The following is a 72,089-nucleotide window of genomic DNA, read 5'->3' as shown; positions in this document are numbered from 1 at the left end:
CCAGTTCTTGTATAATTATTATCTTTGCTGGATTTTTTTCCAAACTCCTGTTTTTCGTATTACTTCCTTGTACACAAATACTATATATTTTGGACCTATTAAAACTGTTAACTACATGCACTTTTCATAAAAAGGAACAAATTATATGTTTTTTGCAAAAGAAAACCCTTTCCAACAATATCTTCAGATCTTGTTTGACTGTTTGCCTAATTTCGTATGTAGAGTAAAGACTTTACATAAGCAGTAGTTTACACTATAGTTCAAATGACAGCATATTGGATGAATTATTTATAGTTATTTATAACTCACCCATTTGGATTTTGCTAAGGTTTAAAATTAGGAGTATGACCACTTTGCCTGTTACAGCGCCTGCAGTCAGTCTCCATCTGTTAGGCCTCACCTCAATTTATTTAAGTCACTAAAACGATCGTCTTGAAATCAATTTTTTTTTTTACACTGGATTATCTGACCAATAACTCAGTCTGCTGAGTTGTACAGATGTACAGTAGTAAAGTCTAAAAAATCTGTGATATTTTCAGTGAATTTCTAGTATATTATTAGTCCATTGCTTATTACTAATTGGTGTGTCTGGACTTTGAAATTTGAAGCTACGACTTTGGCGTTTCAGCTGCAAATTACAATGTCAAATGTCATCTTTTGAAATACTTTTTATGTCTGTAACCGAATTAAAGTTGAATGCGTTTATGCACCCTCTCCATTAGTGGTCTCCATCTGCTCATTACATGCAATATTTTTGGGTACAACAAGAAAGCACAATATACCTAAAAGTTATAAGTACTGTAGCTTTATCAGTATCTATTGGCCCTGCTGTATATCTTTGCAGTTTTTGTCCACTGAGATTTTTGCTGAAAGATGAAAGCGTTATGGCTGTACTACACTACTATGGGTATACTGTTTTTAGAGACATGCTATGACAAATGATCATATTTCATGACGGAGAAAAAAAGAATACACAATTCAGTATTGATCCATTCGCTCACGGCTGTGTAAAATGGAAGTTCCCATACAGCAGGTAACTTTATGAAGTTTAATCTGAGATATTGTTTGTTTTCCCTTGTGATCCCTCAGGGAGGTAACTATAGGACGAACAGCTCCCCTTCCTTGATGTCTTTTGCAGTCTCCCTTGTCTTCTTGCTGTATCTTTCCCTTTTGTCTCACTAACCTTCTCTACACTCTTCAACCTTCTGTTCAGTCTTAAAATACTGGGGACTGTGTGTATATACAGCTGTTCTTTTTGCTGAAGAAGTTCATTAGATATTTTGTAGTTGTTGTTAATTATGTAAACAACTACATTTCATTAAGCAAAGTTTTGCTAATTGTTTAAACTCCAGTTTCTTGTGGTCTTAATAAATTGTTGTAGTGTGCTGATATTTGAGGGACTGGAGTATCAACAACAGGGTTAGTATTGAAATATGAAATTGCAAGTGCTTGGTGCAGAATCTGTATTTGACAAGGGTGGACTGTTTATAAACACCAAAATTACACATCAGAATATGAACTGATAACAATTTTTTTATAATGACATCTTCTGTGTGGAGTCCAAATATTCTCCTCGTTCTTGTGTGTGTTCTCCCTGCTTTCCTCCCACCATCTAAAGACATGCATGTTAGGTTAATTAAAGATTCTTAAATGGGCTTTAGGAATTAGTATAAGTGTAACTGGTCTGTCTCTCTATGTTAGCACTGCAATAGGCTGGCAACTGTCTGTGTCCCTGTGATAGCTGGGATGGATGTTCAGAAACACAACCAGGCACTGTTAGGTTTCACCTTGAATTTTACAGCCCTTTTTAAAGCTTCCTTTATGTGAATAACTACTTTTGTAACAAAACAAACAAACCCAAACATGTTTACTCTAAAGTCTATATATTCACAACAGTGCCCTTGTATTCAATTAATAAAGTGCTTTCTATCTAAATCTGGTGATGGAACCTAGGAGTGCTCACTGCATACAAACCTGTTGCATTAGTACATGACCATTCAAACATATTTAATTTTAACTTCATGGGTGCTGTGGACAAAAACAAGCCTTGCCTACAACTGAATCTCATCCATACTGAGTAGAACAGCAACCAGCTCCCCTGTGCTGTTAATCATTAATGTCATTAAAAACTATAGTTTGAGGCTTACTTCTTGACAAATTAACCTCCTAAGACCTGAACTCTTCCACGACATGCATTTTTAATTTCTCTTTGAGATTTGGTCACATCGAGGCCCGATGAATGTAAAAACAAAGAATTACCAGATTTTTTTTTTTTTTACCTTATTTTTGTTTGTTTTCTTAAAATAAGAGCCACATATGAGGATATTCATTTAAAATTTTGATAGAACAGTAGCAGTGTAATGTCCTCGTAAGTGGATATCAGGCCCTTGTAGAGCAAAATTCAGTATTTTGGTCTAAATAACCCAAAATGTAATGTCCACATATGTGGACACCAGGTCCTAGGAGGTTAAACTAGGAAGGAAAGAAGTGGACTTGCTAAACCTCTGTGGCACCTCTTCCTGCTTGCAGCTTGAGGCTATATTAACCACAGCTCGCACAACATACCTGACTCTATACATTTCTGTCAATCATTTCTGAATGCGTCATAGGTAACTTTGATGCCAAAGGAGGAGGAATTGGCCTAACAAAACATGTATTTCTGTTTTTTCTGCATCAGTATTGATCATCACTTTTAAAACTGCCCATCATGTGTCAGGCAGTATTACAGTCTGTGTTTTAGATTATATACTTTACCCCTTTCTGTATTTTCAGAAGGATTAAGAGGTTTGACTTTGTCTGAGTACTCTCAGAAGTGTGATTCAGAAATGTCTCACAATGCCATTACCAGAATCTCTGTGGTTTTCTAAGCATTTAGCAAGATGTGGTAGGCTAAAATTTACAAAAGTAACCAACCATCAAAACTTTCTCAAGTGGATCCTGAAGCTCTGGTTCAAATATGACACAATGTACAATTTGACTCATATCTACTGTTCCTAATTGTCAAACAAGCAGAATACAAGTGAACTGTTTCCCCATTGTTTTCCAGATATGTGTTATCCAGGCCACAGCAGCAGGGTGTTTTTCACGTTTTCCTTCTCCCAGTGCTGTTATCGCTTTTTTCACACAAAGACACAGAGGCTGTTTCACCTTTCAGCCTACATCCCTTTCTTAATCCAAATGTCTCTTCACTTCTCTTTCTCTCCTTTTTTTTTTTTTTTTTTTTACTATCACATTACTTTTCTTGGTCTCTTTTATTGCCCCTCATTCTTTTCCTGTTGCTTTCTTCATTGCTTCCATCATCCATGTACTCGTGCGCTATGTTCTTTAATTTCCTGTGCATGAAAGATTCATATGACTGCTTTAATAATAAATAAGGAAGCACAGTTGAAAAGTAGAGAAGGCACCATTGATTACAGCAGCAAGGATCCAAAAGACAAGAGAGAGTAATACCCCTGCCCCATCTGTCTTCTCTTCCCTCCATTTTCCCCTTCTTTTAAGCTCTTATTTTGCCACTGTTACTGTTTCTTCTTAGCTGTCCCAAAGCATCCTGACTGAGACTTTCTGACGAAAGGCAAGCCGCACAATCACTGCAAAGAGCAGCTACACTCACTGAATAAGTACACTTTGGATAACTAAATGATAATATAGTAATATACCAAATCGGTGTGTTTGTCTAGAGTCCTCAGGGATAGTCACATAACCTCTTTTTTTTTTTCTAAGCGGACAAAAAAACAATTTTTAATGTGCTTTTAAAGTTCTGCCGAATAAAAACATTTTAGTCTTTCATTGAGAAAATTATCCTGTTCATGACTGCACCCACTTCATCCGCACATAAACATCCCATCAAATTCCACCACCCTCCTCCTGGTTATGCTCTTTCATCTGGGAAAAAAAACATGTCCATCACATCACAACAGCTCCTCTGCGTTCTTCATGGCAGTATGCTCTTTCTAATTTAGGTTGTGTTACAACACCCCATGAGACTGACAGCGTGTCTCTGTCCCTGACCTCATCCTTCTTGCTGTCCTTTAGTCTTCGCCATCCTGCTGACATCGTCTTTCTGGGGAGGGATAGCCCTGCCCTGCGACAGACTGGCGACCTGTCCAGGGTGTGCACTACTTCTCGCAATATGACAGCAATATGACAGAAATAAAAAATATCCCATGTGCACTTTCTCCACTTTGCCTCAGATATTTTCTAAAGGTGTTTTTATTCAGGTAATTTAACCTGAGAGGCATGAAAAATCTGGGTGTTGGGATGCTTACGTGTCATTTTATTTTTTGTTAATTACTGCCACGAATCGGTTCAAATTATTTCTTCCTTCTTAAATATTGACTCCAGATTTCACTCAATGTTTAGTGTCCCAGCTGTGATGTGCTTATTGTACCACATTTTTTTTCCAGCTCTTCCTCCTTCCTCTTCACTGCACAATTTGTACTTAAAATGGAATGCTTGAAGACACTATAGCATTTGACAACATGTACACTTAGTTTTGTATAAGTGCAATAAACCTATATTAAAAGGACTGCCATCGTAAATGTGCCCTAGAAATGCAAAGGGTAAAAGCAGCTCAGAAATGCGTTTGATGCGCTACATGCCCCATGATCATCCCATCAACTTTGCATGATGGTGCGCAGGAGGGAGAAAGAAATGTTATTAAGTGATTTCATTTACATGCAATATGGGATTTGTGGGGAAAGCGACAGTTCACCCATCTTCATTAGATCTGGGAGGAGATGGTGAAGTAAAACAGACCTCTATTTATAACCATCACAGAGAAGGGACAGGAAGAAAATCCTTCTGTGACACTGAGGCCTTACGATTTGTCACGCCTCTTAGGCGGTTGTTGCCCACAAAAAGTGACACATAGAGTAAAAACATATTTTCAAGGTTTTTGCCGGAGCCTATGTTATGGAAGTGTGGGGGAAAGTGACACACTATCCGAGCCACTGCAGCCATTTTCTGTTGATGAGATGTTTCATGCTTCTTTAAGCACAGATTGCAAAATAAGAGTCACGTTGTGTCCTCTAGCGCTGTGGGAAACGATTGTGGCCTTGTGGGCAAAGCTGTCTCAGAATATGGAATGAATGTGCCAGTGAAGCATACCACATTAAGATGCTGTGGACCAGGGCGTGCACTTATTCTGCTGTTGATAATGCCCTTTGGTATAAAAGACTTACAAAAAACTTAACATAGTGACAGCAGAGTTAAAACGCCCAAGGTCTGGTTAATTTTCCACCAACAATACAAAAGCGCTCACCTCAAAACTTCTTGTTTGTTTGTTTTTTGCATAATTAGTCGTATATATAAATAGTGACTGTGGCAGGTTGTCCTACTGAACTCATAAGTGCTACCTATAGAGAAATAAAGGATGTGTCATGTAAAATTAAATAGTGAATAAACAGAAGTTGAACCTTCGTTTTTCTTCTCATACTCATTTTTGAAATAAACAGGAAGTTGAAATAGTGAACAGACAATCTGACAATAAACAGAAGAACCAACATATACATACACAAAAGGCTGACTGAACATCGAGACACAGGTGGGAACAATTAAGATGGGACACATAGTCACACCAAAGTGACAGGAGAAGAAAAGACCCACAGTGTGCTCTGATGTTCTTCTCTCATATTTTTCTAGTGTTTTTCCCCCCTTTTGTTTTTTCTTATGTGCACCTCTATGTTTTTTGTTTGTTTTTGACATGTTTTTATTTCAAGAATAAGTTTCTAACCTGTACATCTTTTTTGGTTTTATTTTTTCAACTTGTTTGTGTGGTTCTGTGGCTGAACCGGGAATTAAAACACAATCTAATTCACCCATTTTGACATTTGAGTGCAGTAAATAATAATTAAATAACCTAAACATCATTCTTTAATCTAAAATTTGATGGCTTTTCTTAAAATGACTCAAAATACACAAAAATAAAAATATAATAACATTTTATAATGTCGTGGCGGTGCTCCAATTTTTTTGCGTTGAGTCTATTTACTTGGCCCATATCTACTCAGATTTACCAGTGTGTGTAATATGAAGTAAAAATCGTTGTTTCAGGGAATTCTAAAACTGTGAAACTCTATATGACATGTTATTGTGCATTTTTTATAGCACAGAGGTGATAGAGTTCAAGGTTTCCCTTTATAATAATATCAGAAGAATTCTCTGTGTACAGCATTTGCCCAGGTTCCCACAGAGATAGGCTGGTCTTGGAAAGGTCATGGGTGAATTTTGAAACAGTAATATAGCAAAACAGCATGAAGGGCCCCGTCATATATAATGGGACAACAGACCTCTGTAACTCCTTATTTTCTATGGCTTGTGCCCCACATGAACTGTTTGCTGCTGCACTGAGCAAAGTGCAGCTCAAGTCTACTGCCGAGGAGCACTTGTGAGCTGTGATTGTTGCGTACCGTAGTGATGTACAATCATGTGACTAATAGAAACAAATGGAATTTAAAATAGAAAGTAGCTCGTCCACAGAAGGACTGGTAGCTCCCCTTACGATAAGGGTTCAGATCGCGCGAACAGGTGTGAAATGTGTGTGTTTAGTTAGTTAGTTTGTTTGTTTGCTTGTTTTAATCAATTTTAAATCATGCTTTTTATTTGTTTTTGTTTCTAATGTCTCTGTAAAGCACTTTGAATCACCTTGTTGTTGAATTGTGCTATACAAATAAATTTGCCTTGCCTTGCCTTGCCTTGATGGGGAGCAGATGCATATGGTACACATGATGACATTGTTCAGATACAGCACAGCAACACAAATTTTGGCCCATTCAATTAACTTAGCGGTCAGCACAAAGCATACCATTTTCTTTATGAAGGGACCATAAGAGCGATCATATATGGTGCACAAAAGAAACAGAGGTCATACGGAGTTCAGAGGGTGCTTTGCCAATGATACAAGATCTGCATCTGCAAGCACAAACTGTTGCAGTGTAACTAAAACGCCTAAAAATAAAAACAATTAGAATTGATTTCTGATCTGACCTCACTGAAATGAAAATGGAGATCAATAGAGCGGTTGGGGGAGGTCATAAGATTATAAGGGCACCTAAGCAGCTATTTCAGTGAGCGTGAGAAATACATGTGCTAATCCCACACACAAGGTTTCATAATACCACTCTGAATGTACCAAGTAGTTATTAAGGGTTATTAATGTTAATTAATGTTAAATTAATATTGATAATTATAGACGGTAGGTGGGATTTGTTATGTTAGCAGCGAGGGCATTGCATAACAGTTGCAAAAGTTACACATGGTTACATGGTTATATGATAAATTGCAACAGTCCCAGAATGTTGTACCATTTTCAATTCAAAAAACATGGATGCGCTCTTTCACAGACCATGATATTGCATAAAAGTAGATAGTACTAGTTTATGCAAAATTAAGTGTTGTGAAACCTAAAAAACAAACAAACAAAATAAAATACACTCTCCCATCACCGTGAGACAATAATTAAGCATTAATCATCTATTTATAACTGTCAGATAGGCTACTTATACGTTCTATATCATATTATAAATAGAGGTTGGGCTTTAACTTCCTCATAGTAAACTAGGACTCAGCACATATTAGGTAAACATGCCAAATCACTATCAAAATACATGAAATTTCAAGGATATTTATGCTGGTATAATAGTGAATAAATAAAATGAAGAGGATACAGACAAATCATTATATGTTTGCATAGGGGTTAGGATATTTTTTAACAAGTGAGAGGTAGTCACAGGGTAGTGTACTATCCCTGCCAGTCCTAAGCTCAGATAAATGGCACGGTTACAGCCCATTTCCATACAGTATGTACCTGTGCCAAACCAAAATATTCAGATCAATCTGCAGAAAAAAAAAAAAGAGAAAAGAGAGGCAGCATTTTTAAAGACAAAAATGTCTTGTTTTAGAATGTTATTGTTAACTCCGAGGTATATTTTAATGAGGTGAATAAGAAAATTCAAGCTGCCAGAAATGAATGTGTAAATCTCAGTAAAATTGAGAACAATATATATAAAAATATTAATTCTGTTGCCTTGATTATTTTGAATTTTCCACACTTTTTTTTTTTTTAAATCGTACGTGCCATTAAAAAGGTATTGTATACTACAAGTAAGTGTAAAAACAGATGTATCCAAATTGACATACTGTGTGTAAATTGTGATGTTTCTTGCCAATTTCGTCTGAAGTTCTTCCTCTATAAAGCATCTTGCTAACTTCCCTTTCCTGACAAAAGTAATCTATGCTTTTCAATTACCAGAAAGGAAAAAAAAAATCCCTGTGCCCCTGGAGAGAAACACTGGTGTGACAATCAAAGGTAACTTGTCAGACTTCTAAGCTGTTACCAAAATGCTGTGAATAATCTACAAGGGGGACACAAATCCATTATGCTAGAATCTGTTGTACCATCTCGCATTTTCCACACTGTATGTCCTTGTTTGTGAAAGACAAAATAACGTAAGCCGTAGCTTTGTGACTTTACTGGGGGGCAGGAATTTCACGTTGATTACACTGTAGCTGACAATGGTACAACACTGTTGTTGTTGTTTTTTCCAAAAATAGTTTAGCATTTCAGTTCCATTCGTAGGTGTTTGCTTATAAATCACCACAATTAGTGACAGCAAGAAACACACAGCAATAGTACATATAAATAATTTAGGTATAGTTAATTTAGGTAAAAATAATTAATAAATGAATAAATAACGCCTGCACTTGTAAGTCCTCGACTGTTTTGTTTCACTTACATCTTAGTCCCCAACTGAGACTGAGGAGTCGCGGCAACATGCATTTAACACATTTAGATATCCCTGCTTTTGGAGCTCGCATTTAAACAAACTTTAGTTCATAATGCAGAACTGGATAATATGTCAAATGTATGGATATAGTGTAGTATATGAAGGTATTTTGTCATATAAATGTTTCATTGTACAGCTGATTATCTTAAATAACCAATTAAATTTAATCCCTGGCCTCCTATGGTTGGAATATTTCCACTGTCAGTCACACATCTTATGCAAAGAATTGATCATATCTCTCTCTTTACTTCCTTTCTATGCATTTTAGGAATTGAGACATCGTTTGAGACAGATTGATTTCCAGTTTGCAATCAGGAGGACGAAGGTGAAAAGGACACACAGAACAGATGAGTTGATTTCGACGCTCAACATGAGACAGAATGGCAGATTATTACTCACGGATGTTGGTATAGTACAGCATCTACACTGTTATTTTGGTCTGTTTGTTCACTGACCTCTAGATGTATAGTATGCGAGACACATAGAGAGTGTGTCAACAGGAGCAGAAAGTTGATTCAGTGCTGGTCATGTCGATACCCTCCCCTGGGTAATAGCTATACGAATCAGAGAATATGAGGGTGGGGTGGAGGAGTGGGAAGGAGACAGGATGGAGAAAGCCAAGCTAGGACATCAAGAAATAGATGGAGAGAAAGATGGAAAGAGAGAGGGGGATGGACAAAGCTGTCCATGTTGGAGCACTCAGGCCTCAGTGCTATTTGATGAAGATGAAGTGAAGTGTTAAAAATCAATAATGTGCTCGATATGTCCGCAGAAAGGTTTGACCACTGGGTCCCCAACCAGGGGATTCATTTGAGGTGCAGGTTGAATATATTGGGAGACTTTCCAAAGCTTCAGTCAATTTTTGCGCTACTCTGGCAGCAATCTAGTGAAATGACTGATAAACCTGAACAAGATACAATCAGATCTGGTCTGAGAGCCTAAAAGTGCAGAATAAAATGACTTTTCATGGCATGAATGAAACAAAAAATTGCAGAGCACTAAAAAACAGCTACAGCTATATGCCTGAAGACATATGAAGGTGCACCAGAAGAACTATGTGTAATGATCTGAACAAAATTAAAATGAGACTGACCCTTGAAATGAACGCTTTATTTCTTCGACCAGTGAGTGAAGTTTGGCAGTGCCACCAGTGGACTGCTGGGACAGACTTAAAATAAAGACATTGGACTATGGCCATGCAAAAAGGGTAATCAAGGAGCCTGAAAATAAGGCTATAATTTGCAAGTATAAAGGTTGTTAAACACTGGACTCATCAAAAGCAGAGATTTTTGCAGTTTACTGCTCTGAAAAAAATTGGCCTGTAGAGTCTGAGCTACATCTCATACTCTACAGGCCTAAGTTAGTATGTTAAATGTTTAAGTTCATGATGGTACAATTAGAGAAAGGCTGATTAAGTATGATTTGTTTAAAAGGGTTGCATCTTCTTTCTGCAAAGGACGTGGCAGCATAGCTTAGTTTTGCAAAGTTACATCTGAACAAGCCCCAAGACCTCTGGAACAACGTCCTTTGGCCAGATGAGTAGAGATATTTGACCACAATAGACTGCACCACATTTGCTGATAACTAAATACAACATATCAAAACAGCACCTAACAACAACTGTCAAGTTTGGTGGTGGAAGGGTGGTGATTTGGGCTTGTTTTGCAGTCTCAGGACCAGGTCCAAGTCCAAATCTTTCAGTTATTGAGATGACCGTGAACTTCCCTGTATACTAAAGTATTCTAGAGTCAAATGTGAGGCCATCTGTCTGATAGCTGATGCTTGGCTGAAACTGGGTCATGCAACAGAACAATGATCCCATGCATCCCACACAACTGTCATTTTCTTCCAACTTTTATTCCTACCTTCAAATAGGCTTCACTTCATTAGTATGGTAGCTCTTTTCCATTCTTACTGATCAAAACATTTAAAGTACGCATATTCAAACACACACGTTCAGACAACGCTTTCGGCACGAAACTACTGCACAGTGCTTTTCCTCTCACACCATTATTTTATCTGCAGTAGTTGTTCTTGCTTTTATTTCGTATCATGTGTGTAAACTCTTCGTATGTTTCTGATATTATAGTTTATATTATATATTATACATTATTCTGATGACTGTATATAATCAGTCGACTTGTTTCGACTAACAGGGTAATGGACTGAAGCTTTATTACACCCACCTTATTCACCAGAAACACAAACCAAAAATAAATGTAAAAGTAGATAAAACACAAACAATGATAATCACACATCAGTTTTATAATCAGTTTGGCATCTTTTTTTAAACATTTGGATTTTTTTTTATATTTGCCCTGGCCTGTGCTTATCTGAATCCTCACTGAATCTGTCATATTTAAATGTGTAAGCTCATTCAAACAGCCTCTTACAGTTTGTAAGTAGAATATGTTCTACTTTTCACATTATCAGTTTAGTGTTGAAAAACGATATCATAACATTTTAGGCATGTAGTTTAATTATTACTCCAGTCGAATGTTCTGAATAATCAGAACTATTTATAATTCTTGCAGTTTTCTTTGATAGCAAATAAATCAGATTAGTGGGAACTAGTGTGGAAGAAGACTATGTATTAAATGCATTTTAATTCACGTATCTTTTCTTTCAATTTTATGATATATTATTTATACATAACGTATAAATAATCCAGACTTTTCAGAGACAAAGCACATTTCAAAGGTTTTAACATGTTTAATTTAGGGCCCTTGTGAAACCCCACAACTAGTATATTTTTTCAAGGCTGTCAGTTGAATACCACATCTCTCCAGCTCTTAATAATCTGTGTTCTATATTGTCAAATACATTTTAAATTAAATAAACATTTTATTCTTCCACAAACTGCCTCTTTCCAGAAAAGCTGATGAACTTACTATAAATGTGTGAACAGTGATTTCATCAGCTTATTTTAACATTTTACTGGATCTTATTTCACCCATTTTTCACCAAATAGAAAGACCAAAGGGGAAAAACAGTTGCTAAAATCTACAAACAACAGATGTGTTAATGAACAATTTCCCAGCCCATACTATCCTTTTTCTTGGCTTCACAATTTTATCAGCTAAGCCACATCCAGCATGTACGGAGTACCTTTCATTTTCTAGTATTCCTTTATTAGGTGTTTCCTGTGTTATAGTGTTACTTCTATACTGCTCCAGTAGTGTGTGCTGATAGAGTGATAAACTGTCTCTTCACATACAAAGAACTTAATGAATAAAATCTGTCATGTCATAAAGACCTTGAGGGCCATACTGTCGAAACTGAGCACTGAAGACCCTGAACCGTATTTAACTTTTATTGCTGTAGGCACAGGTTGCCAACAGAGCTGCTATAAGGTACTGAGTACCTTATGTTTGTTGTTTGGCTCTCAGTAGAACTATTTCATGTCATTGACTCTCTCCATAACTAGTCGTCCCCCCCCCCTCCTGTCCTATTTTTTATTTTTCTATCTTTATGCAAGTGTCTTTGGCTATAAGGCCTCATGATTCTGATCTGCAATTTTAGACTCTATTATGCTTACACAAAGGTTAGCTTAACCCTGTAAAAATGCTTTACTGTAAGGTGAGGGTCAGGCTCTAAAGTGTTCACTTCTTCCTATGAAGTTAAAGAATGTGATTTCCACTCCAGAGTAATTTTTTCAAGCCATGACACATGAGTCTGGAAGAGCTTTCAATTAATTTTCCATGCCAAGAAACATGAATGTGCCATATTCTCGGTACATCAAGCGGAACTAAATGAAATAATGCAGACATTATGGTTCATTGCAACAACTAGGTCCCATATCACCTACAATCTTTTCTGGCTAATCAATCTGCCAGCAGTCCCACAAGATTAATTATACTGGTCTGGTCTCCCACTATCTACCCCAAATTCCTTCCCAAGTATAACCTACTTCACTATACATTTATACTTTACCTGCTTTCTTTAATTAGTGCCAAGAATACAACTGTTAATTGGAAACATACTCACTTTTTATTTAATTTTTTTTTTTTTTACAACATTTAGCAATTACAAATTAGACAGACTGAGCAAATGTTAAGCTGATCCATTCATGGGGACTGGGCCCAGTGGGCTAATACTTCATTTCAGAGTGCCATGTGAAACCAAACAATAGCAGGTTATAATCACTGCATTAGGTCTATGTCTAATATGACCTAATACAAAATTCTTATATCTTGCTACTCTGGAGACCTCACAGTATGGGTCTTTTGTTCTTTCAAAAGAGATTTCCTTTGCTAGTTGGAATTTTAGCCCACTCATCTTTACAATGTTTAGTTAATTGAGGTTTTTATACAGAGTTCTCTTAAGATCTCACTTCAGCATCAGTTGGGTCGAGGTCTGGTCTTTGACTGGGCCATTCAAACAACTTGATTCTTTTTTTCATCCATTTGTTGCTATTGTGCTTGGGTTGCATGACCCAATTTGGGCCATATCAAGGCCATAATAGATACTATATGCTGTAACTGCAGTAGAAATGTTGGTATTTATTTGGGTGTTTTTTCCTACCAGATTTACTTTCTCTTTTTTTCCATGTAATGTCACCCACAGGTGGAGAACAAAATAACACTTAGAGTAAATCTTTCCTTACAAACATGGGATCAAACTATCCAGATGTCAACTGAATGGGTGATATACATATAACACATGTTGTTCACAGACATACTTTAAATTCAGTGCATGTATGTCCGCGTTCTGCCTATAAATATTTCTTCATTAACCACAAAGTCAACACTGATTGAAGACATAATGAGAAAATGTCTAAGTCAGAAAACAACCCACTTTATTTATGTCTAATATAGTCTGAATAAATTTCTCGTTGCTCTGTTCATGTTAGCAGTAAATCACCTCAGTGAGGTGGTGGAGCTTTATAGTTATGACCCATTACATCTGATTGAAAGTTGGCAGGATTGTTTGGGTGTTTTTTTTGTTTTTCCCTGAGACTCGTGCTCTTATTTGACTATGTAGACGTCTTTGCAATAACATTAATGAGGCTGTAGGGAGGCATGCAATTAACAGCCACTCTGTTGAGTCACCTCTCCCCTTTTACTTACTAGATTCACTCTTGTGCCTCAGTGAATCAGCAGTAATGTTTAGCTAGAATACATGCCTAACTCAGAAAAGGAGAGTAAAGGTTTGGCAGCCACGAGCATAATGGACTGTTTCTGTTTCAATCCAGATGATTTCGCATGTTGGTTTGGGCCTGTAATGAAAATGGACATTGTGTATTACAGTTTTATTTCTTATATTGTTCCATAATGGACAAACGCAGATACTACGCCACAATCTTTCAGTCTGAATGCTCCAAGTTTTTGTGATCTCCCCAAAAAACCAAAAACGAGCCATCAGCCACTGAGATTCAGCTAGAAGGAAAGTGTTTGAATCCTGTCCCAGATCGTTATTTTTGTATTTATTTTTATACTTTTGTAATGTAATTTTCATTCTCCGTCACTATTTTGTAATGTATGTTTTGCACTAACAATACTGCTAAGGCACAGAAAAAGTTAGATTTAGAAATAAGATTGTTTGGTTTAGAAATTTAGCACATGAATTCAATTGTACTCTCTACTATTCTGTATCCTGCAGGTGTGGTAAAGTATGTCATATAAAACCTCTATAGCTGAAAGCACCATCATTTACAGACTAGAGAAACACCAGCACAATGCAATATGCTAGAAGTCATTTGATTTTTGTGAGGAAGTGTCAACAGTATCTTTGCTACAGTAGTGCCGGTGTGTATGTATTTGACAGTGTTAGTCCAACAGCACTGTATATAAACTTGAATCTTTAACCCTCAGTCATTTTTTAAAATGATCATTATCAGGAGGACTAAACAGGATTTTCCTTCCTTCCATGTTTGTCCTCATTTAGTTTTTTTTTTTTTTTTCCATTTTCTGTGCAGCGCTCTGAGTGCCAGCAGCAGAAATCTCCAACCTGATGAGTGACTTAATGATGGGGAAAGAGCCAGTGTAAGTAATTAGTAATAGTTTGCTCACCTCAGGTTCCATCTGCTTAAACATACATTTTCCAAGTTTCCTTTTTTTGATAAGGAACATGAAGTAGCAGATATGTTTCTACTTTTAAAACCTACAAAAACAGTGTTAGTATGATCAAAATCTGTGTTGAAGGTTTGCTTTATCAAGCTCTCATTGACTGACATTTTAAAAGCCACTAACTGTTTGTCTAGCCTCTCCTTTCTTCTCTTGAGCTGGAGAGCACTTACACAGATATTCACTGTCATCCAACTTTACTTTCACTGTCAAACCTCATCCCATGCTTCTGCAGCTGCAGCTGTTTTCCTACCTTTTGCACATTTCATCTCTGGCGTGGCTTAAGTATTAGGACAGACCTGAAATTTTGATTCATTTGTGCTCCAAAGAGAATTACTTGCGAGTCAAAAAAAACTAAAAAATACTCTTCATACTTAACAGTAACATAATCCCGTTGATGTTACTGTATGGTTTAGTGAGTTGGAAAAAAGTTTCCCAGGTTTAATTCTCTATACATTTTAGCCAAGCCAGGGACAGCATTTGCTTTCTGTTAGTGTATATTGTTGGTGGAAATCTATAGGGGAGATGTGCATTTCTTGTTTTGTTGTGGATCAATTCAATGGCTGAACCAGGGCCTAAGATTTTTACAGAGCTTAAGAAGCAATTAAAGGCAAGCCAAGGAAGAGAGGAAACACAGCACGACCATCCCGACAGACACTGTCAGGATTCAGAGAAGCCAACTACTTAGTTCAACATGAAATTGACTTTCAGGGAGTCAAGGGGTTTGGTGCTGTTATTTAGCTTTTCATCAATACTGATTTCAAAGATCTAAGCCTTTACTTTGACTTTTAAACAACTAATGAAAGAGATGCTCTCAGTTTAAAAAAGAAAAATGTGCATGCTCAGTCACATTCAAGCATTTGCACCTGTCATGTTATTGAAAAGCACTTACTCCTGTCCTTTCTCTTTTACAGTTATTTTATGTACAGCTGAAAAGGGCTATGAAGGAATGTAATCCTCTGCTGCCATTATTTAGTGCAATGTACTGTGATGTCAGCTTGATTAATAGCTGAATCAAATGTGGAATGTGGTTGAATCTGCCTTGATTCCCAGACTGCAGGATATGTTGGCGTATTAATGGGTCTAAAGGCAGTTTATTCTGTACCAAAAATTCTAAGTTTTAGAGTATTTCCATGATCAAGTGTCATCAACTAAGTGAAAGAACCACCGGGACGCTTCCTGGACACTTCTCAGGGAGTTTAATTCAATTACGTTCAAATACTTATTATATAAAGTGCCTCAGGGCAGGGTGGTGACAGCATCATGCTGTGGTAGTATTTCTCAGAACCAGTAAAAGAGAAAATGAAAGTAAAATTGTTCTCTATTCAGCAAGACAGTGGCATGAATTAGATGATAAAGGCATCACTGGATAGGCTTTTGTGAAGGCTGTACTTCGAGATGCAGTTATATTCATAATTTAGACAGGTCATTTGTACAGGCAGCTAAGTGCTTGGCATTACTATTTTGGACAAGGACTTTGTGATGTTTGAAATATCAGTTGATGATGAATCAATTGAGCACTCAGAATTAGATAATTAATAATATAATTTGGTTGTTTAATATGTTTATATCCTAAGGTACTGTGTTATGTTCATGCCATATAGAATGGAAGACCATTTAGGAAATATAGGATTTATGTAGATTTCTCCATCTCTCTATATATCTATCCATCTAGATATAGATATATATTTATATTAGGAAATCTGTAAAGGCAGACCAGGCCAGGGAGGGTCTGACTTACTTAATGAGTTATGCTAAATGATACACAGACTTCAGGAGTTTTTAAAATGGGATCCATTCACTCTGCAACCAGTATTTCCATTATTCTAAAGGTAATGGAAATAACTGCTAAAGATTGGACATCACACATTTTTCTATAGTGTAATGGTGCCAGAGGCTCTGTGGTGTCATTTTTCATTCAAATAAAAAATTGAGTTTCAATCAATATATTCAAAATGCACAACACACAGTGAAAGTGTAACCTGAGTATGTAGTGTATATGTGTGTCTGCGAGCGTGTGCACCAAGCATATGTGAGGGAAGTACATATTTATGTGTCTGTGTTCATTTGTGTGAAATGAGGCTGGATTCACGTGAGGAAAAATGCACATATCCAGCTGTTGCGTTAATATTTATGGTCAAAGCCTTTGACTCTAAATATCATAAGGACACCATATATTTTACACCACATTTACAATGACACACAGCATCATTATGAAGGCTATGAAAAAAAAGGCATGCACTAACAGCTGCACTGATATCAGCTGTCAATGTGCAGTGACCTACTTGCTGTGGAGTATGATATTCAGTACGAACTGAAGTGTGTTCAAGCAAGAAGCACAAGTGGAGACAAAGGGTTACTTTTCATCATGAAAAATTTGGCTTTATAAATGAAATATTAAACTAATTTAATCATGTTACTTGGGGTTATGAAAAGTGTGCAGACATTTTGTTACACATAAAAATGAAATGGCGGATTATACGAAACAGTAAATCTACTGTTCGTCCCAGAAGAATTTTACCCCTTTTTTACTTAAAAAACGTGCGTAGGCAATTTATAGTTTTCAGTAACGTGACTGACTCACTACCCTGGCAGGCAAAACATTACTTTATCATAACAGCCAACAGTGGACAGTCAGTAGTACTGCAGGACAAAAGGTGTTCTTTTTTCCACCTGTCTTGAGCTGAGAATACTTGAATCAATTGTCCATGGAAGAAAAAAAAAAGATATGAGGAGAAGCTATGATTTGGGGGGACTTGTGATCTATATTCTGCCCTGGTAGCTTTATTTAAATCCCTGAAAGTGGCAACATCTCTCCTGTAGCTTCAGTTTGGTGACATCTATGAGCACCTTGTTGATGGTTCCTCATCTTACACTGCTGCCAGGATAAATGCTTTCAAAAGAATAGACATCATGTAATTTTGATCTGCATTTGTGAATAATGGCACCATGCAGGAGGTGAAGAGCAAGAAATTGTTTAACTACCAGACGTGAGTCTTAAATTTTGTTGATTTGGACATTTACAGTGCAGGTCTTAAAAAAAAAAAAAAAAAAGTGCTGTTAGTATTAATTTGTCACATTAATGTCATCCCGTAACACTAAAATTAGGGCGATCGTGGCTCAAGAGTCTTGTAATCGGAAGGTTGCTGGTTCGAGCCCCGGCTCCGACACTCTCGGCCGTGATGTCCTTGGGCAAGACACTTCACCCGTTGCCTACTGGTGGTGGTCAGAGGGCCCGGTGGCGCAGCCTCGCCTCTGTCAGTGCACCCCAGGGTGGCTGTGGCTACAATGTAGCTTGCCATCACCAGTGTGTGAATGTGTGGATGACTGAATGTAGTGTAAAGTGCTTTGGGGTCCATAGGGACAAAGTAAAGCGCTATACAAATACAGGCCATTTACCATTTAAAATTGACCAATTTTTTCCCCCCCCCACTGTCAGGTAAATTATTACCTCAGTTTAAATAAGCAGCCCTCCAGGTGGGCATGTCCCAGTGTCATGTCAAAATCATGGATTGGCTGTTGTTTTATCTTTCACATGAAGAAAACACAGGAATATTTTTTATCACTTCTGGTGTTTTGCATTTGCATCATGCTCAAGTGTTAACCTGGACACAAGTGTGAGACACAATAGTAAAGTTCAGGATGTTAAATTGAAGCTGAAGGATGAAAACACAGTTTCCCTTGCCAGAACATCAAGCTGTGTGCAAACAGGACAGGCTGGTGATCGTCCTCTTGCTGCATAGCTCTATCAAATCCTTCAGTCCATGCACGATTTCACTTGACCTCTTTCCTTCCTCCTCTAATTCTCCAATATTAGCTACTGTTGTCTCTGGCACAGTTTATCCACCAGCGTTTGGTATCACAGAATATCCAGGTAAGTCAAAAGAGTATTCTTATCAATACAGCTGACACAACAAGCCAGACTTTACTATATAGTGTGATGCAATGATCTGGCATCAACAGTAGGAAAGCTTCTGCCTTGAGCAGCCCAGCTCAACTCCGACCAGGTGTGTAATGGGCCTCAGGTGTGTGATCATGAGGGGGGAGACCTAGGTAAAGCTCAATTTGTTGTTTTTCCATATTTAAGCAGAGGTCTAAAAAAAAAAAAAAACAACCCACAAAGCAAAAAGAAACAAAAAAAACAATGATCAAATAATAAAAAAAAAAACCTCAAACAATGTTAATAACGAGGTTCATCACTAATGTAAATTATTTCTTTAAGAAGTCCAGGTGTTAGTTTAGATACATTCTGATTAGAATTAAAGCCTGGTGCACAGTATTATGTCATCTGCTGATATTCTCTTATTCGGGTTATGTAAGTACATTCTATGTCAGTTGCCCAAGCGATTTACATGGATATATTAAATTTATCTTTTCCCGAATCCTAAACTTAAGATATTCAGAGTTGAATACCTTTTTGAAACTCACCTTACAGCAAATCATTTTTACTGAATCTAATAACTGTTAAATAATAAAGTGAAAACCTTTAAGCCCACTGATGAATCAAATATATGACATAATATCTATTCATCCACTGCAATCACTCCTCTGCCTGTCAGATTCTGGCTCGCACATTTCTTCTCTATTCTACCCTATTGTGTATCATCAGCCTCAAACCAACCGTCCTTGCTGAAAAGAGTGACGTTCTGGAGCTAATTAGCGGCCCATTACTTATTTAAAGGTATCTTGTTTATGTGAGAGCAGAGGTATAAATTATCCAATAGACAATGTCTTTGGGGTATTTTGTTGAACAGAGCTTTATTAACAGCAACTGTTGAGGGCAGTTTAATGGCATCCCAATTATTTCAGTCCCGAGAAATAATTGGGATGAGTCCCTTGCCAGTTCCAGCCAGAAGCAGCCAGCTAGCACCCATTTAGAGAGGCTAAAGAACTGTAGGACTTAATGACAGTGTTAAAACGATTCTCTTTGGACAGATGTGTCTTTTATTTGGACCAGTGGATAGTTTTATAGCCAAATGAGAACAACTGAGCCAGTGGAGAAATACATTTTATTTGCAGTGCAAGTGAGCACTAACAGATAGGCCACTTAATTTAAAATAAATGCTGTATTTTTTTTGACCCTTCAAGGAATTTCATAGCTTTTAGCTTGATAAAGAACCAATATTCAGGGATATGTAATGTCCCTTATAACAAATGATAATGGTGTCTTTTAATTTTAGGTTTTGTGTCACAGCAGATTCACAGCATGATTCACTATGTCCAGAAATCTTCATTCTCAGTTTGTCTGTGTGAATTCACCAGTTAACCTTGTGGAAAACATAGCTGAGTGCTCTCTGAGAGGAGGTGAAACACTCCAAGTCTGCTTTTGAAAAATGCTTACAATGCTTCTCATTCTAGGCTTCATTAAAACAGACTCAGTGACAGAAGTGAAAGGATTTGAGAATTAAAACCAAACAAGTAATTTAAAGGTTGTATATTTAAAAAGTAACAAGGAAGAACAAAGTGGTATCTTGTATCCATCATCCATATTTTCTTCATTTTAATGCAGCTACAGCAACAGGTACACAAAAACATACTCTTGTCTTGTTTTTATAGATCGTAGATGAATATTTGCAGATGGCTTGCAACAAATTGTTTTACATCTTTTCGCAGATATGGAACATCTCTGTGCTTCTACAAAAATGAGTACGTCTCCTGTCTTTGCAACTTTATCTCACCCCGGAGTCAACTGGCTTTCTTTCCACCACCTGTTCTGTCAAAACTCTCGTCTTCTATCCAATATTTTCAATTTCATCTAAAGACTTCAGAGGTCCTCCAAACAGCTGGTGCTGCATCTGCCTCGAAGCAGGAGAAACTGCACACATGCACAATAATGTAAATGATTCACTCCTCCAGCAATATTATTCAGTGTGTTGAATAAAGATCTAAGCAACTGCAATATCATGGTTTTTTTTTTGTGTTTTTTTTGCTTTGAAGTTGGCATGCTTGATAAATGCGAGGCAGTGCATCCTTGTATTTTTATCATGCTGTACCTTTTTTTTCCCCCCACCTTGATTCACTACACCGTATTGTATGTTGAGTTTCCAATCTTTCTTTCTCAGTCTCAATTTTAGGGACAGCCTCATCAATATTAAATTCACTGACTCACTGTAGGTATGATAACCAAAACACATTAACCACCATGACAGCTGGAACACAAGGCTCAAACGTAGATTAATCAATCATACGTGGAGCATTGCCAAAATGGCAGCATCCCAAGGCTGTATCCGAATCGCAAAATGTAGACCAATATACTAAAGCACAAATCAATCACAGAGCAAACTAGTGCCTATCTTCAGAAACTCCACTGACAATTAAGCCCTTCCATATGACATTATTCAAAACTGGAAAAAAAGTTCCCATCCGACCCCCTCAGAATCAGCTTACTTTGTTAGAAAATACCTCTTGAATATGGGGTTCATCAAAAGGAATCATAATTTCATTTCAGGCTATCTTTGGTATAGCTATAAGTAATGGACATAGAAGCTTGCGTTAAATTATCAAATGCATGGCTGAATTTAAACAAGTCCTCAATGTGTCCCCCTCTGGACACACAGCATATGTCCAAACCTGTCCCATACTTTTGCAAGCATGTCTGGAGTCACTACAGCCACTGCCGTTGTTATGCTACCTACCAGCAACATGAAATTCACGAATCCCAGCATTTTAACAGTACATCTTTCAATCATTTAAAGGCTGAAAAAAAATTATTTTTGATACACCTTGTATTTATTGAAGCCATGTAAAATTTTACCTTCACACTAAGAATGTCATGGTCCGTGGGAGTGTCGGGGGCTTTTTCCACCTGTGGCAGTTGGTCCTCTGTCCATTCCTTAGGGGTGGGGCTTCCAGCACCTCACCTGGGATCCATCTGCAAGCAATCAATTTCAGCTTTATTTACTGTATGCAAGTTAGCACAGGGTCAACATTGCAATGAAATGTGTTTGACAAGCAGAACACAAGTCTCCCAGCAGTATAAACTGGAAACTCTCACGGACTTCCTCAGAGCTTTCAAAGCACAGACCTGCAAGTAAGGAAAACAAACTCATCAGCGAATTCTTCTCAGTTACCCGCTTCTAACTCAAACAATAACGCCTTCTCCGTCCGTAGCAGAATTCCTCTCGTTCCTCCATCCCTCGCCATGACCTCCTGTTTCGCGATCCAGTTTCCGAGGGCCACCCTTTCCTGCTCCAGTCGCCACTTCCCCATTGCCATATCTAACCAGAATCACATTCCCTAATGTTTCCTGCTGCTTAATAAAGACTCTTGTAAATAGTTACACTATGAGTTTTGGTGTCGGTGTTTGGGTCCACCCCTTGTGTGAACCTTCGGTTCATGAAGGGGTAAGACAAAGTGTTATAAAGGTGTAGGCGTGTTATAAGTCCAGATTTGCTAACAGTCTGGACCAGTGGAAAATACTATTGATATTAAAAAGCTACTAACAATGCAGGAACTCCAGCATCACTAAAGGTAAAGACGAACAACTTTATTAACTGAGCAACGCATTTCAGCTTGTGGCCTTCATCAGGGTCATAGTAACATATAAACCAATTTGTGTTTAAATAAAGGACAGAACACAGAAAAAAGGGGGGAAAAATTTAAATGAACCAATCACACCTTCATAACTAAACCACCTGACGTATAACAGGATGGTATTGGTTGATAGGTTAATTGGTTAAGTCACAGTCCAAGTGAATACTGGACTAGACCATTAACGATAAAAACGGCGGGGGGGGGATATTCCCCACCTATCTTAACATAATACATATGAGAAATACACAAAAAGAAAGAATGTTAAAATTATACAAAAAAAAATAGTAAACTGATTACAAGAGAATTAAAAAAGAATTAAAAAAAAGAAGTCAGTACAACAGATTGGAAAACAAGACACCGCACACGGAATCACATTTATGAAAAGGTCATTTATGCCTCTAGGATGCAGACTTATAAGAGTTGTCTAGAATGCTTCTCTTTTTTGCTGATAAAATAAATAAATAAATATTACCCATGTGAAAATAAGAGACAAGGCAAAATAACTGGCTAAAAATAATAAAATCATAAAAGGTACAGTTCACAAAAACTCACTGACAGAAAAATTGTCATTCATACCTCTAGGATGTAAACTCTTAAAACGGGATATCCAGAATGCTTCTCTATTTTTCTGCATAAAATTAATATTACCACCTCTTTGGGTGAGTTTAAGGACATTAATGCCTAGAAAGAATAAAGGTGAATTATGGTGTTTATCATTCAAATGTCTTTGAACAGGTCTGATTAGATCATTTCTCTTGATCGAACTTCTATGTTCATTAATTTGATCTTTCAAACGGCGGGATATTTTTCTCACTGTATCATGTAGATTACATTTTTAGTTCTGCATGTAATCAAGCCCTTAATGGCAAGTATTTCAAAAAGGTCAAAACTTTGGAGAACATTTAAATTAATTTAAATGAATGTCATTTACATTTTGAGTACAGCGACTAAGACCTCAGTCACACAAGCGTAGAGACTGCACAACCACCATTTGCTAGGGAAAAATATGTTTTCCATGACTGGTTGGCAAGTGTTTGCTGGTCTAGAGACTAATCAGTGACCCCCTGGTAAGCACAGGTTGCTGGAAAGAATTTTGGTAGTCACAAGGGAAAACTGGCCACAAAGAAGTATAGCTATTGCCGACAAGATACCATAACCTGTCTGCAAACACTCAGCGCCTACTTGCTGGCTCGCTACTGTGAGTAGTCTGATGTTCACTGTGCCTTACTGCTGCAACCAAAATGCCTATAATTAATATTTATATGAATTTTTACTAAATTAATCTTATAGAACAGAACAAAATATATAAGTAGCAGAACCCTACTGCTTCAGTAGCTGCTACATCCTTTGTAACCTTTTAATACTGAGCTGTCAGACTAAACATAATGGCTGTCATATTAAGGACAGATCAATCAATCACAATCTACCACCCTCTGCTCTGCACATCCAAATCACAAGTTCAGTTCACTTGATAAATTGTACGGCGGTGAAAAACAAATGAGGAGCCATGGTAGGAAGGAAAACAGCCACAGGTACAGGATGACATCCAAGTCTAAGACATAGTTCTCTTAATGACATCACAAATCTCCTACACTGAAATACATGCACACACAGACTTTTTGGAAGTGATGACAGAAAAAGCAACTGACACAAGTCTTAGGATTTTCAATAGGGGTGGGGGAGTGAGCTTACATTCCTGTTCCCTGTCAGGCTACAGGAGAAAGCTGGGGAACTGGGCTAAGACAGTGTGATTGAGCTGATGTGACATCCACAAGGTCAATTCTCACTCCTTTCATGCTGTGGCAGCATTCTTAGTGTGAAAGGAAGTATTCACATCCAAAATAATGTCTAACTACCTGGTCTTCAGGGGCAGGCACGGTCTGATGGATGGAAAAGCCCAAGAGCGCCAAGTAAGGTAAAAAGCATCAACATAAGCACAATTAACTGAACTTTACTCACTTAAGAATATCATTAGTGCACCCAGTCCATGGGAGTACTTCAGGGAATCCTTGAAAGTTTATATTCCCACGTCTTTAATGATATCTTAAAAGGGAGAAGTTCAAAGATTCTGAAGCCAAAAAACACAAGGGATGAATCTAATTATGCTGCGTGTCTGTTTTCAAAGAAACTGGCTTAAAACACCACCAAAAACCGCTACCAAACCCAAATACAAACATGCAAAAGTGCAAAACAGGAGTCCTTGCTTGAAGAGCGGTTATGGCTTCAATGCAATGCAAGAAAGATGAGCCTCTTTATAACTTGTTCTTCTAGTTAGGTTGCACACAAGCAACCAAATATCCTTCCAAATTCAACCTCAGAAATTGGTGCTGGAATATCTAAAGGTCACTGATAGACAAGCTTACAACCCCTTTTAGTCCATTTAGTTTCAAATCATTTAGCATAAAGAGACAAAAAAGCATGCTTAATCCAGCCATGCCTGGGTTTTTAAAGACCTCTAACATACTGAATGTCAAACGATTACCTGCATTTTCAATAATTACCTCTTAGCTTTTCTTTGCCAGACCACAAATCCACTGTGTAGAAGCATATAGAGACAACTTTGTAAAACGAGTAGCTTCCAGACTAACAAATACAGTTGCAGTGATGCAAAAGTTTTTGAGTTATGTGCAGAATGGGTGTGTAGAAACAAAACATCAAAATGTGCCCCCCACCCCCCAGACATCACTTTGAGCAGTAGAGACATGGACAATACTTTTGATTCTTGTTGCACTAAAGGACAATTATTCTAAGGTACAGTGCTAATTGCAACCAAGCCAGAAATGCCTGTTGATTGCACAGCATCAATTCTTTGCATGCATCTACAAAGACAGCATGCTAACACAAATCAAGTAGAGAAGAGTGCTGTGCAAGCTGAGTTTATGCTAACCCCAGCCAAGAAGCCTGAGCCTGATCTTCAGCAGGTAACAGTTACAGTGATACACGCAGTCATTCTTGTATCACTACAATTTTAATCGCTACTATTTCTACTCATCAAAAGAACTCAGTTTGCTTGTTTGCCTGTTTGGGCTGGCTTTCCCATTTCCTGTTGTCTTTATGTTCACACTTAAACACTAAAAAAATTATAGCTATTGTTTTTGTCCTCATTAGATAAGACAGTGGTAAATGTTCTGCCAGTACACTGCTATATTTAAAAGAAGCATTTGATGTTGTGGACTACAAAATTCTGATTGACAGCAACCTGCTAATTCACCCTCATGGCAGAGTGAAATGGGCATTCTCCCATTTGTCCATTCTACTAGGACAAATACTATAGCATCACAGTCCGCTTATCCAATTCAGGGTCGCGGTTGGGCTAGAGCCTATCCCAGCTGTCTTAGGGCGAGAGGCAGGGTACACACTGGACAGGTCATCAGTCTGTTGCAGAGCTAACACACAGAGAGAGAGACAACCATTCATACTCATATTCACACCTGTAGGCAATTTAGAATTTCCAGTTGACCTAACCCTACTAACTGCATGTCTTTGGACTATGGAAGGAAGCCAGAGTACCCTGAGAGAACCCCCACAAACACAGGAGGAACATGCAAACTCCGCACTGAAAGTCCCTGGCCTGATGGTGATATTGAACTCAGGAAGTTCTTGCTGTGAGGCAACAGTGCTAACCACTGCACCACCGTGCTGCCCTTCATGATCACGTTAGCAAATATATGTTTGCGTTGGGTAATTGGCCTGACAATTGACAAAGAGATCTGAACCTGATGTTGAATAAATGGCACTGCATTTGAGGCAAAGAAACAAGGAGATGGTGTAACGGTAAATCTTTCTACAACTCAGAGCTTATGCCCGCCCAAAAGCAAGCGCAGCCATCACCTTACACCTAATCATCTCAGCATGAAGAAGTGTGCAAAGATTCACAACTTATTTATGTTCAATTCAGCTATGATAGCCATCGAATAAAGTGGCCATATGTGTGGGTCAGGTCTTTATGAATTCTTCATGGTGACTGAACCTGGCAGGGGAGGATTTATCCGTGAAAACAGATGGGCAGGAAAAGAAGGAGGGAGCCATCAAGCTGAGTGAGCCCTGCTGGGCGCCTCCTTATGGCAGAATGAATTACCAAAGTCTGGCAATGCTTAACGTCAGAGTGCAGCACATTATCCCTGACTGATTATTTTTATATTGAATAGACTGAACCAAATTAAAAAGTGCACAGACAAAGTTAGAATAACACTGAGCAAAAATACATAGTAGAGATATGCAAGTTTTTGCAAGAATCTGTGAACTGACTGAGAGCTTGAAATATGGATTTTATGCTTCAGTCAAGTTAACAGATATTTTCTATGAAGTTCGGATATCCCATTGACCAGATTAAGGTAACACTATATTAAAGAAACTGCATTTTTTTCATATTTCTAATTGCTTGGCATGCATTGATAGTATTCACCAAAGACCCATGATCTCATAAGACCAAAATCCAAAATACACACTGCTACACATAACCAGAGACATTACCTAATTAGTGTGTAGCCTTTGTTTTTTGAAGCACTGTGGCTTTCTATTCATTGCAATTAATGGTCACCCACAAAGGTAGACAGAAATAGCATCCAATGTCATGTTAATTAGCACAGTGGACAGAAATGTTTTCACCAGCAAATGTACCCCTTGCCCTATTCACTGTTTCTTTTTCACTTAAAGTTTTTTCACACTAAGTTTTGCTACAGTTTTTACATCTTTAATAGAAATAAATCACTAAAATCCCTGAAGTACAGAGGATAAACATTAAACATCTCTCTAAAAAATGCAAACCACTCAACTGTTCTCAATTCTGGAGCATTCTTTGTTACTTGATTATCATAAACTTACTTTATGGTGCTCATATTTGGCAGACTGGATTGAGCGTAGTTTCAGTTTAATGGACAGAGACCAATTGTCAAACAAAATATCAGAAAAAACAAATTACATAAAATTTGTTTTTTCTGTGTGTTTTTAAAGTACATTGAGTCATTATTTTGGGTAATATCATTAACTTTGACTTGTGTGTCAATAAATGATCTTACTGTCCAAATTATAATTTGCATCAACAGGTGTAACCAGGGAGGTAATATCAAATTATGGTCACTACCAGTACCACACCATTCCTTCAGTGACTTTTGATAACGCCGAGTTTCTATAAATTTGTGTCAGACAATGAATCTGTCAAAAGAGCAGAAGAAATCAAGTTTGTATACAAAATAAGGGTGAGATAAATTCACAAAAATCTTGTAAATAACCGGCCTCCACAAACTGATAACGATATTGTTCTGAAATAAATACATGATGCTAGTAAATATTAAAAACTCCAGAAAATAATTTATATTTTATACAGAAATTCTGACTTATGTCTTTGCCCTTGAGCAGGTGTGCACTACTGTAAGACCATAAATAATCATTTTTTACCATGATTAATGAGTTATTTGGCCTACAAAACATGACAAAAGAATGAATAATGTCCGCCATAGTTCTCCCAGATGGCATTTTCAAGCCCAGGGCAACATCTTCAAATTGCTTGTTTTGTCCAGTTGATGTAAGACAGGGAAAATAAGAAAAAAAAAACTGTTGATCCAGGATAGAAAGTGTGAATAGCAATGCATAAAAAACATTTTTTAGGAGTTTTGAAAACTACTGCCACAATTGCGTTATCAAGAAGTCCCAACAACTATTAGGGATGCCTGGGAACGTTTAGCGCTGTTGCATCCTAAATAAGCATGAAAGGCTTTACCTTTGTAGCTTCCCAGGTTACCAGAGAACTGTTGTTAGTGTTAAACTGTTCTCAGTAAAAGTTGTATTGAGGAGCAGGGAAAAACACCATCATACAGAAGAAGACACCAAAATGGACCAAACTTCAGCCAAAATGATGCCTGAGATGAGCCCATCCACAACACATATTAGCAATAAATATGTTGTTTTGTGGTTTGGATTAACTGCTATGACAATGTTAACTACTGCATACTATTTGACAGTGGTCAGATTTACTAGAACATGAAATTTGTTTCACCTATTAAGACATGTCAGTATGTAACCTGTGAAAAAGGGCTATTTCCTTACATGAAAGGCTTTACCCAGATGTTTCTCCTGCAGCAACAAAGCTGTAAGTATAGTAGCCTGGCCAGGCAGGACTGCGTTACCATTCAGTCAGTGCTAGCTATGTGGTTCGATGATGAATAGTAGCCAGTGGACCAGCATACAAACACACAAGACTTATCTGTTTAAAAAGAAAAAGCTGTTCCCTCCTTTGGGAATAAGCAAGAATGCTGTTCTGGCATTTTTCACTACAGTCCTGGATAATTTAGTACCCTGTTAGTGAATTATGTGCATATCTCTGTGTGTTACACGACACTTATTCTAGTTTTCTGTTACACAATACAGAAACTATAAATAGTAATAAAGCCAATGTGAGAAAACAAATCTATAACTGGCATTGAATTAGTACATGGACTGTGTTTTACCTGTAAAACTGCATAACGTGTTGAGCAAGCCAAAGATCACACAAAATGTGCAATTATAAAATATGTTATATTCTCACTAAATTGTGTTATGCATCATATGTGCTACTTTAAACTGTATGGGAAAACATCTGAGCATGTATATGTAAATTCTAATTTGCTTTTTTTGCCTTTCCTTCATGTGACTAAACAAAATTTGTTTATTCCATCGTAACCAATTTTAGCAAGCTGTTCCCTCAGCTGTAATAGCCACACAATTATTAAGGGTAGATGGATGCCCAATAACAGAGACTACTCCTCACTGAGCCCAGGAGATTAAAAAAAGCAAAGAAAAAAGGTAAGGATGAGAAACAGGAGCAGAAGATCACATTTCCTGTCTACTGTATGCCATTCCACTAACATAGATAACATTGAAAAATGCTTCCACCTCCAAGATCAGAGATGCAATTATTTTCAGAATCCAATGTCAAGTTCTTGTCCATCTCTCATTGATGACCTAAGGCAAAATACTAGGCCTGCAAATGTGCACTGCATGAAACTAAGATAGTATAGAATACATAAAAGTATGTTTCTGTTGCTTATTTGTTGAGTTTCTAATGTATTGTTACAATTACAGCTATAACAGTTTTCCATGTTAAGACTTTTTTAAGTTAGTGTTACTTTTTCAAACTTTAGTTAGCATGTAATTCTGTATAAATTCTACCCAGCATTAAACAAAATTAGCAACAGTCCTCAAATGAAGGTGCGCAGGTGGTTGGTTTGAGTCTATGATACATGGCAGATTGCTGTGGCACTGCTCCAAACATTTTCAGGCTTTTAAGAAGACTAAGTGTGAAGTGTGAATATCTTGCTTTAAAAAAATAAATTAAAAAAATTAGTGAGAGAAACTAGCTGAGATGTTTACCCTGTCCACAGAACAGTCAGAAATAACTTACATTTCTTAGTAACCATAACTCATTATTTCTTAGTGATTTGTTTGCCAAATTCAAACAAACTGAGAGTTAAAAATGTCCAAATTCATTAAACTCCAATAATATGAGAGGTGTGGCTTGTGTTAACATGAAGTTTCCCTAGCATCCATAAAATAGAGGATTTACAAAGTTTAGCAAAGTTGGAGTTTAGCAGGAAGTTAGCTGGCTAATTTCCATCTAAATATCATGGTCTTGATGTATTTCTAAAAAAAAAAAAAAAAAAACATAAAACACACAACATGGCTATAATTTTAGACATAAATAGAGATGTAAAACTAAAGATCATCGATGTTTGGGGGGTTAATGAAGTTGGGCAAGCTGACATTTAATGACGTGCTAGTTACGGCGCTATGGTTTGGCTCTAAACACAATACCACAAGAAAGATTGAGGATGAGACTAATACTGTTCATGTTGCAGAGCAAAGACACCTTCGGCCAAGAAAAATTTCTGAGAAGAGCTCGGCTACAACACGAGATGAGTCATTAATATATTTCTTTATGGTTTGGATTCATTCAGGGAGAGCAGAAGCAAATGGATGGTTTGGATGGTTTGGATTCATCGCTGTGAAAACGTCCTGTTCTTACAGTTAATATTCACACTCACTTATTGGCCTCACACTGATTAATTTCTAAAGTTTGCAAATATTTGGTGTTCAGGACACTGAAGAGACTGCTTAAAGATGATCCTCAAGTGCATATTGTGCATATTGTATAATGTATCTTATTCATTTATTTATAGAGATTTTGACTAAAATATTTAATTTTTCTATTCATGAAAGCAGAACATCGTGGATAAAAATGCAAAAATCAAATGTTTTATTTCCTTCTGGTTTCTTTTAATTGAAAAACAAACCAGATTCAGTTTTTCAATTCAACAACTGACTGTACAAAATATCAACAGTCCTGTTTTTGATATTAAGTGATGTCCAGTATGAAGCTTTTCATGCATTCTATGTATTTGTGTCTTAATAAAAAATGTGTAAGAAAGGAATGACCTTACTTTGGTCTAGTATTTTGTGCAAAAACCACAAAGGAATAAAACTGCAAAAACCTTCTCTGCACTATGTGTACCCTTCCCTCCTTGTGTTTACCTGCAAACCAATATTCTCACAGTACGGCCAAATATACGCGAGACCCTGAGACCCTTGGGGGCTCCCTAACAGAAGTGTGATTCAGCATGAGATTGCGAGATTAATCTTGATTTAGAATAAAAGCAAAAGGAGTCAATACCTTTTCTTTCACTGGGGGCTAATCAGAAGTGCAGGAGGCAGAAAGTGACACACACAAACGCTCAGACACTGCAAAACTCTGTCGTCTGTAATCTAATTTCAGCCACGGCATGCTAATTCATCACAATTACCTACTCAGCCTGGATGGTACCATTAGAAATACATTGTCTGCATTACCACAGAGAGAGAGAGAGAAAAAGTGTGTGTGTGTGTGGGGGGGGCGTCATGTGGGAGTGCATGCAAACTTGCGCTTTGATGTCTGTTTGAGAACTGAAGCACTCTCAGTCTCTTTGCAGACTGTTTCATATTCAGTTACATTTTCCTTACATCCTGAAGACTCCTGCATTTATGTCAATAATCGCTAAGATCACATGCAGACAGATATTTGTGGTATTTAGATTATGAGCGCCTTTATTAGAGCAGGGCTAAAAAAAAAAAAAAAACAGCAGCAGAAGTTTAAAAAAAACACATAGAATTATAATGCTTAAATTGATTTCTTTGAACTTTGTACAAGGTTATTGTTGGCATTACACTGAGTGGATATTACCAAGCCTGAGGTAGTTCACTTAGACCCTCATTGTAGCTGTACAACATCATACCACTATGGGATTGTGCACAAGCTAAAAGGGTCTGATTGAACCTTAAAAAGGATATGAGGAAAATATACAAAGATTTCCTTTTATAACTTCATATCAGTAAAAGCTAAGTAGATTTTTCAGGTAAACTAAAATCATCCTAACTGGCATCATAAACTACAGAGATTGGTTCTGGTAAACATTTATTTTCAGAGATGTATAAATGAATTGTATGATGTTTTGAAATAAGATAACCACTTCTTACAAGATTTGCATTCTTTTTAATGGCCTTTTGGATGTTTGTTTTACATTTGCACCTTTCTGATTGGTTTCTGAACAATAGAAGACGGTTACCATGCAGCATTTTGCAAACTAAGCAAATGTTTCGTAGCTTGCAGAAAATGGAGTAAGCTAAATGTACCTGCACATAAAAAGCCAATCTAAAACACCTAAGTTAGTCCTCATTCACATAGGTGTGTAGACATGTCTACAACCATCTGGCAACTACAAAATATTTTGTGATCAGTTGGTAAGAGGTTTTTTTGTTCGTCATTAGCAAGGAATTGGTTGCAAAGAGATATATTGAGCTGCACCAAAAACTTCCTTGCCTTTTTCACTATCAGGTTGCCTTGGTCACCAATAATCTGCCTACTTATCTACAAAGCTTTCACAAAATACTTGCCAAAGTGGTAATGAAACAGAAATAAGTGATGAAAACCAGAAATAAAACTAGAAAAGCTACAGAGAAGATGACTTTTGTGTGGCTCTTACATTGCTCTGAGGAAAAAGCTCCACAGAAATGTAATTGTTGTACAGAAATTGACCTGAAGATGTAACGTTGTAGAAGTTGCTCTAATAAGACTTAATTATCATACATAAAGACATAACATTTTGAAACCTAGCAATGAATTATAACACTGTCTTATCCTGTGCTGAAATTCTTTTTTTTTTTTTTTTTTTTTTTTGTGTCCCGTTTGGATCTTTAGCCATCAGAATTGTTGTCTTAAGGCCAAGAAAGATGCCAAGCGGATTTATTTTACCAAGTGGATCATCATGGCCTTGCCATATTGGTCCATTTGATTGACCTTTATTATAATTATGAATTTATTTTATTTTCAGTTGCTACAAACGGGACAGACATGACTGGGGGATAGGACAGGGAGAGAGAATGAAAGAAAGAGAGGGAGAGAAAGAAAACCAAAGGGGAGAAGAGACGGTGAGAAGGGGGGAAGAAAGAAAACAAAACAAAACAAACAAAACAAACAAAACTCCTGGGTCACCTGTATGGAGAAAAAAAACAGAAGAGAAAGCAAACAACAAAGAGCAACATAATAAAAAAAACAGCACCATCACAATAAACTAGCTAGCAGTAGATATCAGTAGATACTAAATAATAAACGATATTGTGCAGCACGCAAGATAGACAGCGCACAATGTGCTTTGAGGCAGCAGCCAAGAAAGCTGTAGTCCGCGTCTGTGAATACCCGTGTGTACACCTGTGTGCATACCTGTGTGGATCAGCATGCTTGCATTCCAAAGGTTTCTCCATGTAACGATCTGCTAGGGAGTGTGGGGAGCCACAGCCCCGTCCTCCAGGGCATGAAGCAGGTATGGAGGAGATCAAAACTCCAGACATCCAGAGGCCCCCAGAACACAAGAGACCAAAGAAGACCAACAGAGGGGCAGCCGCGCTACTGTCCCAGTAAGAGCTGAGGAGAGTCCCAGATGAGGGCTCACTCAGCAGCCACCGAGCAGAAGCCAGGGGGAGTTGCAGTGACGCGCCCGTGAGCTCCGCCGGCAGCCAGCTGTGCCTGAGTGACCGAGCCCCAGGCCGAGAGGCCGGGGGCACCCCACCTCCGAAGTGGCCCGAGCGAGCCCCAGGCTCCAGGCCCCGATAAGCGGCCGCCAAGGAGTGAGCCGGTGTGTACCCGGACGCCCACCCCCAGACACAAAGAACCACCAACGCACCACAGAAATGTAATTGTTGTACAGAAATTGACCTGAAGATGTAACGTTGTAGAAGTTGCTCTAATAAGACTTAATTATCATACATAAAGACATAACATTTTGAAACCTAGCAATGAATTATAACACTGTCTTATCCTGTGCTGAAATTCAGATTTTGATCCACCTATATTTTTAAATAAACCTCCATCCACAGGGAATACTTACCAGGGCAGGACAACTCTGATGCATGGGCCATCGGACAAGCAAATACTTCAAAACTTTTGTGCTTGTTTGACAAAAAAGAAGCACCGCAGTCACATGGGCTTGCTTCTGCATGCTCACACGCACACACACTAATGCACTGCTTAAGTAAATTTACAGCACTTGCGAAACCTGGAGTGACCTCTCAGAGAGGAGCAGTGAGGAGTGACACTAAGTCTGGGGTATTAGGTAACGTCATTAGTGCTCACACTTCATTAGGCAGAGACAAAAAGAGCGAGATGGAAGAGTGTGGAGGACAATGTGTCAGTCAGTGTACATCAGCTCAGCTGGACAAGGAAGTGATCCACATGCTATAACCTCAAACCCACGATATACAAGGACATTTATATCAAATCATGCCATGTTTCACATTTTTAGCTAAAAGATATTGCAATATGGTGTCTCCTGCTGACTTGCTGGTTCCCTACTAAGTCCATCACAAGGTGATAAAATGACTCAGGCATGAGTCGAAAGGAAAGGACGGTGTGTTTTGACAAACACACAAACTTAAACTGTGGAGTGTAGCATTAGTTGTATGGAGAAATGGCTAAATAAAAGAGCTAATGCACAGCTACATTAGTTTGGTCAGTATGGATTGGGTAAAAATCCTGTAACCCTTTGAAGCCACATTTGAAAGGAGTTTTAATGATGTACATTGTTCAGTTAAAAGGGGGTCACACTTCATGAAACAATGCTATCTCTGTCTCTCTCTCCTTTATTTTAAATATGGACCAACTAGTCCATTTGACTCTGATCAACTAACTGTTGGGGATTAATAGTTTTGCTGTAATGTCTCAGCACTCAAAAGCTTCAAAGTCCTGAGTCCTAAGCATTAAAACCTTTCAAATTTCTGCTGCAGTATTACACAACAGGATCAGTTTTCTTCAGTTTGGTACATTTCGAAGTGGTCGACTGGCCATTATTCAAGTAAATTCTCTCAAATGTATGCAATATACGAGAAAAAGAAAAAGAAGAAGAAAAATCTGAAAGCCGTTTTGAATGATCGTGTTTAACGATTATGGAGCATTGCTAGAATATGTTCCTTAGTGATACAGTCTTTCTTTGATAAGTAACTCAATGCACCGAATAGCATGTAATCCAAATTCATTTAGTCTTTATTCCTGAGAAATGTACAGGCCTCTGGAGTGTATGAGCATTCCTAGGAGCACATTACATTAAAGTACCTGCAGCTGGAGGGACATTCTGCTGTGATTGGTGGTTACGGTTAGGTTCGGTTGAGTGAGTCGGCAGTTTTTGTAACCCAGAACCAACCTTGTAAAATTCTGTATTTCCTACTTGGATTACAACCAAAAGTCCAAACTTCTACCACAAGACTTGATTTTATAAGAAAATTGGCATTTAGCAAATAATAACATTGTTGTCATTCGCCCTATACCTTTCCATCTGGAGTTTACGAGAGATCGAAATGGAGTACGTCAAACACATTAAAAAAAGAATGTTAATTTTTGACACAGCCAGCATCAGTGCCTGTGTTATCGGCATCAAATGTCTGCCTCAACATGTTGTCCTGGGATACGTGTTAATGTGTAGCTGGAAGGCAGATGTGTGCGAGTCTCAGTGAGCAAGAAAACAGAGACAGCGAGGCTTTTGTCACATGAAACAGAATACACAAGCAAAGGGAGAAAAGATAAGAGAAAAGCTATTAGATGGGGGAAAGTATTAAGTAATGACCTAATAACTCTAGAGTGCTGCAATAATACAGTTTGATTACAGAACTCTCACTTGTCTACTAGACCATGTGCAGAGGCATATTTTACACATCCAAACTAATACATCCTGAAGACAATATAACCATGATTAGCCAAAAACAGGTGATAGTAGATAAGTGTAATTACCAAGACAGCAAAGATTGAAAACACATTTTTGCAACAAAAACAATGCTCTACACATATCCTTCAAGCCATTACAGATGCAGGTAATCTGTTAGTTTATATGGTAATCTTTGTATTGATTGTTTTAAGCCATGTAACCTGGCTGGTATTTGACAGATAACATTAATATTGAAATTACTTTTATGTTACCTCAGCATTACCTTCCGGGGTACCGTCCTAATGTACATCTAGTTTCATCATGTCTCACATGTTCTGTCCTTTCCCATCCTCTGTTTTTGCATCACCCTGTCTTGTCTCGAGCTATCTTGTCTCACCTAGTTACATCTTTTCCTTCCTTTGGTTTTATTTGATTGTACAGCTCTTTCCCTGCAGCATCCAAACATCAGTTTAAATTTAACTGCATCTGAAAAATAGCACAACTAAAAGCAACTGATTAACATAGTCTGAGAGGAAAGTCTGATTTCTTGACAAGCAAGTTAAAGACGACCCTTTTATTGTTCCATGTAGGAAATTTTGGGCTGACAAAATAACAAGGAAGTTTTGTCATAAGTCTGCAGGCTAAAGGAGTTGAAGTGTGAATAAAGGCAAAGTTGACTAGGTCTGTATAACATTCTCCTTGGCTACAGGTACTTTCATAAATATTTATGCCTTAGCTTGGCAAAAGCTGCGCTCACTTATTCTGCCAAGCATTTGTCAAACTAAACATGCTGATGCATTAAGTAGATCGGGAAACATTTGCATACTGATTTACAAATAATTGAATCTGACATGTAGTTTTGCAACTTTAAGCTATGAACGGGATCTACTTAAGCCTTGTAAGCAATGGCAGAGGCGGCTGATTTTTACAGGGCTGCGTAGACTGAAGCTGAAACCAATAGGGGCCGACTCACAAAAGTGAATATTTTTCACATGTGGCACATGTTGACTGTTATTGAAATGGCTGCAAGTGTACTTGAACTTTCAGTCCAGTCTGTCTAATAGACCAAATTTTGAATGACAGTTGTTAAGACCAAGGGTCTGTGCTTGAGTTTCAGAATGTGGCACAAGAGACTTTTTACAATTCTAGCCATGTCACAGGATCACACAAATAACCTTCCATGGTACCATACACCTCCATCTCTCCAGTCCACCCTGCAAAACCAAATTTAATGCTTTTGAGGTCAAACTCTTTCATTCTTGCTTTCTAGTTCTCTTTCATTCCTTCCTTCTCTGGGTTTTCCACCTTTGAGGTTTCTGTGTTAAAAATGGTGTTGAACGTTCAAGGGCTGAAAGGTGAATGAATGTCACTCTTGGTAAATTGCCCATGAAGGACAGTATGGACCAAGAGAGAGAATACGAGAAATGGGAGTAAGGTGGGTGTAAGCACTAAAGAGGCTACTGACGAGAGGTGAGGAATAAAGAGGAGAGAAGAACGAGAGAGAAGAGCTTGGAGAAGGAGCAACTATAAGATGTAGAAAAAAGTAGGAGAGCTGGGGGAGGTAAGAAGAACATAGCTGCCAGTCATTTCTTTCCCCTGTCAAACTTTGTTCCCTGTTGCCTTCAAGACCCGTATATAATAAGGTGGTGCAAATCAGGAGGAAAACGGGGAATTGAGAGCTCCAGGGACCTTGAGGAGCAACTGGAAATTGCACCATGACTCTGAAAGTTTCAAACTGTCTGTCTGAGAACCTGACAAATACAACACTGAAGCGTAACAGGACACTGAAATATTCACAAAGCTTGGTTTGCCCACAGCATAAAATACGTATGAGACTGATACATTTGGGTATTCTGTGTTGAAACACTTCACTAAACACAGAAAATCTTAGAGGATTTGATATTGTCTCCTCTGCTAAAGGATACAATATGCGCTGCACCTGTAGTTATGCAATGAAGAGCATCTTTTATTTGCTTTTGTCTATTCTGAAAGTTTACCTTTCTTTAGAAAAAAATAATGTTGAATTTACTGTAAAGTCACAGCAGTGAAAATTCTCTCAAAGTTATGTTTTCCTACATATTGGGAAAAAATGCAATTCTGTCACATACAGCTTTTCGTTTGTAGTTTGAGCTCATTCTAAAAGAGACATCAACACTATTGCAATTATGCTTTTTTAAAAAGATTATGCTAAACAGAATGTATCAGAAATGTGATGTAACTATAATGTGCAGAACAACTTGAAGTACCCATAATCACTGCATTTTGAAACTGGTGCATGTCTGTCCTTACTGTGTGATAAGATAGGCTTGTCATGCAAAAGTTTCCGTTATGATATTAATTTAACTTGACAGTTACTAGCCTCTGTCAGACAGACAGGCAGCCCTAGGCTTTCCCCAACTAAAGCATTTTCCGCTAGATTACCTCATAAAAAGCTAATATAACACTGCTGGAAAACAAGTAGATTTTCCACTTGAGAAAGATTCATATCAAAAAGTCTTGCTGTGAGAACTGCTAAATTTGCACACGCAGGTCTTACACAACTGTCACTAAACAGGTCTTCAAAGTAATCCTGGCTGTTTTCCGTATTATGAAGTCGGGTCCGTAATACTTCACACCACCACAGTAGATTTTAAATCCAATAATCAAGATATGATTGAAGTGCAGACTTTCAGCTTTAAATCAAAGAGATTTACAAAAGCATTGTTTAAACTGTTTTGTAGCTACAGACATTTTTGATTACAAGCACAGCATGATTAGGCTGAAAATCAAACTAAACCTACAGAAAGATAGGGAAAAAACTATAGAAAAGGCCAAAAAGGTCTTCACTGGTCAGCTTAGATACACCAAAAGAAGACAAGTAAACAAGGTCAATTTCATTTGTTAAGAAAAACAGCTTCGTAGCATCTAGTCAAGAACATCCACAAGCCACCAGTAGTTGCTTCCTTGTCAGAGTGTACAGTCAAACAGTGCAATTGAAACAAGGTGAAAATCACTATTCTTTGGACAGATGAAACCAAGTCAAACTTGTACGAGAATGATGGGAAGAGAAAAATACGGAAAAGGAAAGAAACAGCTTGTGATCTGAAGCATACCACATGATCTGTCGCACATAGTGGAGGCAGTGTTACGGCTATATAATATTATGTATGGCTGCCAGAGGAATCGGACCACTAGTGTTTATTGATGAAGTGGCTGATGATAGAAAATTGATGATGTGTACGCTGCAAAAGTAACCCAAAGTTTTCTCAGTTCTTCAGCTGCCAAGTCAGTTACCTGATGTCAGCCCAACAGAGCATTTTTTGTCAGTTGGTTAAGACAAAACTGAAGGCAGAGAAACCCACAAACAAGCAGCAGGTGGCTGCAAAAAAGGTCTGGAGCAGCATCAATAAAGGAAGCCTGGTATTTGCTGAGTTCTCAAGTAACTGACTGCAAAGAACTTTCATCCAAGTATTAAAACCAATCCTTGGGTTTAAAATTACATTAGTTTGTCAAATTACTTTTGAGCCTTACAAAATTGGGGATTATGTACAAAAACAGCAGTAATTCCTCAACAGTTACTGCAGCACTTCTGATAAATGCCTTGAAGTAAAGCTAAAAATAATCACATTTTTGATGTGAAATCAAGTATGTAGAGGCAAAATTATATTATAAAAATAAATCTGTGATTGTCCAGACACTTAGGGAATAACTGAATAAGGCCAAAGTGTTTTTGTTTGTTTTGTTTGCTGTAGAAATATGTACAGAGGTGTACCCCTCTTTGTGAATATGTCTGGATACTAGACATGCCGATGTCTTTGAGGAAAGAAATAGTGACAGTAAGCTATTGTGCAAACTAAAAGCACAATATTTTTATTTATTTATTATTATTATTGACTAAGTCTTGCTCTGGTGCTTGAATCCACACACAGTTCATCTGTGCAAAATCATGTTGCATCAAGGCCAACAACCTCATTAGGCACTCAGTCAGTGTAATGTAATTAATAAGTAGGTGTAATGTAAGAACACAGGGAGGCATACACTCTGATCGTGGACAGCTCTAAGCTGCTGAGTGCAAAGACTCGAGGGAATGTAAATGTTTAAACTCAAATCAATACTTTAAAGGTTTTGTGATTGTAATTCCACTTTTGTTAACACTGACTGTTTTGGGTTTGTGATGTTTAAAACATTAAGGTCGTGCTAGCACTTAGATGCCATGACCAAGAGTACCCCTTCTTCAGGCTCTTTGAGGAAATGATGAATGCAGCATCAATACCTTAAATTTGCATTTAAGGTGAAAGTAAATATTGACAAAAAATGCTTTAACTAACTAATAACTTTCACAAAGACATGCAAATTAAACTTAGAGCACATGCAGACATTTATCATTAGAAAGTGTGTTTTTCTAGCTATTAAAAAAGGTATTATGGCAACAACACAGTGTACAGTATTATGTTGTAAAGCTTACATTTTTTAAAGCACAGAATAGCAATATCTTCTTATAGTATGAAATATTTATTGTAGATTTTTGCAGGCACTCAGCGAGAAAACTGTTTCAAGCTGAAAAATCTTGCTGTAAGGACTTTAGTGTTATGTAATTGTGAAAATTGTTAGATTGTACATTTTTCTCCCAAACTTTGTACAATAATATCTTTGTCTTTCCAGCTTTGCCTAGCATGTAAGATGAAAGAGAAGCTAAAGGATGACCAACGTTAATATGAAGGATTGTGAGAGATAACAGAGGTGTGGAACAAGCTGTTCTCTGATGTGGAGAGACAGGGGACACCGATATAATCTCCTCCTCTCTTGCCGTCCCCATATATCTACTGGTTTTGTTTCCATGTGCTATATTTTCAACTCCAGCAAATTCTATCTTTAAAAATGATTCATTGGTGGACTGAAGCAAGAAGTCATGGGACAATATGTTCCGCATTTTCAGGGTTGCTTTTTAATTAAGCATCAGAAATCATTCATGTTCAAACAGAATGGTAACCAGTAACCCAGTCTCACATTTTCTCACTCCTACTTAGATACTCATAGCTGCACGGAAGACTTTGCAGCACAATATCAGAGTGAGGTCTCACATATGATTAATACTTTCCTTGGCTGCACAGTAAGCAGATGCACGAGCTGTTCTTCTGGTGTTACTCTGACACCTGCACTGTATTAATAAAACCAACATCCTACTACCATTCTTATCTAAATCTAGCAGAACTGGAAGCTTAAAGAAGGCACTAATATTTCTATAACAACAATGTGTCATATAAGGATGTGTCTTTGTGAAAGGTGTTGTTTATAATGACAAACCTATGGAGAATTCTTATGCAAACGTTGCAGCTTCCCAGGCTTATAGTGAGTGTCATTCCATTGTTTAGCTGTCCAGGCCCAACCTTACTGTTGTTATTCAGTCTCACTGCTTCTATAGCATCATTTTCAGTTTGGGCAGGGAGCTGCCCTCAAACAACTTTGACATATAAACATAAAATGATATGTCACCATTGTACATACAACAAAATACATTTTAATTTAAATCTAAATTCAATGTATCCATCTAGAATATGGGGGTAGAGCTTTAAATGTTAACAGTGGTTATACAGATTTCCAACATATGACTGCAAAGGCCTTTATTGACAGCGGTGCACATAAGTGGTCCGCAGGTGCGCATTCACTGTCAAAATAAAAGACGCGCACCAGATAAGAAGTTGCAACGAGCGTTTGCGTACATAAGATTTTCTGGAGGAGGACAGACATTTGTTTGGAACTCTTAAAGATGTCGAAGAAGCTAGCTCCTTTAAGAAATTACTTTGGTGTTCCTTCACCAAAGAAATGTCAGGAAGAGTCCGAACCGCAAAAGAAGCGCGTATTCTCGGAAAAGTGGTTGCAGGAGGTGAGCTGGCTTCAAACAAATGATGAAAGCACAGAGATGTGGTGCAGAATATGCCGTGAAAATCCCACTCTAGCGGACAAAAACAGTGCCTTTTATGTGTACGCGAACGCGCTTTGCAACTTCTTAACTGGTGCGCGTCTTTTATTTTGACAGCGAATTGAGGTGTTGCTACACATTTAACTTTTGTGGAATATAAATGTTTTATTCAAAATGATATTTAATGCTTATTTTTGGGAAGTTGTTGAAGTTTCTCATATTACATTATGACATCAAAGAGCTTGCCGCAATATTGAATATGTTAGGAAAAATGTGGATTCCCTGTCTTCTTGGGAGATGTACCTGGAGGTTTCTTTCTTTTAATGGATAAAATCGGATGTAAAGAAGGTGCTCCACCAAAAAACACCTAGTTATTGCTTTAAATGTTATGGCTGCCTGTAGTTTTGTCCAAGTTTGTCTGCAAATACCTCCCCAGTGGTAGTAAAACTTGAAAAAGTGTAAACTAGAAACAGAAGGCTCACCTTCAAAATAAAAGCGCAAGCTTTTAGCACTGAGACACAACTTTTACTTTAAGGGTAAAACTTCTCCATTTCCACTTTGTATTAAAAAACTTTTCACAGTTCATTTACAGCTTGGAGACTAGCTCGACAGTGTTTGTCTATGACCGCCATTCAAACTACGACCTCAGCAATATCCACACACAAAGTTTTTTGCCAACCATTTGGGAATACATGTTTTTTTAGAAAAGGTGTTTTCTAGGAGGTTACTGACCAGTGTGTAGACCATTGTGACTAGGACTTTGACAGTCATTTTCCTTGCAGCTCCAGTCAACCTCCAGGAATGACTAGCAAGAGGTTGGGGAATACGCATTTTTCCCTCATGACTGGTGGTTGACAGATGGTCAGTAGACCAGTACCTATGCCTTTGCATTGCAACTGTGGTCAGATTCACTTGATCCTACATGTCACACTGTTTGTCACACATCTCAAACAGCAAACAAAGTAATGATGTTGTGATCATTAGTCATATGTCTTCAAAAACCTTTATAACCTTGTAATCCAGTAAGCAGACAGGAAGGAATTTACATGTTCACAAAAACTGATCTTTGTTTTATTAAAGAAGATGATGTACATGGATACAGCACGGGTATTTCTCTCTCAAAAGCTGAACTCCGCATGCGAATGTCCACCTCATGGGTCAGTGCCTTTTTGATGGAGAATCGGGTCATAGTGAACCGGAGGAGGGGGCACAGATTAAGGAATGAGGTGGTGTCTCGCTGTGGGTGGCTCGGAAGCATCCACCAGTTATTTTATTAGCCAGACAGAAACACTGCAGGTTGCCTTCTAATACCATGGGTGATATACACATATTCACAAACACACACACACACACACACTCCTTTTCTTAAGCCTACAAAAAACAGACCAGAGAGTCAGAGATACACACAAATAGCACACAAAAAAGCACACAAATACACAGAACAAGGCTTCCTCGCAACTATTCTCCGGTGTTTCTTATAGTGCTTTGCAGAAATTAGCCATTATTTCACATCATTAAGGTTGGTAAACTTTTATTTTTTATTATGTATTATTTTGAGACACAGCAAACTCCCTCCCAAAAACTGTGAGCCTGTGTGCATTCATGTGGGTGTATCCTCGGATATGAGAGTGAGGCAACAAACATCTGTGAGCAAGTTTAACAGAAAGAATAAATACTGACAGATGGTGGTAGGGTACACCTGCAGTGGTTGACTGTTACTTGGAGTGATTAAAGATCATTGCTCTCGGACTTCACGCTTTCCTGTGGTTCAATCTCAAAGTAGATGGAGGCAGCGTGTTGAATTTTCAGGCCCCTTTTCTGTGGAAGCAGCTCTCAGTTTGGATTTAGGAGATAGAGACCCTCTCTACTTACAAGATTGGACATAAAGTCTTATTTATTTATTTATTTATTTATTTTAAATAAAGCTTATAGTTAGGGCTGGATCAAGTGACCCTGACCCCTGCATTAGTTATGTTGCAATAGCTCTAGGCTGCTGGGGAGTTGCCATGATGCACTGAACCATTGAGATGGTCACTGTCACAGTCACCAGAATGGCAGGTGTTGTGGGCATTTCCCTGTGCAATCTACCAAAAGTGATCCAAAGGACAACTAATACACATATCACAGGGTCATGGGCTCTCATGGATCACCGATGTGCATTTGGAGAGAAGGGGGCCCATGACAGAAAGGTGCCAGAACACAGAGTGCATCACAGCTTGCTGTGCTTATAGCTGTCAGATTACCCGTGCTGTTCACTGCCCTCAAGCAAAGGAACTTATGATATGTGATTGTCAGCAATAGAGGCAGATATCTTGTTGTGGTTAAAGTGTTAGTACCACTAATCTGAAACATTCATCCCTATCCAAAATTGATTAGATGACAAATTACCAACACACACTCTTCAAAAGCATGCACAACAATATGAGCTGTACAAACAACTGACGTTTCAGTTATTTAGCTTCAAACTTTGACTTTTCCAAAAGAAACTGAACCTGGGATACAACTGAGAAACTGCAGCTCTGCCATCTCACCACAAACAAACGTTGCATTTGCTGATTTAAAGGCTACCAATTAATTGCAGCCAAGTGGAAAGGAGGAGAAAGAACATGGTTACTGTGAGATAAACAGCAGGCGTATTCTGTCATATTTCATATCAATACTTCATAAATGAGATCACTCTCATACTTCAGTTTAATGCGGCTCCAGCATTTTCATCATTTACATGGGGAAGCGATAAAAAGCTTTCATTTAAACTTGTCGTCTTCTATTACGAAAGTTAATCAATTGTAAGCCACAAAGGTGATTAATCTTTGAGGACAAGTTGTTTTAAGTATCAAAAAGGACATGCGGTTTTAAAGGATTTTAATTCTAAGAAGTGTACCTAACAGAAACAGAAAATGGCTGGAACAAGGAGGATCTATTACAAAGAATACATCTTGATATTTACTAAACAGGAAAAAATTGCATGACAAAACCTGTTCAAAAAGATGGACTCTTTTGAATGAGCTCTACTGTCAGAATAGGCTTAGTGAACTTCCACCACTTCTATCGTCACTTTTTAAAGGTTCGTATTAATCTTTCAAGTCTACCTAAGCAGATTCAACACAAGTTATCATAAGCCCAAAGATTTTAAAATACTTCTTTGCAGCAGGCTGACTTATCTGATGCCAGAGGCTGGGAGATGTGTCAAATGTAGTGAGACGCAGCAGCGTTTCCTTCGCACCTCTTATCCACACATGCAGACTCTTTCCAAAGAAGCCTCATACCCCACCCAAATTTATTTCAGTTTTATTTTTTCAGTACTTTTTTTTTCCTTCCTCTGACCCAGTTGCAAAGGTAATCTTAGTGATATTCTCTCCCTGCTCAGCTCTCTGTCCCACATATCAAGTCTACCAGTCTCAAAGCATTTCACACATGATCTCTTATAGCAAAAATGCAGTGCTGCTGATATGTCGGGCTTCATTCAAGTGTCATCAATTCATGGTTTCACCCTTATCTTACCATATTACGATTACAGCAAACACCAAAAGCCTGTAAAGAGAGCCCCTGATGAGAGCCTCAAATTAGTTTCTCATTCATGAGTCAATATCAGAACCATTCAGTAAGGATAACTCATTAAAGACCTACTGTCTTCAGTACATGAGTGAATAATGTTGAAAGGCTTACTTTCTTCCGATCATCTTCCGTTCATGCATAATGAAAGTCCAGTACTATTAATAAAAGTGTTTTGAAATCTTCAAAACACTTTTAAAACGTTCAACTCCACCTTTCTTTTACTGACTCAAGTAACTATGATCCTAACCCTCTTAAGCCAAGCAAGTGAGTGACTCGGCAATAATGAGGAAAGCATACCCAAGTTTTAGGTGTTGGTCAGATCAAAAAAGGGTCTAGGAGCCTGAAGAAGCAGTCGAGAAATCAAAGGACTTGGAAGGTCAGAAACCAGAGGTCACCAGAAGAAAACTTGACATGTGGAAGATACCTGGTTGGATTCTGGGAGGGGACGCAAACTCAGCCTCAAAAGATTATGTCCCAGTCCCAACCCCAGGTAAATAGTAGAGCTGCATAAGGAAAGAAAGGTGTGAAATCTTTGCCAAGTCAAACATGTGGATACATCTGCTGTGGCAACCCCTTGGGAAATAAGGAAGCTAAAAGTGCCATTCTAGTTACAAGCAGTCATATTAGCTTTGCTAATGTTCATTTTCTAGCTCAGTAATATAATTTTCAAATTATATCTTAACAAATCCATGTTTTCCAGACATTAAACACAGTTTAATAAGTTTATTGAGTTTAAATTAGTATTTTGATTAATGAAAATTATATTTGCCATTCAACAATTTAAAATTTTAACAGACTTGATTTGTTATAACGGATGAATCCTCACTTAGGAATAAAAACAATGAATGAAAATTTGGCTAACAGTACTATGTAATCAGTAGTAGCTTTTGAACTTTAAATTTAAAGATCACAAATAACGCTCGCAAACTATACATGGATATTTAACATTCGTACTTGTATATATTCGTCATCTCATCATCATATCATTCATCTTTGTCCTCCTCTACCAATGCTCTCTCTTTTCCCTCATTTCCATCTCATCCTCTTCTTCCTCACCTCAAGCCTCACCTCTTGAATTGAAGTCAGGGCTCTAAGACACAAAAATGTGCGTTAACATACATATTTATTCCCAATATTGTATCAGTTGCTTATTGTCACCAGATCAGACCTGCAACATTCCCATCTCCGGACAGCTGACAACAAGCTAAACAATAACAACAGTTGTTGTAACTATCAGTTAAGAATATGGCAGCTAATGTTAGTCTCAAGTGTCCTAACGATCACACTTTCTCTCTGCTAAATAATTTGATTAATTTACCATCATACGAAAAATCCACTTCAAAGACAGTTTCACTAACACCGGCTAACAGAAGCCAAAATGCACCAGCAGGGTTGTTTGTCCTACAGTGGCCACTGTAGCTAGGATTGTGAGGCTTAATTGGGAGGGATATCAAAACAGAATTTCAATGCAATCTGCAACTTACTTTAATCTTTAAAGTGATCCTTTACACACTGTATCTATAATATAACCTTTAACATTTATTAATTATTGTGTGATTTAAGGTTACCTAAATCACAAACATTATATCATTCGTTGATGATTTGAATGATTTGATTTAGAAAATGGTAGTCTATCTGTTAATATCAATCATATGTGAATCAATGCATCAATAATAGGTTCTGTACAAAAATTAGCAGTATCGCAAAAATGAATCATCATTAAACATCATGAGTTATGATTCCTGCTCATGTCTTTGTGAAAGCAACTTTAAAAAGTAATGATAATGGCAGAAAATCCTGGTTCTGCTGAATTTAGAATGCTGTGATCCTGATTAATGAAGCAATTAAGCAACTTCTTTCTAGCTTCATCATGCTTATGTTCCTGTTTTCTTACAGTAGATGGCCATACTATCCCAAGCCTCCATAATACATGGTCGGAAAGCTTTAGTGGCTAAGTCCACCTCCACCACGGGGAATTAAGGATGGAAGAGGACTCTAAGAATGATTCTGGCAGGTTCTGAATTATTGTCTTTTCCCAGCTGGCTTCCTTTCTTTATTTTTTCTGCTCCTCACGTGGTTGTGAGTAGAGCCAAATCCCACTTGTTTAGCCTTTCTGGCTGATATATTTCCATCATGTAAAAAAGCCCCACAGAGGTTTAACGGATGGCTTTGACTGACTGAGAGAAACTAGGCATAAGGCTTCCAGACAAAGAAGATGTGCTGGTAATAACAATAACAAGAAAATATGTCACTAAATAAACATCTCAGTACCTGTAGGCTTCTGTTCTACTTTATATCAGGGAAAAGTGTGTTTTAAATTAAAGTTTACATAAAGAGAAAAAGAGAGCTAAGCCAATGCCAAAAAAGAGCTACACCTCCAATCAGCACAAACAGTAATTTACAGCAACATTTTTTAAGCTGCACTACTTTTTTTAAAAAAGAAGAAAAAATTACTTGCATTGACTCTTGTACTTCAATTCTCTACAAAAGGTCGATTGATTTTACTGTATATGAGCGAGAAATTATTTCAACCCATTCCACTAGCTTACCAGAGGTACTCTCCAAGGTAAACTTTTTAATTTGTACTGTTGTGGAGGTTTCATGGACTGACTGGAAAAACTCCTTTACTCATTTATTCCTTCTCTGCTGCAAATAATCCAAAGGTTCCAAATTCAGATATCCTTAAAAGGAAAATAAATGATGAGAGAGGCTGTGAGCAACGTACATGTGTGTCTCTGGATATTTTTGTGCACCCTTGTTTCAGTACGCTAACATGTTCAAATGTGAGAATATGCATTTGGTCAGTGATGGCGGCCTCAGCATTCCTCCTCTTTATTCATGCATTTAACCCCTTTTTATGAGCAGTGCCACACCTTGGTATGACAAGAGTTACCCTAACTGGAGACTTTATATGCAGGTTCTGTTCCACATTGCTATCCGATTTACAAAACAAATAAATAAATAATAGTGCAGATTATTAAATGCAGTAGAGTGTGTGTTTGTATGCATCACACAGAGCAGGAAAAAAAAAGACCCAGATAAAAGGAAAGAGAGAAAAACGGAGACAGGAGAATATGGCTGAACTGTCCTCTTTCATTTTCAATTTGAATGATTCCATTATCTTGACATAATCCGCCCAAGATCTGCTCATTCTCCATTCCTGCTCTGAACATTTCACAGTGAAAGAATCAGTTTCTGTCGATGCATCTCAATCAGGTCATTGGCTTACTTTTCAAGGACACACGTGCTCACTCAACACTGAATAAAAGCCAACTGCAGTACAGGACATGGATGATTTATACATACTTTTGCATTCTCTTTCTTCATTTTTCTACCAAAAAAAAAAAAGAAAAACATACCCCCCACCCCCACCCCAAATTTGGTATCCATCTTACACACCTTTGGAAAGTTGGCAGACAGAGGGACTGCTTGGATTGTGGTCACACTGAGCATCTGAATGGGACTTCCGCTTAGGGGCCAGCTAAGGTAACGGATTGGTCTCTGCAGCTTAGCACAGGCCAGGTGCTTGGTCAGATATTGTAAGACTTTTTAATGTGGTTTGCATGCATGAAAACAAGAATCCATCCACCTAGAAGATGGCTTACACTGTCATGGCAAAATCAACAGGAAAAAAACAAAGGGTTGAGAGGAGGAAACGCTGAATATTCAGCCACGAAAAAGCATGAAATAGCAAAAAGAATTTGTAAATGACTAGTGAGAAATAAGTAAAACACTGGGAAAGTGAAATGGCTTGAAATAAAACAGGGAGACAGGGGCAAAAGATAGAGAGGGCCTGAAAGAAAGGAGAATGAGGCATAGAAGGAAAGGAAAAGAATTTGAATAGGGTAGCAGAAAAGGCAGAAAGAGTCAGAGGAGGGGGAAAAGGAAGAAGACCAAAGGAGCGTCTGGTTTAAAAATGAAACACAATGAAAGAACTTTACCAGAGGCATGAATTGTCTATCCAGAACATTTTCTTTTCAGCACCATCAAAGACTGCAAAACTTGCCAATTCTGCGCTTTTTATCTCTTCATTCTCTCGTCATTCTGCCTCTCTTTGATTTGTCTCTCTCCAAAAGACCTTTGGAATGAATGACATTCAAGGGTGACCCCATTGTAGTTATTCTATACTGTTATTTCACTTCCCATGAAGCAAACTTTTCAGTCTCAATATCCAGCTTTTTTTGCTGAGAAGTTGCGGGGATCTGGGACAAAGATTTATCTTAAATCTCATAAGGAACCCAGGCCTAAAGGCGTGCATATTATTAGCTTTTAGACCTCAGTGTTTAATATTGCTTCAACAGATATGAATTCTTACCACAGACACAGATTTGGTGATAATACATCTTTCGTTCCATGTGAAAAACGTTGGTGGACCTATCTGCAAAGGCCATCAATCACACATTAACAGTTAGGCAGCAGAAGTAAGACATTACAAAATTTAGAGATGATTAAAAATAAGGTATTTCCTGGCAGTATGGAGGGAATTTGATGACACACAACTTTCTCATTTGTTATTAATTTGTTTATCTTTTTATGTGCAAACCATACCATACAAAAGGCTCGAGCCACACCTCATCTCTGTATATTTCATTTATTATGACCCACCATTCATTATTATAAATTCATTATCATATGTGGAAATATAACATGTAAAGCAGAAACTGAGTTTTAGAAGTCAGTATTTGGGATGATCACCTTTATTTAATTAGAAAGATGGTGTGAACTCTTTTAGGCAGCCTTGTAGTTTCTTCTTCTTTAAGGACATTCAAAGCTCTTCTTTGGATGCTGACTGCCTTTTGTGCTGTTCTCTTTTATTCCACACTGCAACAAAAATGTTGAGGTGTGGGCTCTGGGGAGGTCAGTCCATGACTGGCTTAAATGTAGCCCCAAACCATGACAGAGCCTATGCTGTGTTTTACAAATGCCTATAGACACTTACTGTTAAAACTCCTTCCTGACCTCCTCCGTACATACTGATTACCATGAAAACAAAAAATATCACATTTTGATTCATCTCTCTACAAGACCCGTTACGACTGATTTTCAGTTCTGTTCTACGTCAGCCTTTTCTCCCTATTTCCCGTCCTTAAGAATGGCTTTTTGACAGTCACCCTTCCACTGAACCCATTTCTGATCAGGCTTCAGTAAACATTAGATGGATCAACTGAAGGGTCAGATGTATGTCAGGTCTTTACAGAACTTTTCTGTTTCTTTTTCCTATTTCTTAAGGCCTTTTTTTTCAGATACTTTTTTAGGCCTATCACCTGTCGCGTCCTCTTTTGTCATCTACTTTTCACTTTCCTCAAATTCTTTAAGAACGCACTCAACACTATGCAAAGAAATTCCAGGTTTTAGTTGATAGCTCTTTGGAAATCATCTTATAAAAGTACTATTTTATATCCGTTAAACTGCAACATGTTTGGCATAGCTTTCATAGAGTCAACTAAACGAATGGGAAGAAATTATGTGTTTTTGTGACACGCTGCTAGTACCAAAGTGTGTAAAGATGCTACTGCCTCACTGCTGCTTCACTGCTTCTGTCTGGTTTTCCCTTATTCACAAGGGGTTGCCACAGCGCATGGCTCTGCATATTTGATTTGATAGATTTTTATGCTTGATGAAATTCCTGACATAACCCCTAAGGCATAGGTGTCAAACTCTGGCCCGTGGGCCAAATTTGGCCCGCAGCCTAATTACATTTGGCCCGTGAAGCCATACCAAATTACTATTAGAGCTGGCCTACTGGTATTATACAGCTAATATATATATTGTTTAGTATTAAGCTTTGCTTGTTCCATATTCAGTTTTTCAGCAAAACGTGTTTGAGTCCATAAGAAAAGATTCATTCTTATATCTGGAGGAATAAATATATTTCAATAAATATTAACGTTAGCCTGCGATTTTGTTCCAGTTTTGAATTTTGGCCCACTGTGTATTTGAGTTTGACACCCCTGCCCTAAGGGATTTGTGTCTCCCGGTCTTGAATCAGGGATCTTTCACATGTTAGATGAATGTGTAAATGGCAGCAGATACAACTACAGATGGTTGTCTGTTAGGTTCATCTCTCGAGTTAGATCCTTTTTCATGATTGAATGACTCATAGGTCATTGTTAGGTGGCTTAACAAACACACACATAGAAACATTCCTCTGAAATGGTCAGGTAAAAGGACTGGACAAAAAAAAATGAGTGAAAAATAGCTCATGTTCAAAGAAATTGTTGAAAGACCATTAGATGTCTTGGAAAACAATTGCTTAAGACCATATAGAAAACTTACAAGAACGTCTGGCTTCATAGACACAAAATATAGAGAAGTGACACCTAGTTCAAGACTTTTCTACATATATGCAGCTTTTCAGGAGACAAACTCGTGGCTTCAGACTTGATTTTACTTTATTTCCTTCCTTTATATTTTGTTCACTCACTACCTTGATTTATTCACCAAAACCTGCTTACACTGTCTCAGGCAAAAAAAACAACAACCTTGATTTGGATTGATATCTGCCTTCACAACGTTAAGCCTGCATGTTGCAAACCAGTGGTTCTAAATTTGAGGTCCTTAACAAGCATCTCGTTGGGAGTAAAATTTTCTTATTATTTCTTTTTCACAGAAGTTAGATGTAAAACACATATTGGACAATCTAAAAATAATTCAGTGTTTATCAATGTGCTATACCTTTATTGGATGGGTGGCACCACAGCATAAACAACTTCTGTATTTCCAGCAAGTCAAATCTCAGTCTCTATATGAAATGCTTCAGGCAGCATGTTAATTCTACACTATTCAATGCAACTTTTTAGTCTGAAACTTGGTCTGAGAAGTTTATAGTTCATCGAGTCTCAAAACCTGTCAATCACCTCAATGTACTGTGTACAATGAAAATGCTTCTAGCCTGTGGTTACAGTCTAGTCGAGATTTTCAAAAAGCAGATAGGAAATGTAAAATTCAGTATGTTAATAGTGACTTCCGGTATGGGTCTATCTATAAAATACAGAACCACAGCAACACTAAATACTCCAGATGTTAGCACAGCCCCAGAGAGACTGAACCAAAGAACTTCAGATTGTTTGCAAGTAACTGAATTTGTTTTTCATGGTAAGCAAACTTGCATTTTTAAAATCTGAAGTTGAGAAGTATATTGGGGTCTCATCTTTTTTAACCTTGCCTCCTACACCTACCCCATTTTTTTCAAACTAATAATGTCCTCCCAGTGCCTCTGTAGTCACAGAGGTAGAGCACTCTAGAGGCTCACTGATAGCAAAGCACGATCTCTGTCCAAAGGAAAGGTTTCCTTCATCACTCAAAAAACCCTTGACACCCAGAGGCACCTACAGACACTTTCTCCTTAAATACTTTTTTCACTCTGTCTGCAGAATTTAATCCATTTTTCACTTGCTCTATTCCTTCTCATTCCATTTCACCTATACTTCTGAGTCTAAACTTTTATATTAGAAAACAATATTTTATCGTCAACATATTAATGCCCACTTAAAATGGGTTTTGTGTACTTTTACTTAGCTTTTACTGCTTTCCAAAATTTGAGAATGGCTTGCAAACACTTAATGCTAAAATGAGATGAGCCAGAAAAAAAAAACACATAAAAAAGACCCACAAATCCCAACCCTCACCCTTTATTCCACAGACCCCTGAAATAAAACTTGATTCGTCAACTTCATTTACACTGACTTCTTACAAGAGACATTTCCCTACTGACAGAGTTGGTAAGTATGTTCACGATAATGGGCAAAGAAAATAAATTAACATTTAAATAATCCTAATCACTTTTTCATGGGAGCCCAGTGGTGAGCATCTGAGGGGCAAGGCAGCATGAAGATAACACAGCCTGTCATTGCTGTTGAAAGTGTGGGGAATATTCCTACTCTATCTCACATCAAATACATGCCAGCTGAAACCCCACTGAGCTTTCTCGACCTAATGCAAATGAAAAAAGAGATCTGAGGGCACAGGCGTGAGAAAGTAGAATATTAGGCAGGGAGATTAAAAAGAAAAATATCCAGAGAGAGAGAGAGAAACTGGGTAAGAGTGGCAGCGCTGTCTCGCTCGTCATTGTGTGCCAGTACAGGGGAAATGTTTAGAAGAATTGCTCTGGAATGAATAATTATTGTTCCCTCAAAAAGCTTTCAGACATCATTTTACTGCAGCATTAAAATGGATGCAACTTGTCAGATTATTTTACTCTAAGTGACTTAATGTCCACCGTTTACAGAGAATCCATGCATTTTTAAGCAGGCGCGCCAAATAACCTCCTTTATACTAGGGCTGTGCGATATGACCAAAATCTCATATCCCGATATAAAACATCTATCGTTCGATAACGATATAAATCACAAAAATTTAACATTTTCTGTAAATTCTGTGAATCTCGGGTAGCTGAAGTGTTTCCAGCTGGGCGTCGTGTATCTGGAGTCGAGTGTTTTACCGATGCATGAAACTATACATTTTTAGACATAGGTTGTAACGGCCGCCGTTTTCTTTGCGGCGTGCTGCAGGGAAAAGCCTGTTCTAACATTTGAGTCTAAGGTTTATTTTTTAGCACCTGACGGTTCCTATTTTTTGCTTCTCATCGGTAAATACTCTGCATACTATTTCACGTGATTCAGTTTATTTTGAAAAGTCTCAAAAGGATCTTGAGCTTTATTGTGAAAGGTTTATGTGAAAAATAAACAAGCGGACACCTGATGGTTTTACCATCGTTGTTGCTAACAACAATGCATAAAAACAGGCGCTTGTCCATCCATAGTGTGGTTATATTAAATATAACAGAAAGAGAGAACTTTAAGAAATTAATATAGCCGCTACAGTGACCATCAAAATGATGAAAAAAATATTGCCGTAAACGGTTTATTTTGCGGCACCACGAAACAAACGATAGCGTAAAATGAAACAATAGACGTTTTTATATCGTCATCCGATATATATCGTTATATCGAACAGCCCTACTTTATACCACAATTACTTATGGGCATTGCCATTCAAAAAGCACAATTTCCTGTATAGTGTATGCTGTCACAATGTGGCCACCCGAAAAGTAGATGAGCAGACAGCCTGACAGAAGAAACTGCAAGAAGAAGCAGCAGCTATGACAGAAACTGCTCTCCCTCTCATCATAACCCAAGGCCACAACAGGTATCTAAGAATTCAGCATAAGATTAAGACATTCAAATTAAAATTCCATACAAGACTGCTGTCCGAGGTCTTTTTTAGGTCAAGGTCCTCAAGGAAAACTGACGAAAGGAGCCGTGTTGGCAGATTTTTCAATACAAGTTTTCGAAGGTTGGAGAAGAAGCAGCGCTCGAGCTGAAAACTCACTGAGGTGTCGCAGAAGTGAGTCTTGCCAATTAGAAGAAAGATCAGCTAGTTTCCCTACAGTGTGGCTCCAACTGACTTTTCTATGTTTTGTGCCCCTACCTTGAGAAAAAAGAAATTATTCATTTAACCAGGATAAATGGTATAACTATGGTATGTTTTTATTGTAAATTGCTACGGTAAAAGTTTAGCATTAAATATTTAGAATGATCTTGCTGCACCACTGTTCTGGACTGCATTTCAGTCAATAGTTTTGGGAATTGATGGACACTGAATTCAGGAAAGTAAAGTCAGACTTTGGAATGTGTCTGATTTGTAGTAGCCTAATTTTTTAGCACAACGATACTCTCATACACACTATCAGTGCAGATCAGTGACAGACAAAGTGGCTCTAATCCTAGCAACGCTGTTTTTAAATTGACTAATCTTAACTAGATCTTAACCATAAAGGTGATATTCCATTAGACGAATATGTGCTAAAGGCAGTGACAAATGACCTGTTTTGTTGTTCAGGTGTGGAGACTTGTTGACTTGCATTAATGTCCTTACAATTTGATAAGAAAGTAGTAATTTTTGAGCCTGTTGCTAAAGCCCGAGACTTGAAGAGTTCAGTAATGAGCTCTAGCTGAAACAACATGAATCTTGACCTTCTCTTCTCTACAGAAAAAAACTGATTTCATGTAATAAGATTCATTACTTTTCACTCTGCCTCGTTTTTTCTTTCATTCGTCTTCTCTCAGGTTCATTGTGACCTTATTTCACCTATAAATACTTTAATATATAGTATATTGTATTAATCAGTGTTCATCTGTAACACAGAATCTGTTATAGATAAGCCCTTAAATTCATCTCCAGGTGAGTGACACAGGAGCCCCAGCAGGAGACTGAAGAAACCCCACCCACTCTGAGAGGGTGTAAAGAGAGTTGATTCCCACATAAACACAACAAAGAGAGAAAGATAGAGCAACTAGAGGAGAACAGAGATAGCAGGTCAGGGATTTGTAAATAAATATAGCTTCTGTACATAAAAAAAAAAAAACAAATTCCTGTGTAGGTGTGATGAAAGCAGTGGGTTTTATCCGATAAGCCTTCCCCTTTAAAAAGATGGAATTTTTAGGAACCTATGAGATGTACCAGTGTGTGACCAGAACAAATCCACAGCCACTGTGAAGTGCATGTTGACCTGGGTGACCAAGTGACTGAAATCACTCATAAAACATCTAGATAGGCCAAGTTTCAGCACGACATTCATCTAAACGCCACACTGCATGTCCACTGCTCCGGAAAAGGACATAAATGATCCGCTCATGCAGCAGGGGTCTCTCTGCCATTATCCCAAAATCACTGCAAGACTGAGTAGCGACACTTAGCCTCGAGGCTTGTATCACATTTAAGAGATGGAAATCTGAAAACCTGCGCACATGCACCTAACAATTACAGACAGAAAAGCACCTTTTGTTTTTCTGGCCATATGTAGTTAGTAGGTAACCCATGTAGATAATGTAAACACATGTCGTTATTTCTTATATCTTCACAAAAAGAGTATTGATCAGTGGCGGCTGGCCCATAGGGGGCGCTCGGGCTCCGCCCCCCCAAATGTGGAGGAGTAAAAATATATATTTTTAAAAAATTCATCAATGATAGTTTTACTATGTGTGTGCCCATATACAGCCAGGCGTATTTTAACATTTTCACCAGCTGACTCATTAAAGTTCAACCAACAAACGGTGTTTTTCTTCTTCTGGGGCGCTCGTCAAAGCGCCCTTGATATGCAGCGAAATAGCCTATCATTAAATGGTTGCCAGGGGAAAATAATAAATATTTGACCTATCAGCGTCGCTGAATTAAATGGTTTGGGGGCGCTTAAAATTGCGCCCCTGCAGAAAACGTGCGAAGATTTGCTGTTCTAGAATTTTACCTCAGTCAGTAGCCTAAGTGAGCTATAAGGTCAGAGAGAGACGATGGCAGCGGTATTGTTAACGGTTGAGGCACAGCCTCCCCCAAATTCGGTTAGATCGCTTCTAACCTACCCTTTTGCCAGAAGGACAATGGCAGAAAAACTGCAAGTTAAAGAGTTGGGACCTGACAAGCCCGAAATTCAACTAACCCAGGCAACGAAGGAGAAGTCAAAAGCATACAACAGGACTTTTTGTCGGAGTTGGTTCCAGCGCAAGTCGTGGCTGACAGGCTGTGCATATTGATTTATATGATGCAGCCGGCTTTATATTGTTGCTTGATTACACCACACAACATTGGATTGATGTAGCCTAAGTAATGAGTAAGTGGACACATTCATTTTTGCTTAAAGGCTACTGGATGCTAATTTCTTTCGCTTTCTACCTGTAACTTATGTAGCTAGAGGAAAGCTTTCTGTTGTGTGTTGCCATCTAGTGGGCATGAGGTATCACTGTATGAGTTAATCACCTAGCAACAAATTAAAATTGTGTTGTTTGATGTACTCATTAAATGGGTCATTTTAGTCGATATCATAAAAATTGCCCCCCCTGAGATTTTTTTCAGGAGCCGCCACTGGTATTGATGTCTTTGATAATCTACTCAGCCAGTCTCTCTTCCTCTCATCCTCTTTGCACCTCTAGGCTCTGTTCATTATCACAAGTTGAATCTTCAATCCACTCACAAGAACCTGTGATATGTCCAATAAGCCTAATATCAGTATCCCCACCTATACAATAAGAACCTTACAAAGAGATTCACAAATATAAAGCGAAACATGGAATGTATTTTTAATATTTTCTATGGAAAAGAGGCAAAAGAGGCACACACTGCTAGTTATGCTCACTGAAGACTTAAGACAGGGAAAACTACAAAAATTGCCCTTACGATAAGTTACAATAATTTCTACCAGCACTAGAAGCTTACAGGAACATAAACAGAAAAGTAATGCATGATAAAATGTTAAATGTTCTGGGGAAAGAAAGCAAATTTTCCATAAGTGTTATTGTTTCTTTTAATTAGACAACAGAAAAGAAAAAGGAAACAAAACTTTATTTATTTATTCATGGACACTCACTATTTGTGAAAATGATGTATTTCAGTATATGTTGATCCTCTACCACATGTTTTTGATGTCATGGAAGACTCCAACTTCGTTATACCACTGCAATTTTTTGCAAAATGGGTCTTCATGCTGATATATCTGGATTTCCTGAGCTTTCAGCTGGCATTCATGTTTCAAATGTTGCAGCGAAGAAAAGAACAAGAAGAAACTGTCACGGTGAGTTGGTATGAGCAGCTGCAGGCAACCGCCTTTTTGCAGCAGTTTGTGCAACCCAGCATAAATAAAGCTGGAGAAATAAAACAGAAATATACCCTGCATAAGGCAAAAGACAGGGCACTGTGAATAATGTGATGTTTTTCAGGGGGGGGGGGGGGGTCTTTTTTTTAGAAGCAAGGCATGTCTCGGGGGTCAGTATTAGGGATTATGTTAACTTGACCCATGGGTGCCAGTGAATTAGTTGGCTGACATCTTTCAGTCCTGACAGCAATGCTGTCTGATACATTTAGAGACGGGGTTCAGTCAGATGTTAGACGGTAGCCAAATTGATTTCTTTGGGACTGAAATGAAACGAGAGCAAGAGAACAGCCATTTAAGCAGGAGGGCACTCGTTCTACATCACAAATCAAAAAGTGCTCTTGTATGAAGAAAAGAAACACCTGTCTTCCTTGTAATAAATTATTTGGTGTGATTAAAGAGTTGGCCAAATTAAGAATATATATATATATATACAGGGAGTGCAGAATTATTAGGCAAATGAGTATTTTGTCCACATCATCCTCTTCATGCATGTTGTCTTACTCCAAGCTGTATAGGCTTGAAAGCCTACTACCAATTAAGCATATTAGGTGATGTGCATCTCTGTAATGAGAAGGGGTGTGGTCTAATGACATCAACACCCTATATCAGGTGTGCATAATTATTAGGCAACGTCCTTTCCTTTGGCAAAATGGGTCAAAAGAAGGACTTGACAGGCTCAGAAAAGTCAAAAATAGTGAGATATCTTGCAGAGGGATGCAGCAGTCTCAAAATTGCAAAGCTTCTGAAGCGTGATCATCGAACAATCAAGCGGTTCATTCAAAATAGTCAACAGGGTCGCAAGAAGCGTGTGGAAAAACCAAGGCGCAAAATAACTGCCCATGAACTGAGAAAAGTCAAGCGTGCAGCTGCCAAGATGCCACTTGCCACCAGTTTGGCCATATTTCAGAGCTGCAACATCACTGGAGTGCCCAAAAGCACAAGGTGTGCAATACTCAGAGACATGGCCAAGGTAAGAAAGGCTGAAAGACGACCACCACTGAACAAGACACACAAGCTGAAACGTCAAGACTGGGCCAAGAAATATCTCAAGACTGGTTTTTCTAAGGTTTTATGGACTGATGAAATGAGAGTGAGTCTTGATGGGCCAGATGGATGGGCCCGTGGCTGGATTGGTAAAGGGCAGAGAGCTCCAGTCCGACTCAGACGCCAGCAAGGTGGAGGTGGAGTACTGGTTTGGGCTGGTATCATCAAAGATGAGCTTGTGGGGCCTTTTCGGGTCGAGGATGGAGTCAAGCTCAACTCCCAGTCCTACTGCCAGTTTCTGGAAGACACCTTCTTCAAGCAGTGGTACAGGAAGAAGTCTGCATCCTTCAAGAAAAACATGATTTTCATGCAGGACAATGCTCCATCACACGCGTCCAAGTACTCCACAGCGTGGCTGGCAAGAAAGGGTATAAAAGAAGAAAAACTAATGACATGGCCTCCTTGTTCACCTGATCTGAACCCCATTGAGAACCTGTGGTCCATCATCAAATGTGAGATTTACAAGGAGGGAAAACAGTACACCTCTCTGAACAGTGTCTGGGAGGCTGTGGTTGCTGCTGCACGCAATGTTGATGGTGAACAGATCAAAACACTGACAGAATCCATGGATGGCAGGCTTTTGAGTGTCCTTGCAAAGAAAGGTGGCTATATTGGTCGCTGATTTGTTTTTGTTTTGTTTTTGAATGTCAGAAATGTATATTTGTGAATGTGGAGATGTTATATTGGTTTCACTGGTAAAAATAAATAATTGAAATGGGTATATATTGGTTTTTTGTTAAGTTGCCTAATAATTATGCACAGTAATAGTCACCTGCACACACAGATATCCCCCTAAAATAGCTAAAACTTAAAACAAACTAAAAACTACTTCCAAAAACATTCAGCTTTGATATTAATGAGTTTTTTGGGTTCATTGAGAACATGGTTGTTGTTCAATAATAAAATTATTCCTCAAAAATACAACTTGCCTAATAATTCGGCACTCCCTATATATATATATATATATATATATATATTAGATAGATATAGATTTTTTTTTTTTAAACATTTAAAAATTTTCCATTTATGTATTGTTCTCTTCTTTCAGTGACAGAAATCTGAAAACACCCAAATTTAACTCCACAGCAGTGGTTTTAGGGATCTTACCCAGCCAGTCTCTATGAAAACTCCAGCTGTACGAGGCATAATCACTGCCACCATTCATTACTCATTCCTACTCATACTTGTCTATTTTTCGATTATTGTTCTCCAAAAGTCTCATGCTAATTTGAACCACTTGCTTAGCTCTCGAGCTAATTAAACTGTGTACCGCAGTTCTTCCTTAATGCTTACAAAGGGCTCTGGCACTCTCTGCCATACAACTCCCTCCCACCTGTCTGTATTCAAATCTGTACTCATCTTGGTTTCAGTGTTCACAAGTCAGCACTTTGCCTCATTTTTAAAAGTTTCAGACCTCATTTTCTGCCCTCTCATCCTCTTATTTTTTTCTTCTCCCCCTCACAGATGAATAATAAATGGAGCATCATGGGGATTGCTCTTTCAGATGAGCAGCTGCGTTTTGTGAGTCAAATGCCCTAAATTTTACCCTGATATGTACTGTATAGAGTAAGTGGCAAAAGTTTTGAGGAAGATTAGTTCTAGATGGTTTGTTAAATCTTCGACATTTGGGGTGTGGAAAATCATTTCCAGGCAAAAGACAGTAAGGATGAAGGAAGGCAAACTAACAGTCTGTTGTATTAACTGCAGATATTGTTCTTGGGTTCTTTATTTCCATGTTAAATTAATTAGAGCAACATTGAATTTAATTATTTACAAGTTATTCATTTGCTTTGAATGCAGGTGGTTGGTGTCTATTTAAAAAAGACAGACAGTATTATGAGATGATCTATTTTGTTGTATAGTATTCCTTGAAGAAAATATCCCGTAGGTCTTTGGGATTTAGTACTGTGAGTTGTAGCATGGGTAACCAACAAAAACGGCAATCTATACACGATTCAAACATTGGTTTTTGAGAGTGACTAGAGATGCAGGAACCTCACAAGCGCACTGGCAAAAAGCTGATTTAAAATTCACTTAAATTGGTAGAAAGGTCTCTCTCCCCTGTTTTGTTTTGTAAATACTCTATCTAAATTACAAAAAGCAGGTTTGACTGTCAAGAAATCAGCTAAGTAGAAAAAGGTTAAAACATCTTGATCCATAAAGATTGATGTATATCCCCATGCACGTCTAATATTTGCATAAGAGCCCAATTATCAGCCAACGCTGAATAGCTTGTTCAGTACTCGTAACTCAAAGCAGTTGTACCCCTAATGATGTATAACTTTAACCCTTAAGGCCAAAGCTGATTGCTGAACCAGGCTGTAAGCATGTTTATGTCTGCAGTCTGTAGATTTTGGCATTTTTGCATGCTGACTTAATTTTTCAGCAAGTCAGCTTCTTTAGTTGGGCATAATTTACACACTGTAATAAATATTTAGTGTTTTTAAGTTAAAAAAAAAAAGTTTTTACTTTAATTCGTGGTTCAGTTTGAATTCTCTGTAGAGTCTGTATGTTCTCCCCGTGTCCTGTTGCGGGGTCTCTCTGGGTAGTGCAGCTTCCTCCCAGAGTCCAAAGACATGCTTGTTAAACTGCGTCCACACAGTGAGCGATTCGCTCATACGGCATCACTTTGTTGCTGACAGCTGGTTGCTTGGACATTCCAGACTCCAGTTGCCTTGGTAACTCTGTAATATATTTATTACCCAGTCATATGTCAATCACCAGCATCCTGCGCTCTCATTGGCAGTTGCTTCAGTCATTTGCCTCCAAGATGAGAAAAGTTTATCTCTGGACCCCCTCATCACAAGTCACCGGTGTTTTTACTAACAGTTGCATAAAGTTGCTGAAGGTCATTGACTTTTTAAGCTCTGTGGCCACCACGTTGCTGTGAATCCCTTCCTGTGTGGACCCAGCTTTAGGTTAATTGGCGATTCTAAATTGGCTGCACCCGTGAATGTCAGCATGAATGGTTGTCTCTGTTTCTGCGTTAGCCTTGTTATGTACTGGCAGCCTGTCCACTGTGCGCGCTGCCTCTCGCTCTATGACAATTAGGATAGGCTCCAACCCCTCGGCGACGCTAAACTCGATAACCAATTAAGAAAGAATGGAAAAGCAATTAAGAAAATGGATGGATGGACACTTATGATGTTAAATTATATAAACTGTGATTGGAGATTTTATGCATACTGCCCACCCCTTTCATATGAAGTGCTAAACAGTTTACTGCACATAATTACATCATTTTCTACATAATTTTGCATCACATTATAGTATGTCATTTTATTACTTTCTTGTTAATATCATGATGTGCATGGCATCACTGTCTCAATATTTTGCAATTATAGTCCACTTATTATTAATCAAAGTTTTCTTCCTTCAGTACATCTGGAGGAAATTGAATGAGGTGATGGACAGTGTCGTGATATACAGATAAAAGACTCATTAATAAGATATTCTGCGATGTATTGTGAGGCTTCGAATCGTTCATGCCCTGTCTCTCCCTCCTTTTTCTCACACTCCCTTGTCTGAAGGAACAGATAATGCCGCAATAGCTCCATCGATGAAGTGGACTCTCTTTGTGCTCGGAGCTGTGTCTCTTTGATGAGACCTAAATCGCTAAATAGATCTGGTCATTACAGTCAAGGATTAGAGTAGCACTCTTGGGCTGGCTGTCTTTATACAGCTGAGAGAGAGGCTATAGATTTCAGTTTGAGCTGGAGTCTACGGTGTTGCTACTATTTTACCTTCAAAGTGTTGTGCATGGGGTTTTTTTCTGTTTTTTTAATCAATTTATTGTTAGGACAGCCTAACTGATCACCAAATCAACACATTATGGGTTGAAGAGATCCTGATTTTACTGCTTAGTATTGGTTAGATAACAATTCTAGGGTTGGGAATTGATATAATGCATTTTGAAGTCTTTTCACATGCCTAATCAACTTCTTTTAACTTCTAAATTCTGCAAGCTTTCAAAATTTATTTTGTTGTCTGTGAACAGACTCTTTAGTGGTAGCTTTTTTTAATGCTGACAAATGAATCCTTTACAAATATGTCATGATACACTGAAAAGCCCAAAAGTCTAATTTCAGACCATTTTTTTTCCACTAACAGTGTACTAATATATTACTTTAGCCAATTGGAGTGAATATGATAAGCCACAGGTATTATTTGTCATCTTAACAGGCCAAAGTAACAGTGCTAGCTAAAAACAATATACTTTCTACTTATGAGGGTAACAGAAGACTGACTTTGCGGCAACTCTTTTCACAAGCTGAGAAATACTCTTGTTGATGTGTAAACTGGTTTGTGATGTGTAAAATCGATGGCATGACCTTCAAGTAATGTTCAAACATGAAGCTTGTACTCCTCACAGCTTCAGAAACCTTTCAAGCGTGATGAAATTACACAGTTCGAACAGGTCTAGAGAGCTGGCTTACAGGAAGCACAGTCACTGTAGATACTTGAATAGTGAAGTCAAGTGTGTGAGTAATAAATTGCCTATTTAGCAAACCGACTGACTGAGATCATAGTGATTCATCTTGTGTTTAAAAAAAAAAAAAAAGAAGCACATGTGACACGTCAGACCACAGTCGAAGCCTTACTTTGTTTTGGGTAATAATTTAAATCATCAGGAGATAAATGCCTTCAGAGAAAATAATGTACAATTTTGGAGCATCTGCAGCAAATGAATCATCACCATCATCATCTGGTGTGTGAATGATGTAAAGCATTCACAAATTTTGTATGGCAAAGCCACAGTGGACAAAGTAACTTGCGTCTGCAGGGCTTGCAAGTCAGTCTGAATACTGAGCAATACCAGTGTCACTATAAGGCCTGTATAAAGCCACATACACATCAAAGAGACACCCCACTACCTGCCCTTTTGCCACATCTCTACATTATATAATTTTTAATAACAGAGTCATCATAAACAAACAGGTAAATCCCAAAAGGGACGCTCATCTTCCCTGTATTTACTAATGACAACATAAATTGGATTACACAGGAAATTGATTCCTTCAGGGCTGAAACTCATGATTATTGTTCATTAGTGACTAATCTATCCTAATTTATTTTCTTATTAATAGATAATTATTTGGTTTTAAGGAGGTAACTAGTAAAAATTCCCCATCACTATTCATAGTCAAGTCATACACAAAACATATTGAGTCAATCATCATATGGTTATTATAATAACATCAAATGCATTATTTGATCAAACTGTATCAGGTCTAGATCCCTCAACAGAACGCTGAAGTTAACTTCTCCTCCAGAGGCTAAAGATTAGAGCTTGTCACACTTGGCTTATTGATGGGGAAAATAAGGATTAAATGAAAAAGAACAAATATCCTCAAGTGCAAATGTGTTTTACATGCAGTGTGGTTTTAATTCAGAAAAATAGCAGTGCAAAAATATATTGAGTGAAGTAAGGCAGACAGCGGCATTTGTCATTTAAAGGACAGACCCCACACAAAGAGAACACCCTCCAAGAAATGTGCTAACCACAGGCTGCAAGTCTCATTGAAAGTTCACAGCATGCTCATCTCCGTGTGAACTCTGTGAAACATGTAACTGTTTTTCTTATCTAGGTCATCACCCTTCTAATGCATGCCATCGTGCGGTGCAGAACAGAGTATCCATGCGCAACACAGATGCAAAGCATGACTACCAGTGCATACATTCAATCTCACAGCGCAAAAAATAGCCATCGTAATTGATATGTTCACCGAAGTGAATATAGTGTATGCGGCCACAATAAGCCACAGCTCTTGTATATCTACTCTCTCCAAGTTTTAAAGGAGTGAGGTGAGAAATGAGCCATGGGTGAATCCATAAGTGAATTTTTTCAAGCAGGGTTTTGAAACTTATCTGATGAAATGGAATGGAATCATTGATTAAGAAAAAAAAGAAGAATGTCTCAAGTTCACTTCATTTCACCCAAAACATCAGAGGTATTTTGCATTTCATAATTATTAATTTGGGTAATGTTACATTTTACGTTACTTCTGCAGTTCACTACTTGCATATTCTGTCATTTGATTTACAGCTTCTAACAAATGTAAGAGACTGCTGTGTCATAAAAACAAGAAAACACAGATATGTTAAAACATTTTCACAAACTTGTTTAAAACTAAAAATTACAGCGTTATTTGTTACACAAATAACAAAATAAATTCATGTTTTTACATCCCTGTTAAAACTGGCACATTAACATTCAACTGCTGAAAACATTTTTTTTATGTTCAGAAAAAGCAATTAAACGACTTTAATTTAGTTGATTTAGTGGTTTGATCAAAAAATAATGCTGTCATAACAGTAAATTTGAAAGCTCCTGAATAGCAAAAATAATAATATTTAACACTGAAAATATAATATCAAATAAAGACCTTGAGCATACTGTGGGATTAATCATTGCATCCAAAAACCAATAATTTTGGCAATCCTAAGTGCTTTTAACTTAGGGCTGTTGTGCCATAAACATTACATTGGGTCATGGGCTTATAAATTGTAGTTCTTCAAAGGTACTGAGTGTTAAATAGGCTTATATTTTCCAGCATAAGCATGCACTTTGTTTGTGGTTGAATTGCTTTAATTGAGTTTTTAATTACGTGTTTAAGTGTCAGTTTATCCAAAATAAAATAACAATTTCTCACTAAGCTTGTCCGAGTCATTTAGAGTCTGAAATTGCCACCTTTACACCTTCTGCTACCCATCTGTGCTGCTAACATGTCATTCTGAAATAATACATCACCTTAAACTCTAGAGACCTCAATTTGTACATACAAATGTTCTTCAGTAGAAACTCTGAGAAAACCTTCCGCATATTGCTGCTCTGTATTAAGTTTGCATGTCAATCCCATCATGTTAATAACCCCGGTCCATCTCTGTGAAATTACTAACCAAACTCACCTTAAATTCTCTTTTCATTTTGCCCGCATAAACAAACTTCTAGCAGTAATAAAAAGACAAGGAAAAAGAACAAATGAAATGTAGTTGTTTAGTTCCAGTGTCCTCTTGGGATGAATTTTTTTGTCTATGTATGGCAATGGCTATCTATAATTATATCCGAGTCGTTTGTGTGCAGAAATTATCACACGTTCCAGAGCAGACAGGAGGTGAGGGAAAGGTTTGCTGATAAAGCACCTGACAGAAAGTTTACAGCCCCGTGCCACTGCAGGAACGCACAAAAATACAAGCAGAGAGAGGAAATTAATGCATGAACAGACATTCATGCAAATGTTTGCACCACTGTAAACAGACACAGTAACCATCCTACTGACACTGGGATATGGGTGTAGCAGGATTTTATCGAAGCAAATCCAGAGTCAATTTTTTTTTTGTCATGTAAAATTTAACAATAATTTTTATTGTGATGACTTTACAGACTTATTTTAAGGATGTTGATTCTTGGTTAGAGTGTTCATATAGGGTCCAAATTTACAATAAAAATCAGAGACAAATTAATGGTTAAAAACTGAAACTGAAACAAATATGTAAATGTAGTTTTGCTTTTGATATTAAGATGAGATAGCTTCATACAGTATGTTTTTACATGCTTTTCTTAATCTATTCTGTATTTTGTGTTTTGTTTTTTAAATGTGCTTTAGTAATAAATTTGAGTTGAGTTGAGGTTACTTTATAAATGTGGGATCGAATCCAAAATCCAACTAGGAATCAGCTCCCGTCCTTACTGCAGTCACTGGGATAGGTTAAGATAACAAATCTGGTACAATGTTCCTGTGGGTCTGCCAAGGAACACATGCAGTGACTGCAGAATTGCACACACACACACACACACACACACACACACACAGAGCCATATAAAGTGCTGCCACGTGACTGGAAGAGCGGGGGGAAAACTTGAGGCCAAACTCCTGCTTGAGTTGTGCTGAGAGGGAGAGTTATTGGTGAAACATTTTGTACAGATCGTGGCCTCAGGGTGACACCAGGACAAATTCCACTTGACTGTGTCTCACCTTCACTCTTCATTTTCCCAGAAATTCCCGTTTGCTGCCTTCTTTTTCATTTCAACCGACATAACCAAACACATACAGGTGCAAACAGACACATTGGCTGTATCGTGTCAGGTTATTGAGTTTCTTTTTATTTAGCCTTTTCCTTTCTTTTTTTTCTCTCATCCTGACGTTTGGTCATTTTCCTCCAACTTTCTCCACTGCTGGAAACTTTATATTTCTAAGCTTGCAAACAACTTCTAAGAAACTCAAGTCAAACAATGTTAATGTGTGTTGACATGTCATGCAAGCTCCTGACACAACATAGCAATTCACTGTTAAATTTTGTCCAAATTATTTTGTGTGTTTAGGCAGCTAATTACAGCTTCACCATGATCATCATTTTCTTTTGCTTGGAAATCCAAAAGGCATGCTAGAATAAAGCATGCAGCTCTAAACTACCCTTATTTTGTTCCCTGTGGCCAAAGACACTCGAGTCTCAGACCCGCACTGATGCCAAAGCTCTCTGCTTCTTCTCAATAGTTTGGTACTGCTGTCAACGCCACAGTCTCCAGGGAGTACTCTCTACAAAGTGCCATTGGCTCTCAGACACTAGTGCACACATTAACACTGACTTGGAAGACTTCACACTTCCCTTTTTGTAGCGGCTCTCAAGACATCTTTCTACTGAACCATGAAGAAAATCATCCCTTCAAACAGGATTTTTTAGGCCGCTGGAGTGATTGTATTCATTCTCCCTAGCGGGTGTGCAATGTTAGGGAGGAAGAGGGGGAGCAGGAAGGAGAACGGATGACTGTTAATATTCTGGGACGCTCTCCCTTCCCTTGGTATCACAGCAAATGTCTCTTTTTATCACATTCTTACATGCAAAGATGTAGGATGTAAGAGGATAGGGCAATTACTGAAACTCCACAGACGTGAAGTATTTATCCACGATATTCTGACTGTAATATGCATGTACACAGCTTTATGTATGTGTTTCCATTCCTGTATATGTGTATATCTCTTCATGTACAGTATGACTCTGTGTCTGTGTGTGTATAAATTCAAGAATATTCATGCTCATTCCTGTCCAGAAACTAAAAGGAAACTAGGTGCAGTGTAACTTTGAATGAGAATGAATGTGTGTAATCACTCAAAGAAAAGAACAAAGAGCATTTCTTCAACATAATTATGTTTGGATCTGTGTCGTGTATAATCAAAGTAGGCATCATTTGCTGTCATGTGTTTGGAAGCATTCTTACCAGTTTTATTCTTACCACTGTGTGTATGCTAGTTAATCAGGATTATTCCAAATCCATGAGGCTCGTGCTCATCTGTATCCCACCAAACTCCCATTTCTCTGTATCAGGAAAGAAGTTTACCTTGAGGTGTGAAGTGGTGAGAGCAGTGGTAGCACTTAATTTTTCCATCTCACTGATCCTCTTTATATTTAAATTATTAAACCCTTTTATTAATGGGTAAAATATGTTTAAAAAATGACAATTTTAGGTCCTCACTTTTCTAAGCAGTGTGCAGTTCCTGATCCCTGGTTGAAAATCAGTTTATTGTTAAATAAAAGACACCCACAATTGTCCGCTGAAAATAAATAGACTATATAAGAGCTAGAATCCTGCTGGTGATCCTCATCAAGATGAATGATGCTAAGTGCAGATTTTGAGTCTGCAGGACAGAGCAACACGTAAACATCACACGCCTCGACACATGCAGGACATCTTTTGACCAGCTGACATCCGACATGGGCTACAACGCAGCGCTAATGGGTACATAAAAGTCTCTCTACCCCTCTCACTCCATCCCTCTGGGGCTAACTTAATGGCATGCTGTTTCAATCCGTAGCATACAGGCCGAGACAACAGCAGGCATCACATCAGTAAACAACACTCTTTCCTCCTGTGTCAATAATGAGGCCTGAAAGCAGCAGAGAGGAAGACGTGCAGACAAAAATCTAATGAAACAATGTAGAAACAATCTACCCATGCACATTCATCCGGTAAACAAACACTAGCATAGCCTTGCACAAAGAAACTGATTTGAACGACATTTCACTGTGTCTATGTCGAGCAATGGCTTTGCAGTGTGTTCAAATTATATCCATTGAGCTATAATGACAGTAAATTTGTTTTGATAACCAATAAATGCAAAATAAATGTGAGGCATTTCCATCGTGGGTCATGCTCAGGTGTCACTGCCTCCCCAGGTGTTTTTCATTCCTGTCATGTCTTCTGGTTGTCTGGCTTCGGATTTGTCTGCTTCCCTTCCCTGTCTTCGTGTATCTAAATCTGTCTTCCTCTCTTCCTTTCCTTTCTCTGATCACTCTGAAATATTGCTCTTTCCCCCTTGTCACCAAGCACCCACGTTCTCTCTTGACACTGGTGTCTCTAAGCACATTATCAGTCTAAAAAGTCCTCTTTGACAGCTGTAAAAGGGAAATGCAATTATAGCCCACTGCCATTTTAATTTTGACTGTTTTCTGTGAATTATACTACCAGCCAGTGAAGTTCTGAAGTCTGCATACTAAAGAGAGATAGCTTTGCATCAAAGATACCAGCTAATCCTCTATAAAAACAGATTTTATCCTACTTTGGACTACTCAACAGCAACAAAACTATCTAAGGAAAAGTGCTGGTACAGTGTCAGCAACCTAAATGAGAACGCTGAAATAAAGAAAAGATTAAAAAATGGGTGAATATGAACAGTGGAAATAACAGGACTGCCATAACTTCAAGGTTCAAACATGAGTCATGGCATAGAAGTAACTTTTTTGCCTTCCCAGCAAAGCTGTTGCTGATGAAACGGTGATGAAATGAATCTCTACGGTCTGTACTTGTGAATTACTGTAAGTTATTTTTGATGTCCTGAGAGTGGAGATTTTGATTGGACTCTGATTGGCTGCTTTCTACTGCAGAGTCAGAGTGACGACTGATTGCTCCCGTTCTCCGTGTTCCTTTCTCTCCTCCAACTAGACAATCTGGAGAAAGTTTGTCCGATGCTGCTGCTGCAATTCTGCGTCTCGCCATACTTCAAAGTGAACTCCACAGTCTTATCCCGCATGTCGTAGCCTGAGAGCACAGGCCGTCCCTGAGCGCGAGCTCTGTGCAGATTCAAAGCAGGTTCCTGTCACTGCGCTTAATGAAGACCTTGCATTCTATTTCATCAACCCTTTCTTCTTCATCTGCCAGTCCTCCACTAAGGATTGCATATGGCGATTTCATTATTAATATGTGCTCATCCCTTTCTCTAATGAGTACACTGTTTTCAGAGTTGCTTCGTTTTGAGTGTCATGTTCTTGAGCTTTGACTTTATTCCTCTTTTTTTTTGTGTAAACACGTTTTTGCTGAAGATCAAAATTCCATTAGATAACATATATACTGCATTGCAACATGCTATTAACAAAGAGTAAGCTAAAGTAGAAAAATATTCAGACTTGGTGGTGGTCGGTCAAATGCAAACAAAAAATGTCAAGCCTTTCCACCTATATATTTCTTAACTTTTTTCTTTTAAAAGCCCATGCCACCATTGTTTCCTTCATTTCTCTCCCTTCTCATTCCCATTAATCTCATCTTATCTGCTCCTTTCCCCCCAACCTTCCTTATCATTTCTGCTTTCTGAATTTCCTCTCCTCTCTCTCTTTTTTCAATTCCACCTTTCACCATTTTCACCTGTTAGTTCCGGCACTGCACAGCCTGAGAGCTGTCAGCACACAGATACACTTTCTACCCCCGTGGTCGCAGAAGCAACCTAATCAGACCCCCAGCAACAGCTTCTGGCTCCCCTTCCTCCTGCTAGACACTGATAGAAGTGCTGCGGTTTGTTTTCCTGCTAGTGTTAATTATGTAACCCAATTATACCATCACAGAGCTGACGCAGGGAAGCTAAATTAAAAGTGATTGGCTTCATTACAGTCGCCTGAATGCTGCACAGGGTGCTTTCACAAGGCCCTATTTAAAGTTTGTTCCCCTGGTGAAAAACATCCAGATCTGTGTCATTATATCGGATTTTCTGAATCGATGCAGCAAGTGTGGTGCGTATATTTAGCATTGTGCTAATTTCCATAAGGCTTCACGGTAACTTGCTTGAAACCCCCATGTGATCTCCGCTTTTTCTTCCAGACATATTGCTTTGCTTGTTTGTGTTGTTATAGTGCCAGACAAGTCATTACCACCATGAGACATAGCCAAAAGGTCTTAATTTTCCCACATTATAACAACCTGGGAGGTTTCAAACCGGAAAGGTTGTGATCTGCATAAATTTCTCCATCCCCACACATCACCTCTGTGTAACCTGCAATCCATCCTACATCCTCACACGGTTAGGCAGGCCATCATCTACGTATGCTACAAAATTTTTCTCATTCCTGTTTGTGACATTATGAAGTTAATGTAATGTGAAATCATGTTGACTCATTTTGTGTATATGACCCATTTAGACATCTGTCACAGGACAAGTGATATGTTGTAAAGGACACTTGCAGGAAGATGCTGTTTTAGTGTAATCCCTATAATTACATTGCATAAAGTTCAAAACACTATAAATTTACTTACTTATAGGGTTTTTTGTTTGTTTGAAATGACCTGTCATTAAATGCTGACATCTTATGACAGTTCTACCCTCTGGGAGTCCTTTGGTATTGTTACCCTGACATATCAGCCACAGGAATACTGGTTTCTGCCCAGTAATAGACCTGTTCTAAGTTGAGCAGTCTCTAAAAATTTAAATGATCTACTCATCTACAGTCTCTGTCATTTTATTCGTCTGCCTCACCAGAAAAACAGGTCAACTAAATGATGAGCCAATCTCTCCCTCCATGGGATGCAACATCAGACAGAGAGGTTTAGGCGTAAAGCGGGCTAACACCTCGTCCAGAGGATAATTTGAATATGAAGATGTACTTACCTGAGGCGACAAAATAGAAGATTAGCTACAATTCTGTGGGCTGTTTTCCAAAATCGGGACTACATAAACACTTGCACTTACTTCTTATTTGCACTCATTTTGATCTTTATAGCTTTAAGCTCTCTTGAGTTACAAAATCAACATCCTACTTCACGTATTAGGGATGCCTCTTGAACATTTTCCATTTATACCCCTTAACCTAACCTTGGAAGACTAAGCACTCTGACTTAAAGTTTGCTTGGATTGATTTAATTCCTCCGAGTAGCTGGAAACCACATCAACTCCAGCATGATACTGACACAAATGCCTCCAATTAATCAAGGACTTTGTGTACCTGGTGGGACAGCAGGGAGGAAGAAAGAGGCTGTGACAAGGGGAAAGGATGGAGAGGAGAGGGGAAGGAACAAAATGAGGGATGAGCAACAAACGGTTTTGACAAACAGGAGGGTTGAGAGGTGCAAAGAAGCACACTAAGGTATCCGAAATGTGTCTGCCACACATT

The 72,089-nt window shown here is 38.1% G+C and overlaps 1 long non-coding RNA gene across 1 annotated transcript; it reads right to left on the bottom strand.

The window, feature by feature from the left end:
- Window positions 1–36,618: 36,618 nt before the first annotated feature.
- On the bottom strand, window positions 36,619–50,353 carry LOC120734063. Its single transcript, XR_005695965.1, has 3 exons — window positions 50,069–50,353; window positions 47,496–47,502; window positions 36,619–36,630 (listed from the first exon to the last, which is right to left on the bottom strand). It is a non-coding gene; the product is annotated as an uncharacterized LOC120734063 (long non-coding RNA).
- Window positions 50,354–72,089: the final 21,736 nt, after the last annotated feature.

The sequence above is a fragment of the Simochromis diagramma genome, unplaced genomic scaffold, assembly GCF_900408965.1.
Source record: "Simochromis diagramma unplaced genomic scaffold, fSimDia1.1 OVJJ01000216.1, whole genome shotgun sequence".
NCBI lineage: Eukaryota > Metazoa > Chordata > Actinopteri > Cichliformes > Cichlidae > Simochromis > Simochromis diagramma.
This window is presented reverse-complemented; position numbering and strand designations above follow the sequence as displayed.